The sequence below is a fragment of the Onychostoma macrolepis genome, chromosome 11 (assembly GCF_012432095.1).
Source record: "Onychostoma macrolepis isolate SWU-2019 chromosome 11, ASM1243209v1, whole genome shotgun sequence".
Taxonomy (NCBI): Eukaryota; Metazoa; Chordata; class Actinopteri; order Cypriniformes; family Cyprinidae; genus Onychostoma; species Onychostoma macrolepis.
The window spans coordinates 4,334,743-4,406,831 of NC_081165.1; the positions used below are offsets into that span (position 1 = coordinate 4,334,743).

At 37.8% G+C, this 72,089-nt stretch overlaps 1 protein-coding gene across 2 annotated transcripts; it reads right to left on the minus strand.

Moving 5' to 3' along the window:
- Nucleotides 1–25,604: 25,604 nt before the first annotated feature.
- Nucleotides 25,605–56,580, minus strand: lima1b (LIM domain and actin binding 1b). Of its 2 annotated transcripts, XM_058792452.1 has the most exons (11): nucleotides 56,440–56,580; nucleotides 48,733–48,856; nucleotides 47,234–47,279; nucleotides 45,107–45,493; nucleotides 36,526–36,583; nucleotides 36,290–36,387; nucleotides 32,995–33,078; nucleotides 32,700–32,736; nucleotides 32,093–32,169; nucleotides 29,751–29,884; nucleotides 25,605–28,719 (listed from the first exon to the last, which is right to left on the minus strand). In XM_058792452.1, the coding sequence occupies exons 2-11, from the start codon at nucleotides 48,852–48,854 to the stop codon at nucleotides 27,564–27,566; spliced, it is 2,199 nt and encodes a 732-aa protein (XP_058648435.1). In that variant the 5' UTR covers nucleotides 48,855–48,856; nucleotides 56,440–56,580; the 3' UTR covers nucleotides 25,605–27,563. The 2 variants fall into 2 exon arrangements, with proteins under 2 accessions (XP_058648435.1, XP_058648436.1); XM_058792453.1 differs by lacking the exons at nucleotides 47,234–47,279; nucleotides 48,733–48,856; nucleotides 56,440–56,580 and adding an exon at nucleotides 46,454–46,593.
- Between the last annotated feature and the right edge of the window lie 15,509 nt (nucleotides 56,581–72,089).

The window sequence follows — 72,089 nt, forward strand, 5'->3', positions numbered from 1 at the left end:
GTTCCACAGTTCCACAGAGCGTGCTGAGTACAGTAGAGGTATTTTCACCAACAATATTGCACAAATTTAGGTGTCCACGGAAGCATTATGTAGGGCCCGTTGAATAAATTGGAAATGGACGTTTTCACATGAAGAAATGTCCATTTCAATTTATTCAGCGGCCCTACATAGTGCTTCCGTGACATTCATTTTATGCAAATTTTACAGTATTATGGCATGAAAATGACATGAATGGGTTCCACTGAGCGTGTTGAGTACAGTAGAGGTGTTTTCACCAACAATATTGCACAAATTTGGTGTCCACGGAAGCATTATGTAGGGCCCGCTGAATAAATTAAAATGGACGTTTTCATGAAGAAATGTCCATTTCCAATTTATTCAGCGGCCCTACATAGTGCTTCCGTGACATTCATTTTATGCAAATTTTACAGTATTATGGCATGAAAATGACATGAATGGGTTCCACTGAGCGTGCTGAGTACAGTAGTGGTGTTTTCACCAACAATATTGCACAAATTTAGGTGTCCACGGAAGCATTATTTAGGGCGCTGAATAAATTGGAAATGGACGTTTTCACATGAAGAAATGTCTATTTCCAATTTATTCAGCGGCCCTACATAGTGCTTCCGTGGACATTCATTTTTATGCAAATTTTACAGTATTATGGAATGAAAATGACATGAATGGGTTCCACTGAGCGTGCTGAGTACAGTAGAGGTGTTTTCACCAACAATATTGCACAAATTTAGGTGTCCACGGAAGCATTATGTAGGGTGCGCTGAATAAATTGGAAATGGACGTTTTTGCATGAAGAAATGTCCATTTCCAATTTATTCAGCGGGCCCTACATAATGCTTCCGTGGACATTCATTTTTATGCAAAATAAGACATTTTATGTACTCTAATGTACATGGGGCTGCTGGGTGATGTTCCCTGGGCACTAAACTGTAGGTATTACTCAGTTATATCATTACAGTTATGAAATATGACTTTTTACTATATCGTCCACGGAACACCTACGGAGGCACCGTCAAATAAGTTACAGGTGGTCATGCACCATATGTGGTGAAGTTCACCAAAATCCAACTCCAAATTCCAACATAAGAAACAACAATTTTAATGCAAATTATACAGTATTATGGCATGAAAATGACATGAATGGGTTCCACAGTTCCACAGAGCGTGCTGAGTACAGTAGAGGTATTTTCACCAACAATATTGCACAAATTTAGGTGTCCACGGAAGCATTATGTAGGGCCCGTTGAATAAATTGGAAATGGACGTTTTCACATGAAGAAATGTCCATTTCCAATTTATTCAGCGGGCCCTACATAGTGCTTCCGTGGACATTCATTTTTATGCAAATTTTACAGTATTATGGCATGAAAATGACATGAATGGGTTCCACTGAGCGTGCTGAGTACAGTAGAGGTGTTTTCACCAACAATATTGCACAAATTTGGTGTCCACGGAAGCATTATGTAGGGCCGCTGAATAAATTGGAAATGGACGTTTTCACATGAAGAAATGTCCATTTCCAATTTATTCAGCGGGCCCTACATAGTGCTTCCGTGACATTCATTATGCAAATTTTACAGTATTATGGCATGAAAATGACATGAATGGGTTCCACTGAGCGTGCTGAGTACAGTAGAGGTGTTTTCACCAACAATATTGCACAAATTTAGGTGTCCACGGAAGCATTATTTAGGGCGCTGAATAAATTGGAAATGGACGTTTCGCATGAAGAAATGTCTATTTCCAATTTATTCAGCGGCCCTACATAATGCTTCCGTGGACATTCATTATGCAAATTTTACAGTATTATGGAATGAAAATGACATGAATGGGTTCCACTGAGCGTGCTGAGTACAGTAGTGGTGTTTTCACCAACAATATTGCACAAATTTAGGTGTCCACGGAAGCATTATGTAGGGTGCGCTGAATAAATTGGAAATGGACGTTTTTGCATGAAGAAATGTCCATTTCCAATTTATTCAGCGGGCCCTACATAATGCTTCCGTGACATTCATTTTATGCAAAATAAGACATTTTATGTACTCTAATGTACATGGGGCTGCTGGGTGATGTTCCCTGGGCACTAAACTGTAGGTATTACTCAGTTATATCATTGCAGTTATGAAATATGACTTTTTACTATATCGTCCACGGAACACCTACGGAGGCACCGTCAAATAAGTTACAGGTGGTCATGCACCATATGTGGTGAAGTTCACCAAAATCCAACTCAAATTCCAATATAAGAAACAACAATTTTAATGCAAATTATACAGTATTATGGCATGAAAATGACATGAATGGGTTCCACAGTTCCACAGAGCATGCTGAGTACAGTAGAGGTATTTTCACCAACAATATTGCACAAATTTGGTGTCCACGGAAGCATTATGTAGGGCCGCTGAATAAATTGGAAATGGACGTTTTCACATGAAGAAATGTCCATTTCCAATTTATTCAGCGGCCCTACATAGTGCTTCCGTGGACATTCATTTTTATGCAAATTTTACAGTATTATGGCATGAAAATGACATGAATAGGTTCCACTGAGCGTGCAGAGTACAGTAGATGTGTTTTCACCAACAATATTGCACAAATTTCGGTGTCCACGGAAGCATTATGTAGGGCCGCTGAATAAATTGGAAATGGGCGTTTTCACATGAAGAAATGTCCATTTCCAATTTATTCAGCGGCCCTACATAGTGCTTCCGTGACATTCATTATGCAAATTTTACAGTATTATGGCATGAAAATGACATGAATGGGTTCCACTGAGCGTGCTGAGTACAGTAGAGGTGTTTTCACCAACAATATTGCACAAATTTAGGTGTCCACGGAAGCATTATGTAGGGTGCGCTGAATAAATTGGAAATGGACGTTTTTGCATGAAGAAATGTCCATTTCCAATTTATTCAGCGGCCCTACATAATGCTTCCGTGACATTCATTTTATGCAAAATAAGACATTTTATGTACTCTAATGTACATGGGGCTGCTGGGTGATGTTCCCTGGGCACTAAACTGTAGGTATTACTCAGTTATATCATTGCAGTTATGAAATATGACTTTTTACTATATCGTCCACGGAACACCTACGGAGGCACCGTTAAATAAGTTACAGGTGGTCATGCACCATATGTGGTGAAGTTCACCAAAATCCAACTCCAAATTCCAACATAAGAAACAACAATTTTAATGCAAATTATACAGTATTATGGCATGAAAATGACATGAATGGGTTCCACAGTTCCACAGAGCGTGCTGAGTACAGTAGAGGTATTTTCACCAACAATATTGCACAAATTTATGTGTCCACGGAAGCATTATGTAGGGCCCGCTGAATAAATTGGAAATGGACGTTTTCACATGAAGAAATGTCCATTTCCAATTTATTCAGCGGCCCTACATAATGCTTCCGTGACATTCATTTTATGCAAATTTTACAGTATTATGGCATGAAAATGACATGAATAGGTTCCACTGAGCGTGCTGAGTACAGTAGATGTGTTTTCACCAACAATATTGCACAAATTTCGGTGTCCACGGAAGCATTATGTAGGGCCCGCTGAATAAATTGGAAATGGACGTTTTCACATGAAGAAATGTCCATTTCAATTTATTCAGCGGCCCTACATAGTGCTTCCGTGACATTCATTTTATGCAAATTGTACAGTATTATGGCATGAAAATGACATGAATGGGTTCCACTGAGCGTGCTGAGTACAGTAGAGGTGTTTTCACCAACAATATTGCACAAATTTACGTGTCCACGGAAGCATTATTTAGGGCGCGCTGAATAAATTGGAAATGGACGTTTTTGCATGAAGAAATGTCCATTTCCAATTTATTCAGTGGGCCCTACATAATGCTTCCGTGGACATTCATTTTTATGCAAAATAAGACATTTTATGTACTCTAATGTACATGGGGCTGCTGGGTGATGTTCCTGGGCACTAAACTGTAGGTATTACTCAGTTATATCATTGCAGTTATGAAATATGACTTTTACTATATCGTCCACGGAACACCTACGGAGGCACCGTTAAATAAGTTACAGGTGGTCATGCACCATATGTGGTGAAGTTCACCAAAATCCAACTCCAAATTCCAACATAAGAAACAACAATTTTAATGCAAATTATACAGTATTATGGCATGAAAATGACATGAATGGGTTCCACAGTTCCACAGAGCGTGCTGAGTACAGTAGAGGTATTTTCACCAACAATATTGCACAAATTTATGTGTCACGGAAGCATTATGTAGGGCCCGCTGAATAAATTGGAAATGGACGTTTTCACATGAAGAAATGTCCATTTGCAATTTATTCAGCGGCCCTACATAGTGCTTCCGTGACATTCATTATGCAAATTTTACAGTATTATGGCATGAAAATGACATGAATAGGTTCCACTGAGCGTGCTGAGTACAGTAGATGTGTTTTCACCAACAATATTGCACAAATTTCGGTGTCCACGGAAGCATTATGTAGGGCCCGCTGAATAAATTGGAAATGGACGTTTTCACATGAAGAAATGTCCATTTCAATTTATTCAGTGGGCCCTACATAATGCTTCCGTGACATTCATTTTATGCAAATTGTACAGTATTATGGCATGAAAATGACATGAATGGGTTCCACTGAGCGTGCTGAGTACAGTAGAGGTGTTTTCACCAACAATATTGCACAAATTTACGTGTCCACGGAAGCATTATTTAGGGCGCGCTGAATAAATTGGAAATGGACGTTTTCGCATGAAGAAATGTCCATTTCCAATTTATTCAGTGGGCCCTACATAATGCTTCCGTGGACATTCATTTTTATGCAAAATAAGACATTTTATGTGCTCTAATGTACATGGGGCTGCTGGGTGATGTTCCCTGGGCACTAAAATGTAGGTATTACACAGTTATATCATTGCAGTTATGAAATATGACTTTTTACTATATCGTCCACGGAACACCTACGGAGGCACCGTCAAATAAGTTACAGGTGGTCATGCACCATATGTGGTGAAGTTCACAAAAATCCAACTCAAATTCCAACATAAGAAACAACAATTTTAATGCAAATTATACAGTATTATGGCATGAAAATGACATGAATGGGTTCCACAGTTCCACAGAGCGTGCTGAGTACAGTAGAGGTATTTTCACCAACAATATTGCACAAATTTATGTGTCCACGGAAGCATTATGTAGGGCCCGCTGAATAAATTGGAAATGGACGTTTTCACATGAAGAAATGTCCATTTGCAATTTATTCAGCGGCCCTACATAGTGCTTCCGTGGACATTCATTTTTATGCAAATTTTACAGTATTATGGCATGAAAATGACATGAATAGGTTCCACTGAGCGTGCTGAGTACAGTAGATGTGTTTTCACCAACAATATTGCACAAATTTCGGTGTCCACGGAAGCATTATGTAGGGCCCGCTGAATAAATTGGAAATGGACGTTTTCACATGAAGAAATGTCCATTTCAATTTATTCAGCGGCCCTACATAGTGCTTCCGTGACATTCATTTTATGCAAATTGTACAGTATTATGGCATGAAAATGACATGAATGGGTTCCACTGAGCGTGCTGAGTACAGTAGAGGTGTTTTCACCAACAATATTGCACAAATTTACGTGTCCACGGAAGCATTATTTAGGGCGCGCTGAATAAATTGGAAATGGACGTTTTCGCATGAAGAAATGTCCATTTCCAATTTATTCAGTGGGCCCTACATAATGCTTCCGTGGACATTCATTTTTATGCAAAATAAGACATTTTATGTGCTCTAATGTACATGGGGCTGCTGGGTGATGTTCCCTGGGCACTAAAATGTAGGTATTACACAGTTATATCATTGCAGTTATGAAATATGACTTTTTACTATATCGTCCACGGAACACCTACGGAGGCACCGTCAAATAAGTTACAGGTGGTCATGCACCATATGTGGTGAAGTTCACAAAAAAAATCCAACTCCAAATTCCAATATAAGAAACAACCATTTTTATGCAAATTTTACAGTATTATGGCATGAAAATTACATGAATGGGTTGAATGAATATTGCACAAATTTAAGTGTCCACGGAAGCATTATGTAGGTCCCGCTGAATAAATTGGAAATGGATGTTTTCACATGAAGAAATGTCCATTTCTAATTAATACAGCGGGCCCTACATAATGCTTCCGTGGACATTCATTTTTATGCAAATTTTACAGTATTATGGCATGAAAATGACACCAGCCTATTAACCCGGAACCATACAATAAACTGCAAGTGGACACATATCCCACTTGCAGTGTATTCAATTGAATGGCTATTTAATAAAGTGCGAGTGGACACATATCCCACTTGCAATGTATTCAATTGAATGGCTATAGTAGGTTAGTGGGATGATTGTCCACCAACCTATTAAACCGGAACCATACAATAAACTGCAAGTGGACACATATCCCACTTGCAATGTATTCAATTGAATATCTGTTTAATAAAGTGCAAGTGGACACATATCCCACTTGCAATGTATTCAATTGAATGGCTATAGTAGGTTAGTGGGATGATTGTCCACCAACCTATTAAACCGGAACCATACAATAAACTGCAAGTGGACACATATCCCACTTGCAATGTATTCAATTGAATGGCTATTTAATAAAGTGCGGTGGACACATATCCCACTTGCAATGTATTCAATTGAATGGCTATAGTAGGTTAGTGGGATGATTGTCCACCAACCTATTAAACCGAACCATACAATAAACTGCAAGTGGACACATATCCCACTTGCAATGTATTCAATTGAATGGCTATTTAATAAAGTGCGAGTGGACACATATCCCACTTGCAATGTATTCAATTGAATGGCTATAGTAGGTTAGTGGGATGATTGTCCACCAACCTATTAAACCGAACCATACAATAAACTGCAAGTGGACACATATCCCACTTGCAATGTATTCAATTGAATGGCTATTTAATAAAGTGCGAGTGGACACATATCCCACTTGCAATGTATTCAATTGAATGGCTATAGTAGGTTAGTGGGATGATTGTCCACCAACCTATTAAACCGAACCATACAATAAACTGCAAGTGGACACATATCCCACTTGCAATGTATTCAATTGAATGGCTATTTAATAAAGTGCAGTGGACACATATCCCACTTGCAATGTATTCAATTGAATGGCTATAGTAGGTTAGTGGGATGATTGTCCACCAACCTATTAAACCGAACCATACAATAAACTGCAAGTGGACACATATCCCACTTGCAATGTATTCAATTGAATGGCTATTTAATAAAGTGCAGTGGACACATATCCCACTTGCAATGTATTCAATTGAATGGCTATAGTAGGTTAGTGGGATGATTGTCCACCAACCTATTAAACCGAACCATACAATAAACTGCAAGTGGACACATATCCCACTTGCAATGTATTCAATTGAATGGCTATTTAATAAAGTGCGAGTGGACACATATCCCACTTGCAATGTATTCAATTGAATGGCTATAGTAGGTTAGTGGGATGATTGTCCACCAACCTATTAAACCGAACCATACAATAAACTGCAAGTGGACACATATCCACTTGCAATGTATTCAATTGAATGGCTGTTTAATAAAGTGCAGGTGGACACATATCCCACTTGCAATGTATTCAATTGAATGGCTATTTAATAAAGTGCAAGTGGAAACATATCCCACTTGCAATGTATTCAATTGAATGGCTATTTAATAAAGTGCGAGTGGACACATATCCCACTTGCAATCTATTCAATTGAATGGCTATTTAATAATTGCAAGTGGACATGTATTTTTAAATGAATAGTGGTTTTGTGGACATGGGGGGGTGGGGGAGCTGGTCCACAGGGGTCCTGGGGTCTTTCCGTCTCTATAATGGTCAAATGGACAAATAGTGGTTTCGTGGACCTGGGGGGGTGGGGCATGGGGTCGGGCGGTGGTCCGCAGGGGTCCCGTGGTCGTTCCGTGACTATAATGGTCAAATGGACAAATAGTGGTTTCGTGGACCTAAGGGGTGGGAGGGTGTGGTCCGCAGGGGTCCTGGGGTCTTTCCGTCACTATAATGGTCAAATGGACAAATAGTGGTTTCGTGGTCCTGGGGGGCTGGGGCCTGGGGTCGGGGCGGTGGTCCGCAAGGGTCCCGTGGTCGTTCCGTGACTATAATGGTCAAGTGGACAAATAGTGGTTTCGTGGACCAGAGGGGTGGGGGCGGTCCGCAGGGGTCCAGTGGTCTTTCCGTCACTATAATGGTCAAATGGACAAATAGTGGTTTTGTGGACCTGGGGGGGTGGGGCCTGGGGTCGGGCGGTGGTCCGCAGGGGTCCCGTGGTCTTTCCGTCACTATAATGGTCAAATGGACAAATAGTGGTTTCGTGGACCTGGGGGTGGGGCCTGGGGTCGGGGCGGTGGTCCGCAAGGGTCCCGTGGTCGCTCCGTGACTATAATGGTCAAATGGACAAATAGTGGTTTCGTGGACCATGGGGGTGGGGCCTGGGGTCGGGCGGTGGTCCGCAAGGGTCCCGTGGTCGTTCCGTGACTATAATGGTCAAATGGACAAATAGTGGTTTCGTGGACCAGGGGTGGGGGCGGTCCGCAGGGGTCCCGTGGTCTTTCCGTCACTATAATGGTCAAATGGACAAATAGTGGTTCCGTGGACCTGGGGGTGGGGCCTGGGGTCGGGCGGTGGTCCGCAAGGGTCCCGTGGTCGCTCCGTGACTATAATGGTCAAATGGACAAATAGTGTGTTCGTGGGACCAAAAAGTGTCCACCCCATCTGGGTGAAGGCCACTGTTGTAAACCTAAGTTTGGACAGCTGTGCGCCACACTGTGGAGAAGGGCAGAACTGCAGTTTGAGGCCCCGAAATTCTTTCGGCCCCCGTTTGGCCCCTGGGGCTAGGGGCTCCCGGACATGTCAGGGTCGCCCCGCCGTCCGGTGCGGTCCGGCAGACGCCGGGCGCAGTCCGGCAAAATTCCGGGGTCGGCGCAGGTCCCACGAACCTGCGTCCACGAACCGACAAACATATATCCAAAAGGACGTTTTTAAAAATTATGGACTTTCTAGAGGAAGTAAAAGTCGTAACAAAGGTTTCCGTAGGTGAACCTGCGGAAGGATCATTACAGCAGTGTCGGAACAAGGCCGGACCCAAAAACGGTTTTCAAACCCACGGTCCCTGCAGGGTTGCCGGGCCATTCAGGGTACCCGCCCAGGGCGGCGCCTAATCCCGGAGGAAGGCGCAGATGGGAACGTGTCAGATCCGATAAATTTGCCGCATCATTGCATCAGTTATGATGATGTCCGATACCTTTGCCGCAGCATCGCATTAGTTGATCCTTCTACAGGTTCTCGTCCGATACCTTTGCCGCATCCTTGTTACGCTTTTTCCAGGCTCGACGAGCCAGTGTTTTGCGGTCTCTACCGCCCGATACCTTTGCCGCTTCATCGCAATCATGTTGCCTTGTTAGGCTTTTTTCCAGGCTCGACGAGCCAGCGTTTTGCGGTCTCTGTCGCATCGTCACAAACGTGATCCTTCTTAAGCTTTTTTTGCGGGTCTCTGCCGCCTCACGTCCGATACCTTTGCCGCATCCTCATGGCAATCGTGTTGCCTTTGTCACGCTTTTTTCCAGGCTTGTCGAGCCGGTGTTACGACTTTTCTTCGGGTTAGAGGTTTTTAACCCGACCGGGTGGGCGGGGAGGACCGCGCCAGAGCCCCCGGCCTCCCCCTCTCCACCGCCGCCACGCACTCCGGCGTCTTTCTTTCACTCAAAACGTCAAAAAGACTAAACTTAACATTTGTCTCACTTTACCCCACCGCCAAATTTTAGAAAAAAAAACGATCTCTCTTAGCAATTTAGGCTAATCTTCAGCTAGCATCACCACATGGTTTTATATGTTGGTAGTTCATCAACATGTATGATAAGTTTTTATACCTGAATCAATTTGCTTTGGCACAACAGTTGATTAAGTTGACAGCAAGAAAATTTACTTTTACATGCAAAAAAAATATTTGTGTGAAAAAAAACATGCTTACCACAGCACCATGAGGTTCACTCCTTCATGGCCAAGGGGAAATGGGAGGGGCTTGAAAACATAATGGTCATATGACCACAAATGTGTTCCGTTCCCTAGATACAGGGGGTGTATCACATTACCCGATGTCTCACATTACCCCACTCTCCCCTACCGCTCATCCTGACCGGAGAAGCTAAGTCCGCTCAAATAACGCACCGACAAGAAATTTCTATGTAGTATACTTGTTCCTGTTTGCAGTAGCGTTACTGTGCTGTGACATGCTGTAGTATAGCTGTACTGGGCAACGCTGGTAAAATCTCCTTCACTGGTCTGCTCCCGCTACACTCTGCTCACATGCGCTGATAATAGCTTTGCCAGGGTTTTTATATTTTTACACGTTTTCTTGATATTTCTGTACACAGAATCATAATTTCTATTAATTTCCCACTGATTTACGCGATCTGATGAGCATTAACTCATATTAGCGATCATATCTCTGTATGAATAAATGGCAGAGATGCGCGTTTTCCTTTAGCACACACACACTGAAGCGCGCGTGACGCTCGCAGTGATTTCAGCGTCTGCCTTCTCAATGAGGACATAAACACACGAACAACATCTCCAGAACTGCTGTGAGAGCCACTTCATGAGCGTTTCACCGTTTCATTTGAGTAAAACTAGCATCATATCATATTCACACAGAAATGTAAAGGTATTCACGGCAACCCGTCAAAATAAAAGTCCGGTTTAATTTGAAGACATTGCAGCAGAAATATATTACTATTGTTCAGCAGAATGTACATACTACTACTACTAAAATTATGAAAACTTTATTTTTTAAGAAATGATCACACAGCAATAGTAAATACCCTTTGTTTGCCAAAAACTTTCATTTTCAATAATTTAAAGATAAATAAAATTAATGTTTTATGCCTTCATTTGATAACCAGATACACAACACAGAATTTCTGAGGAAAAATTAAATATTTCATAAGGCTATTTTAAGAATAAATAACAATAAAACATTAGATGAGAGAAAATAAAACTTAACTTTATAATTGTCATTTTCTTTAATCATAGCTATAATTATAATAACACCTAAAATATGTTGTGTGTAAAAAGTGTTTGTTTCATCCACTTGAAGGGTGAGTACACTGTGTGCACAATGCACATGATCAGGATGGTACCACCTCCTCCGCATTTTGAGAAAGGAAAAACCCTGTTTGCAGGACTATACATTATTTGGATAATTAGTCAAAAACAACAACAACAACAGTTATGTCTGATTCTGTTGCAAATAACTGAATAAAAATAATACATTGATACACTGTTAGACATTTCTGTAATTTCCACAGTTATTTACTGTATATCACCCAGTATAATACTGCAAATTCCCTTTACAGTAAATAACTGTAATACCCTTTGCATCATGGGAATTTTCTGTGACGTCAGACCCCACATACAGAGACTTACTGTATTTTTTTAAATTGCTGTATACTACTGTAACGGTCTCTTTGGCGCCATTATACTGAGGTCGTTTTATTTTCCTCATTTCTTACATTTGGATTGACACAATTTGCCCTGCACCGTGTCTATAACGCCGCAACAGCTTGGGACTGACTACTGGACGTGTTACATCGCTTCTAATGATTGGCAAATCCGTTTGTACTTCGTGTCAGAAACAGCACGAGCGCTTGGAGTACATCTGTACATTAGAAATATACCGGGGCATCACATTACTGTCCGCATCCACTGTAGATAATATATATAATGGGTTCTATTTTGTAGGAAGACACGGAAGCAGCGGGCAGCGCTGCAGGTTTTTCCCGGGGATGAACCCGCGAGAGTGTAAGAGCTCCGGAGAACATCTACGCTGTGTGTCGATGCACTTTACGAGAGAATAAGACCAGCAAGCAAGGTACAAATATATGTACGTTTGTCTGTGTGTTTGTGTCAGATTTTTGCACACCAGTTTACCTAACATTAGTAACATTTACTAGTCAACATGGCGGTTACAGAACTTTACCATGGTAAACTGCGCTGTCGTTTCAAACGATTTTTGTCAGCTTATTGAATTAAGTTACCGAATTAAAATTGTTTTTAATGAGCAACGCTTATCTTATATTAACATTAGGTTAACTAATGTGAAATTTATTTCAGGTGTTAGTAGTTAATGTTGGCCAGTAGCCTGAGAAAATAAAATCTATAGTACCTATGTAGAGTAATAATAAAATGAATTCTATATAAAAATTATAAAATCCAATGAAATCTATATTAAAATGAATGAATTACAGTAGTATACTGATAAATCAAATACAGTTTGCTACTGTAAATTGTAATTACAGTAACTTACTGGCAACAGTGTTGCCAGTAAGTTACTGTAAAAACCCTTTGAAATGTCTAACAGTGTATTTAATAATATATTTTCTGTCCAATTTTCTTTCAATAAAAGTGTGGTTATGTTATTGGCTTGTGTTTTTTAAATTCTGTGTCAATAAAATTGAGTTAAATTAAAAAGTCTTACAAAACTACTTTATATTATTGAATAAAATAAATAATTATTACAAAGCAGTTTTGGTTTTTGACCAAGCACATCCAGAATTTTCAGTTTCGGCCCAGAATTTTCATTTCGGTGCATCCCTGTAACTGCATAGAGTGCACTGTGTTTGCAACCACATGCTCCTTTAAAGGATTACACACACACCAATATGCAGAGAGACATTTAAGAGGGTTTATTCTCCAAATAACTTTAAATTCATGTTGCTGAAAAATGTGTTAATAAATGTTGTGTGTATGGACTCTTGTTTTTGTTCCACGTTAGCTTCCTGCCCACAAATATTTGCCTCTTACAAAAGCCACAAAGCCTTCTAAGAAGACCAATGTCAAGCCTGACCTGTAGTTAGGCTGAAACTTGTAAGTTGCACAATGTTTAGGTTTTATTATTATTTTTTTTATTACTATTATTTTGATATATGTCTTAGTTTTAGGTTGTACCATGTTTACCTTTTTTAAAGTAATTTGAAATAGATTTTTATATTTTTATATATTTGTATTTGCATTTTGAATGTAATATGGCAATTAAATGCACTAAATGGGTTTAGTTTTCACAGTTATTAATATACGCAATTTCAGCAATAAGAATGTAAATTTTTCTAAAAAAAAAGAAACAAATTACTTGTTCATTTTAAGAGACCTGTCTTATTTTCTCTTGTATATTTAGTATTGCTCTTTAATAAAGAAAAAGTTCTTCTTATCCGAGTACTCGATTAATCGATAGAATTTTCGGTAGAATACTCGATTACTAAAATATTCGATAGCTACAGCCCTAGATAAGAGCTCGCTCAAGTACTGAGGAGCTAAACCATTCAGGGCTTTATAAGTAATTAACAAGATTTTAAAATCTATACGATGTTTAATAGGGAGCCAGTGCAGTGTTGACAGAACTTACTTTACCAACCTCAGATTTCTGGAAGAGATGCAGACTGGGCAGTTTCTAGCCAATTTGACGCCCTAGGCGAAATCCCTATTGGCGAATAAATTGTGCAAAATGTTTATCTTAAAGGGATAGTTCACCCAAAAATGAAAATTCTGTCATCATTTACTCACTCTCAAGTAGTTCCAAACCTGTATGAATGTCTTTGTTCTGCTGAACACAAAGGAAGATATTCTGAAGAATGTGGAAAACAGAGCAGTTCTGGGGCACCATTGACTTCCATAGTATTTTTTTTTCTTACTATGGAAGTCAATGGTGCCCAAAAACAGCCTGGTTACAAACTTTCTTCAAAATATCTTCCTTTGTGTTCGGCATAACAAAGAAATTCATATAGGTTTGGAACTACTTGAGGGTGAGTAAATGATGACAGAATTTTCATTTTTGGTTGTACTATCCCTTAAAGATAAACATTTTGCACAATTTATTATCTGTAATATCATTGTGTTGCCACTAGATGCCTGTATAGCCCTATGTAACAATCCCTAGTAGCTAAGACATTGCACATAATTTACACATAAATCACACACAAATTAATTTGATTACATTTGGATTTGGATACATGTTTATATACTATCAATGGCTACTTTTTGTCTTTATCTGTTTTTTGTTCAATTGTTTTGTTGTTGTTGCTTGAAACACTGATTTAAAGTGTCATTGCATTATTATTTCAGTCAAACCTATAAAACCCTTTGTTGCCCCAAACTACACTTAAAAGCCTGATCAGTGGCATAAAAGTAATCAATACAGCTACTTAATCCTTTGCTACTCATTGACGCGTGAATGATAATAATGGTAATTTTAGATGACCTCTTGGATGTATTTAATTATAAAACAGTTTATAATCTATAATAACATTTATTAAAAACGTATTTAATATTTTCTCTAAACTTGTATATTTAGACAAGCACCTGCAATTCTGGCCAAATTAAAGATACGTTGTGTGTGAATTTGCACATATTACGTTGCATAAACCTTTGCAGTTAGTTTTTAATATTACATTCTTGAGGACTCTATGCTTACATTTCTTTTCAGGAATAAAATACTTAAAAAAATAAATAAAAAATAGGAACAGACCATCTGATCAATGACAGGAGGGTCAATCCTGGGATTCGGTAACATTTCAACTTGGAATATACATTTTTTTCAACTACATGTGATTCAAACCTCCAAAAAATATTCATCATATTTTAATATATCATATTCAAAATATCATATTTTCCCACCTCAGGCATTAAAGACCTTTTATCAATTTGAGTTTTTTCCAGCTTTTTTTCTATGGAATTAGATTTGTGCCAAATAAAATGAATGTAATTTTTCAAGAAACGTATGAAAATATCAAGTGAAACTGAATAAAATGTCTTTGAAACTAAAAAATAAATAAATTACAGGCAAAATCTTTGACCTCGTTTTTAATATACTGCATGTTTTGCAACTGTTTTCTCATCTTTCATTCGTTGATCTGTACTTACAAATGCACTTCCAGAGTTTTCATTTACGCTTTTTAAGTTTTCGTTTACGATTCTGAAGATTTCATTTACTTCTGAAGTTTTCGTTCGCCATTCTGGCACAAATCTCTCGTGGGGGCGGGGCTAACAGCGGTGTGTTCTCATTGGCTACTGAGTTTTTGATTGACAGCTTCTTGACCTGGAAGTGAAGGCGTCAGTATAGTTGCGCCTGTGTGGATGTGAGCGTCTGTTAGCGGTTTCCTGTTTCATTTTAATGATATAAAGTTAGGAGTTTTATTTTTGAATTCAATCTTTATTTATCTGTTGCTACTACTCTGTCAACATAAGCTTTTAGGAGCACGAGAAAACGCGAGAGAAAAAGGTCATATTGAGGTTTCATTATTAAAGTACTGTAATACTGGAAATATTGTATAATGTCCAGTGTTCTCTTATGATGTTTGTTTATTGCTCTTGATTCTTTTGCATTATAGGGTCTGATTAGGTTGAGCTGTTACATTTGAAATACAATACTATACTGTGATATTCAGATGTCAAGAAAGTCTCACTCCAACCAGGCAATCAAGCTTATTTTATTACATATCCCACACAATGTTCTTGCTGCCAATTGTTTTTATCATGCTGATCATTTTGTTTAGTTATTTTATTTAGTTTACATCATCATCTAACATTTAAAGTTTGAAATACATTTTTAACAATCATCAACTCAAGTGTGACTTTTATAAACGAGTTGAATGAATGTAAATGAAAATATGAATTAATTCAAATAAATTGACATTCTTTATTGTCATATACACAATATATAGCATATACACAAGTATCAAAGTGAAAGTCTTGGATGCAATTATGTTGTGACAGGAAAGACCAGAATCCACAAAACACTAACTGCATATATACATAATGCACAGTATTATTATAATTTACATTACCACACAAAATGCACAAGAACATAACATACAGAATGTTTAGAATTCATATGTTTTAAACACTGCAATGATCCTTTCAACAGTTCCTGTTACAGTATAAGTTACAAAACAGTGAATGAGTATGTAATGTACTGGAGTGCAATATCAGTCTTTACAGGGATAGTCCACGCCAAAAAAAAGAAAATTCTTTCATTCACATAACACAAGTGAACTGTAACCCATGCACATTTGACAGTTGAGTGGAAGCGATTATTAATAGTCAAAAGTTTATATTATTAATGTTTTTCTTATCTATTGTTTCACTTCAAAAGATACTGATTTAAAAACTAAGGTCAGATGGATTACGGTCACGGTCGCTGTGTATGGTTTTTAAAGCATCTTTAGGACTCACAGAGATTAATTATTTACCTAAAAATCTTAACTTGTGTTTACCTGTCCAGTGAGCATGAGGGTGAGTAAAATTAAAAAAATATATATATTTTTATTTTTGAACTATCCCCTTAACAATCATATGCTGTTGGTATGCCAATTCAAGATCAGCATAGACTAATAAGAATAAAGTGCAACCTCTTGTGTACTTGTGAACAGTGTTTGTTTTATCTAGAGCTCCAAAGAAGTAAAAATATTTGCATAATATCAGGTGTCTGAAGCACAAGATCCCAGTCATTCAAAGGTGATGTGTCTGAACACCATAAGATTCTTGTCTGATGAGGGCTCTCACTACATCCTCTGGGTCAGCATCAGAAGTTTATGGAAGAGTTGCTCTTCTCTCTGGAAACAGAGAAAGGTATGGCAAGCCGTTTTAACTTTTATTCATTCTCAGGATATGACTTCTTGATATCAACAATTCAATTTTCACTAGTTAAAATGTTCATTCTTGATATCAGGAATTAGATTTCCACTAGTAACAATGGCTATTTTTGATATCAGCAATTGCATTTCCACTAGTAACAATGTTAATTCTTGATATCAACAATTACATTTTCACTAGTTAAAATGCTAATTGTTGATATCAAGAATTAAATTGTTGATATCAAGAATTAAATTGTTGATATCTGTAATTGTATTTTCACTAGTTAAATGTCACCATAGGCTGCCATTCAAAATAAATTGTTGATATCAAGAATTAATTTCTTACTAGTAACAATTTAATTCTTGATATCAGAAATACAATTCTTACTAGTAAAAATGTCTATTCTTGATATCAACAATTTAATTCTTGATATCAACAATTTAATTCTTGATATCAACAATTTAATTCTTGATATCAACAATTTAATTTCTGATATCAACAATTGAATTGTTGATATCAAGAATTGGGAGGGTAATTTTTGATATCAACAATTTAATTCTTGATATCAACAATTTAATTCTTGATATCAACAATTGTATTTTCACTAGTTAAATGTCACCATAGGCTGCCATTCAAAATCAATTGTTGATATCAAGAATTAACTTCTTACTAGTTGAAATTCAAATTTCACATATCAGAAATACAATTCTTACTAGTAAAAATGTCTATTCTTGATATCAACAATTTAATTCTTGATATCAACAATTTAATTCTTGATATCAACAATTTAGTTCTTGATATCAACAATTTAGTTCTTGATATCAACAATTTAATTGTCACTAGTGACAATGTTCATTTCTGATATCAAGAATTAAATTGTTGATATCAAGAATTAAATTGTTGATATCCTCCCAATTGTTGATATCAGAAATACATTTTCAGATATCAAAAATGAACATTGTCACTAGTGACAATTAAATTGTTGATATCAAGAATTAAATTGTTGATATCAAGAATTTAATTCTTGATATCAACAATTTAATTCTTGATATCAACAAAGCCAGTTGATATCTGAAATTGCCCTTGCAACTAGTGAAAATATAATTACTGATATCTTAAATAACATTTTAACTAGTAAAAATACTTTTACAGATATCTAGAAATGCCATTTTACTAGTAAGAATAGCTATGGTAATGAGCTAATGAATATTAATGAGTTCTGGTTTTCCCATAATCCTTACGTCAGCACTGGCCAAAGATGGCGGAAGAACGTCCAACAGAAACGGCTCCTTTATTTATTTGTTTTGTCAATGAAGCATGAAATTATGGCTGGATTTATTTATTTATTTTTTGTTAATTGTTTAAAAAAATGTAATTTTATCCTTTTTCTTTTTATTGGCCACCAAGTCCTTCAGATAATTAAAGGAAAAATGAACATGGCATTAATTTAGCTATAAAATAATGTAGTTTTTTTCATATGTTTATTTTTGGTTTCATTACACTTTCTTCTAATACATCAAATAAAAATTACAACCAAAATGAAAAATAAAACATAATACTGCGTCATACAAAGTTTTAACGTTTTGCTGGAATTTATTATTATTATTTTTTTTAAATATCGTTGTATTTAGGCCACTTGGACGAGTCGTCATATTGCGTGCCCAAATTCGTGCCGACGAATTGTTTTTAACTGTAGCCTACATTTTGATGTATTATAACACCGACACGTTTGATGACCCGACATATTTGCACTCTCTGCCCAATTCGGCTTGGATTTTCTTGACCATTGGGACCAAACGTGATACACACTGTAATGTCCTAATACTTGTATTATTTTTTATATAACATGTTGTCCAGCTGTTGAAGTATAGGTGGACAAGATGAATGATAAAGTCTATTGAACCCCTTTGTCATGTCTGTCTCAGCCATTTCAATGTTACGTTAAATTTGACACTGCACTGATACACTCTTCTGAAAGTTAAGACATGAACAATTGTAGTGGGTTCGGAGTGGAAATGGACAACGATTTAATAAGAATTATGTAATCTTGCAAAGGATTTTTATTTTTTTATTGGGGGGTCGTTTTATAAAGTTAATTTATAAAAACGTTTGGAGCACTTTTTGTTTGTTAAATGTAAGTTTTTTTTTGTTTGTTTGTTTTGTTTCTTTTTTTAAGTAACGACCAAGCGGCCAGCGGCACAGTGAGCTGATCATAGCCTATGTTTGATCATAGCCTTCTCAGATCATCAGGACTTGCCTAAAATAAAATCTATAGAAATAAACAGTTCAAGCATATCACAATGTTAGTTTAAATGTTTGAACTATATAAATGTGTGCTAGGTGCTAGAGCCCTGCACGGGCCTAAAATTTAGGCCCTAGCCCGGCCCTGGCCCGAGACGCTCAGGCCCTAGCCCGGCCCGTGTCCGACAGCTCATCAGAATTGTCGGTCCGAGTCCGACCCGAGCCCGTCTTTTTTCCCCCTTCTCCCAAAACAGCTTATCTACTACCGTTTCAGCTATTAAAATAGTTCAGTTTTGTATGAAATGGCAAAGTGATTGTAATTCGTTTAGTTATTTTATTAAGTTAATTTAGAAAAACGTTTGGAGCATTTTTTTTATTCGTTAAATGTAAGTTTTTTTGTTTGTTTGTTTTGTTTCTTTTTAAGTAACGACCAAGCGGCCAGCGGCAGACAGCGAGTTGATCATAGCCTACGTTTGATAAATTTAGCTTTCTCAAATCATCACGACTTCTCTAAAATTAAATCTATAATTATAAAACAGCTCCACAACGTTAGTTTAAACGCTTGAGCTAGATAAATGTGCACTGATGCATATCCAGTAGTTTGTGCGGAGAGTGGAAGCTGAAGCGCGTTTACAGGACGCGCAAGAATGATCACTTGCATTGGAAACATTTCAAAATACGCTGTCATTTTTGCTCATAAAGGTAAGAGTAAAAGGCTACGTTGTTCGGAACCGTAAAGGGTCTACTTTTATTTGCGTGCACTCACAATATCAACAAAACGTGCTTTCATAAAAAAAAAAAAAAAAAAAAACAGTTTCGGTTTTGAGCAAGCGGAGCGTTTCTGAAAAACCGAAACACAGCATATAGCCTACTTGCCTCACTGACTTGATAAATATAGTATCTATAGAAAGCTTTGAATTACTACTTTAAAACGAAATAATTCGAATCGAAAACAAAAACTCTTTCATTATAAAATATCCCTAAAGATGCATTTCTCTCTAAAGGCGCATCCAGTGAGGAGATGGCGTGGATCATCATCAAATGCATGGCTGATCAAAAATGCAGCTTTTCCCGAAGCATTGGGAACTTTTTGTAATTCCACGCTCCAACTTCTTCCTGATGCTCTGCATGGTCACCTGTATGCTAATGTGTGCGTATGCGTTGCGTATTGCTTAGGCGATGTATAATATTTATAAAATAATCAGTATTTAATTAGCCATGTGTGCTCTGCGCGTATATGGGCACAATAAAAGGAGAGAAGCTAAATGAGCCCGAGCCCGACCTGTAAAAAATGGCCCGAGCCCGGCCCGAATGGACTCGGCGTGTCGGGCCGTCGGGACCCGACGGGCTTGCAGACCTCTACTAGGTGCATATCTAATCGTTTGTGTGAAGAGTGGAAGCTGAAGCGCGCTTTACAGGACGCCAAGAATGATCACTTGCATTGGAAACATTTCAAAATACGCTGTCATTTTGCTCATAAAGGTAAGAGTAAAGGCTACGTTGTTCGGAACCGTAAAGGGTCTACTTTTATTTGCGTGCACTCACAATATCAACAAAACGTGCTTTCATAAAAAAAAAAAAAAAAAAAACAGTTTCGGTTTTGAGCAAGCGGAGCGTTCTGAAAACCGAAACACAGCATATAGCCTACTTGCCTCACTGACTTGATAAATATAGTATCTATAGAAAGCTTTGAATTACTACTTTAAAACGAAATAATTCGAATCGAAAACAAAAACTCTTTCATTATAAAATATCCCTAAAGATGCATTTCTCTCTAAAGGCGCATCCAGTGAGGAGATGGCGTGGATCATCATCAAATGCATGGCTGATCAAAATGCAGCTTTTCCCAAGCATTGGGAACTTTTGTAATTCCACGCTCCAACTTCTTCCTGATGCTCTGCATGGTCACCTGTATGCTAATGTGTGCGTATGCGTTGCGTATTGCTTAGGCGATGTATAATATTTATAAAATAATCAGTATTTAATTAGCCATGTGTGCTCTGCGCGTATATGGGCACAATAAAAGGAGAGAAGCTAAATGAGCCCGAGCCCGACCTGTAAAAAAAAAAAATGGCCCGAGCCCGGCCCGAATGGACTCGGCGTGTCGGGCCCGTCGGGACCCGACGGGCTTGCAGACCTCTACTAGGTGCATATCTAATCGTTTGTGTGAAGAGTGGAAGCTGAAGCGCGCTCTGCAGGACACGGAGGCGCCAGAGAGGTCACTTGCATTTTTTTCTTGATAGTGGAAACAACTTAAAATATGCTGTAATTTTTGCTCATAAAGGTAAGAGTAACATTATTCGGAACTGTAAAGGGTCTACTTTCATTTGTGTGCATTCACAATATCAACAAAAGGTTGTGCTTTCATAAAATAAATAGGAGAACTGAGGATGCGCTTGCCGTCTCGTCTTGAATAGGAGCGCTTCACAATGATGAACCTAAACTCAACGAATTGAGTCACAAATATGATAAATATATCTATAGAAAGCTTTAAATTACTACTTTAAAACGAAATAATTGAAATCGAAAACAAAAACTCTTTCATTATGTAATCTGTAAAGATGCATTTCTGTCTAAAGGCACGTCCAATGAGGAGATGGCCAGTCATTTTTCATCACCGTCTAAAATATAAAAATAAGGAAAAGCCTAAAACAGGCCCGATTATATTTTTTTCTGATTTTTATGTTGCTCTGCTCTGAATTCCTTAAACTTTAAAGGATTTTCTGCAACGCAATTTTGTCTGATGTGTGAAGTATTTATTAGCCTATTTTTTTTTAATCCATGCAGCAAATGCTTTAATAACAGCTTTAAAAATGACTTTATTGCATCCCAGATGATTTTAAATAACTTTTCACTTTAAATATTATGGGTAGCTTGAATGTAAAACATTGTCATGAATTCGTTGTATTCCCGTTTCTAAAATAGGCTACAAATTGCTGTAGTCGAACCCAATCTTATGAAAGTGCGTGTAGCACGATTTCTATTTGACGTAATGTTTATAAACAGAAATTGACTTTGGCATGCAAAAGTCTGATACATTCATTATTAATGGCATGGCTGGTTCAGTCGACAGAAATACGGGACACACGGGCCTATAATCTACTGCTGAAATGTTTCACGGTACGCACAGTGCATACAGCCGTACACCTGCAGGCGCCACTGATCTTGCCCATCTGGTTCATTGCTTATTATCATTATTATTATTATTATTATTATGGATGATTCCTTATACTGTGACTCCCTCTAGTGGATGAAATTAATATCACAGCCTTCATCTTCCAGTTGAAATGGCTGATAGTTTAGAATTTGATTTCGGCTATTTGAAAACAGTGAATACATTGAATTCTATTTACAGTAAGTGAAAATTGCATATTTTCTTAGCAATAGATTATATTTACACTATTTAATGATTGTAATATTTTCTTGCAGTAATAGTAGTTTGATGCTGTTTGTATTACTTATTGCAAATAGTGGGCGATATCTGCACCTCAGTATTGTAGTTGGCTACATTATAAAACAGTATACAATAATAACGTATTGAGTGTAAATGATAATTTGTATTAAAATGATTAACTGGATGCCGCCCCTGCAACTAACCCTTTGTAACCAATAACAAGACGTTATTTTCCAGTTTTGGAATATTTCCTTAATTTTTCTTGAAAATAAATGCATTTCCGATGTGACACGGGATGTAAAAAAGAGAGTAGAACGAGGTCGGCAGAAGGCGGAATCGAACCCGCGTTTATCGCGTCAAAAACTTACGGCTTTACGCTCTACTAGCTGCGGCACTGAAGCTGATAGCGTTCGGAAGTTTTTTGCAGTATTCGAACTCTACGACACGTTGGTAGGCGGAGTTATCATGAGTAGTCTCTGCCTAAATGAAGACAAAATAATTATTAAAAATAGCCTACAGGAACGTTTTATTTTCATGAGAGGGCAATCGAATGTGCCGTTCTCTTTTGGGCTCTGTACGTTGTCGTCTATCCACCATAAACATTTATAAAGGGCGGCACTCGTCATTAAATTATGCACATATCCAAAAAGGAATTCATTACTATGCACATATCCAAAAAGGAATTGTTGATATCAAGAATTAAATTGTTGATATCAACAATTCAATTGCTGATATCAACAATTTAATTCTTGATATCAACAATTTAATTCCTGATATCAACAATTAATTCCTGATATCAACAATTAATTCCTGATATCAACAATTAATTCCTGATATCAAGAATTGAATTGTTGATATCAAGAATTAAATTGTTGATATCAACAATTCAATTGCTGATATCAACAATTTAATTCTTGATATCAACAATTCAATTGTTGATATCAGCAATACATATGTTTAAATGTTAAAAGGGCGACAAAACTGTTACAGATATCAAAAACGCATTTCTTACTAGTTACAATTCTAAATGCACATATCAGAAATACAATTCTTACTAGTAAAAATGTGTATTCTTGATATCAACAATTTAATTCTTGATATCAACAATTTAATTTCTGATATCAACAATTTAATCCTTGATATCAACAATTAAATTGTTGATATCAACAATTAAATTGTTGATATCAACAATTAAATTGTTGATATCAATAATTACCCTCCCAATTCTTGATATCAACAATTAAATTCTTGATATCAGAAATTAAATTGTTGATATCGAGAATATACATTTTTACTAGTAAGAATTGTATTTCTGATATCAAGAATTAAATTGTTACTAGTAAGAAATTAATTCTTGATATCAACAATTGATTTTGAATGGCAGCCTATGGTGACATTTAACTAGTGAAAATACAATTACAGATATCAACAATTTAATTCTTGATATCAACAATTTAATTCTTGATATCAACAATTAGCATTTTAACTAGTGAAAATGTAATTGTTGATATCAAGAATTAACATTGTTACTAGTGGAAATGCAATTGCTGATATCAAAAATAGCCATTGTTACTAGTGGAAATCTAATTCCTGATATCAAGAATGAACATTTTAACTAGTGAAAATGTAATTGTTGATATCAAGAAGTCATATCCTGAGAATGAATACAAGTTAAAACGGCTTGCCATATTGTTACTAGTGGAAATGCAATTGCTGATATCAAAAATAGCCATTGTTACTAGTGGAAATCTAATTCCTGATATCAAGAATTAACATTTTAACTAGTGAAAATTGAATTGTTGATATCAAGAAGTCATATCCTGAGAATGAATAAAAGTTAAAACGGCTTGCCATATTTAACTAGTGAAAATACAATTACAGATATCAACAATTTAATTCTTGATATCAACAATTTAATTCTTGATATCAACAATTAGCATTTTAACTAGTGAAAATGTAATTGTTGATATCAAGAATTAACATTGTTACTAGTGGAAATGTAATTGCTGATATCAAAAATAGCCATTGTTACTAGTGGAAATCTAATTCCTGATATCAAGAATTAACATTTTAACTAGTGAAAATTGAATTGTTGATATCAAGAAGTCATATCCTGAGAATGAATAAAAGTTAAAACGGCTTGCCATAGAAAGGACATGTATCATAGTCTAACAATACAAACTGCTTTGAACTCCCATGGCACATTTCAAACTTAAAATATTTCAAACAAATAAATACACAATATAATTATTTAATATATATATTAGTATTAACTTGGTACTAAAATACCTCAAAGTTATGTACCATTAATCATCTGTAATACCGCTGTGTAACCATTAGATGGCTCTGTATAGGCCTAAATAATCATGACTGTGTATACCCTAGTTGCTGGAAACCCTGTTGTTTTCAGTCATAATTATTTGCATGTATTAGGTTTTGCATTTGGATATATATTTAGGCATTATTTGTCAAAGTTTGTTTGTTTTCCCCCCGAAATGTTCATCTGAAGTGACTATTTTTTCATTAACAGAAAAAGCATGGTAAAAAGGCTTACATTGCTAAAGCTGACAGCGCAGTGATTGACAGCGTGCTTGTAAAATAGTATTGGTTATTGTCAGATACAGTAAATTTAGTACTGTACACTCTATGTGCTGGGGGAAAATATGAACTAATCGAAGCAAATATGATCTAATTGAAGACTGTAACTGTGTGTAGATAACCAGGTCCTGTGATTGGACTAAATCAAGACAACTTACCGTGAATATCCTGATAACGATGATTGATGATCATGATGATTATATCATTCATCTGTGCTATTCCTAAGAAATCATCTCATCAATGATAACAATTCTGTAGCAGCAGAAAAATACTGATAAAATAATAATAATAAATCTTTATATATCATTTTATATCATTAAAATGAAATAGGAAACCGCTAACAGACGCTCACATCCACACAGGCGCAACGATACTGACGCCTTCACTTCCAGGTCAAGAAGCTGTCAATCAAAAACTCAGTAGCCAATGAGAACAAACCGCTGTTAGCCCCGCCCCCACGAGAGCTTTGTGTCAGAATGGCGAACTAAAACTTCAGAAGCGTAAATGAAATCTTCAGAAGCGTAAACGAAAACTTTAGAAGCGTAAATGAAAACTCTGGAAGTGCATTTGTAAGTACAGATCAACGAATGAAAGATGAGAAAACAGTTGCAAAACCTGCAGTGCATTGAAAACGAGGTCAAAGATTTTGCCTGTAATTTATTTATTTTTTAGTTTCAAAGACATTTTATTCAGTTTCACTTGATATTTTCATACGTTTCTTGAAAAATTACATTCATTTTATTTGGCACAAATCTAATTCCATATTTTTCCCCCTCAACCCCGTAACGGACAAAATGGGATTGGTTTAAAAAGGATTTTACACAGAAATCGTTATAAAACAAACATCTACCTACTCCTCTTGTGTCCCTGATAACAATTTAATGATAACAAATGTAACATTTATCATCATTTTCACATTTTTTAGGACTGAAGCTAAAAATACACAAATTGTGTGTCTACAGTCATTTTTAATTAAAAATTTTAACTAATGGGGTTGAAGACTGTAACACATTTGAAGGGATACATTGCCTTAAATTTACATTTTTGGTTTTGTTTCTCTCTCATATTGTCCCCTTGTTTCTGGGTCTACATATCTGCATGGCCAACATTGTCTTTCTGCTGCAAATGTGGGCACAATTTGTGATGTATGATGCTTGTCCACGTTTAAGTGGACATATTATGTCAAAAATTATATTTAAAACAAAAATATGAGTTGTCATGATTTTGGAGTATATATATTTACTGAAACCATAGCTTTTATATTTTTTCATTAAAATTATTAATAAATGAAGCAAATAACTCAACTCTGTCACAAGTTTACAACCCTGCAACAATGAGAAATACGTATATTTGTGATGGGGTTGAGTGTGACGGGGTTGTGGCCACTGCTGCTCATGTAGCATAGGAGAGTAGACTATATATGGCAGCAATAAAATAAACACATTGAATATACTTATGAATGAAAATAAAATGTTGTAAAAGTAATAATTGTCCATCTTAATTTTATATGACAGGGTTGAGTTGTTAAGCTTGACAGTACCCTCCCTGACCATAACATGCCTCAAAAATATGATTAAAAAGTATGATACCAGTACGTGCGCTCATTGGTGCCCCTTCAGCTGGTGGCGACCTAGGCGACCATCTAGCTTGCCTATGCCTAGAAACGGTACTGGATGCAGATTTGTAAGAGCGAGTGGAGGTAGGAGGGTGCAGAGCCTGGATGTTCTGTATGCAATCATCAATGTCTTGAACATGATGCAAGCCATGTGTGATATGGGTTCTGTGAATCATTTGTAGTTTATGGTAAAGAGCCATTTGAATTTACATTCATGGCCAAAATCCAACCTTGCAGAGGTTATAGTCTCAGTTATGAGTTCAGTTCACCTTGTTTTGGTCACAGTGTTGACTCAGACTTCAGGTCTTGCTTTAGAATTGACTAAGGTGAACTCAAGCACAGCACTAGATGGCAATATTATAAAGGGGCATATGAGGTTTTATAAGCTTCATATAACTGTGTTGACAAAAAAGGTGATATCTTTAGTTATAATTACATGTAAAATGCTCAATGACTTTAACATTTATCATTCAACAAAAAACTGAAATTATGCACCTTACATCCACAATTTCAGTGAAATAATGTTTATTGTGTACTTGCTCAATAATCTCAATATGCTCAATAATCATTAAAACAGTGAAAAAGTTTTTAAAGTACGGACTAGAAGTGTAAGCAAAAATGTGTTTGGCTGTTATCCTTATTGATTAAACTGTCAAAGGCTGAGAATTAGAGAGGAAATTTGTTAATTGGGATCAACACAAAATATTCTTAGATTAATAGACAATAATAGTGATTTTTAAAACATTTTGTAAACAAGTCATTTTTTTTTTTTTTACAGCAACCAAAAGAAAACATGGATGGCAAAGAACAAAATACAAAATATAGCGATAGCTCCAAGTTCCAAGAAAGAATTTTAAAGAAAAAGATGTACAGTACCATAGTACTTGGTTAAAATATAATAAAGTACTTGTTTTTTTATTATGTTGAATTTATACCAGTTGTATTTTCAGAGTAAATAATTGGAAGGGATTGATGACATATATTGTCAAACTATTGCCACCTCCTCCTCCTCGTCTTCTTCATCTTCATAGTAGCGATTTCTCTTGATCATCTCCTCTACAGTCAGGGACTCCTCAGCCTCCTCGCCATCCCAGAAGCCCACATCCTGCGATTTCCTATGGGCTTTTTCTTCCACAGTTGGAGAGCATGTGTCTTGGGAAGACTGGAGCTCAGGAGAAGTGCTTAAGCATTTCACTGGTTTTCCCTCATCTTCCGCATGGCCTGTCGGAACCTCATGTTTTTGTAGCTCAGGCTCCTTCTTTGTTAGTTGAGTCTGAGACTCTTTATTTGTTTGTTGTAGACCAGCTTCATTTTTTGTTTGCTGTGTCTGTTTGAGAACAGAGGGGGGCATCTTTTCTGCCCTATCAAGTTTAGCAGGACTTTCAACATTCTCCTTGGATTGGCTTTCACTGTCCTTTGTCTTTTCATCTGGGATTCTTGCCTCTTCTTGCACTTCAGTTTTGTCTGTTTCCACTTTTGACCATGAACGAAGCTCCTTCAGTGAGCCTCGTCTGACCAAAGCAACCTTGTGAGACAATTGTGACTCTTGTTTTGTGACATTGGATAATGCCAAGCTTGGTGCCACAGAAAAGGGACGGCTCCGCTCTTTGAGTGAGGAACTACGTCGAAGACTTTTCAGTTCTGCTTTTTCAGGGCTCTGCTGAACAGGTGGAGCTTCCTCCCCTGGAGGCCACTTTGCTCTGAAAAGCTTGGATGAACCCTTTCCACCTTCAGTGGCTGGACTGGAGACTTTGGAGCTTCTATCACTGTCTGCAGGAGGTGGCCACGCAACTCTCAGTTTTCTTGTTTCTACAGAAGGGGTTTGTGGTTTTTCCATGGAGCTGGTTGAGCTGGTTTGACTTTTTGTCTCTAGAGCTGCAGTGAGGTCAGTGAATTTGGCCAGTTGTGGCTCCTCCACTTTATGGCTCAACTGTTCTGTAGGCTTCACTAAGACAGAGTCTTCCACAAAGGGCTTTGAGTTTTCATCTCTCTCAGGTTCCTCCTCGTTTGTCCGTGGTGTCCACATTTCCTTGTGTGGTCGATGGCCAAAGCCCTCATCATAGTTGCCCTTAGACTTGAATAGCTGGCTGAAGTGAGGTTTACAGTAGATGTCACCATGTAGGGAAGCATAAGTCCCCAAACTGAAATAAACAGGACATGAAAGAAGATATATTATTTCTATATGAAGGATATCTAAAATCTGACCTCAGTAGGTTGTTGAAATGTACTAATATTGACTAATTATTTTAATACATAAACTAAGGCTGTCAAAATGATAAATAATAAAACTAGTTTATTAATATTGTTTAGACACTGAGTTTGCATTAGTTTGTATTATTTAACATTAAAATGTTTCATTCATAATAATGTTTAATGGCAAATCCAACCTCACAGAACATAAATATAACAGTAGCAACAACAGGTAATACATAATGAAAATAATTAATTTATAACAATGTCTGCTTCACTTTTCAGCTTTTAAACACCTTTATACAAACCTTTGTACCTCCCTTAGACCCCAGTAACTTTTTTATATTCAGAGACAAAATTATTGTTTGTGGTAAACTGACAGCTTAAAAATAAATTTCCTTTTATTCTGATATAATAGTAATAATTCTGATATGAGTAATAAACTCTGAAAAAAAGAAAAACATTTAGGATGATGTATATCAAAGATAATCTTGTTAAATTCAAATAACATTTACAGATCTTTATTGGAAAGGGTTTGAACAATGTTTTTCATGCTTGTTCAATAAATCATAAACAATTATCGCACATGCAACTGTGGAACAGTCCTGAAGTCACTTATTGTTTACAGGCAACAAGCAATTAAGCTTACAGTTACAATAACTTATGACCATAAAGAGACCTTTCTATTGACTCTGGGGAAAGAAAAAAAAAAAAGATGTCCAGGTCCCTGATTACCCCCGTGAACAGGTGAGTCCTACTATAGGGAGACTGAAGGACAGCTGATTGTCCTTCAAATGACAAACCATGTGACCTTCCAGAAATGTCTGAGAGCTTGCAAATGCCTTGTTGGAAGAGTGGAGTCACACCACAAAGCTAGAACTGGCAAATCTGGTGCATCTGTTTGGGTGAACTAACCCTTAAGTTGTATTGAAACCACAGAATATTCCTTAAGAGATCAGAGTAATTTAAAACAAAAACTGACCTGAGTTTGGTACTACAAAAGGCACAGCGGAAGCAAGTCTTGTGGTAAATCTGCTGATTGGCAACAAGTTTCTCCACTGGGTAAACAGCCTTTAGGCAGGACACACATCTTTCATGGACAGGCCGATGAAATTTCTGTCCAGAGAAACACAAGAGTTATAACCATCTTATCAGCAATGATATTCAGTATTTAGTATGAATATCTACTAAATACTGTATTTAGTATGGATTTCTATGGTATAAAATCTCACATTCCATACTAGCAGTTAACAGACTGTCCCAAAATCTTTAAAGAAATGTAATGTTCATATTCTATTCTCTACCACAGACAAGCTGTATTGTTTTTGACTTTGTATTTGACTATTACACTCAGGTCTGGAAGTATTCGGACATTGACTGAGTTTTTGTGCTTTTGCCTTTATACAGCATTACAATGGATTTGAAATAAAACAATCAATATGTGATTGAAGTGCAGACTTTTAGCATTATTTTAAGAGGTTCCACAAAACATATGACATTCACCATTTAGGAGTTACAACTATTTTAAACAAAGTACCTCTATGTTCAAAGGCTCAATAGTATTTGGACAGTTGACTAAGAAGAGGTTAATTGACTAGGTGCTGTCCATTCCCTTATTACTTCAAGAAAAATTAAGCAGATAAAAGATCAGGAGTTAAAATGAGACTTCAAATTGGCATTTGGAAGTTGTTTGACTGGAGCTACCAATTTGAAGTCCAAAGAGATCTCGATGAAAGTGAAGGAGGACATCATTAAGCTGAAAAAAACCACACACACACACAAAAAAACACCATAAATCAATAAGAGACATAGCAAAAACCTTAGGTGTGGCCAGATCAACGGTTGGCTACATCCTTAAGGGGCAGTCACACCGCACTTTTCGCTCCATTGACTTCCATTCATAAGCATGCAAATGCGCCAGACCGGAAACACAAGCCCATGCGAAAAGTTTTGTCACGTGAAGCCATGTGACCAACAGCATGACCTTGTAGCTGAATTTAAAAGAACATAAATTTAAAACTGCAGCGCTGCAGGAAAGTGGAGTAGATCATATGTTTTTACATGTTAGCTGTATTATTATGTTATGTGTTGAATTAAAGTTTTAAGATGCTGCATAGCATGACGTCATATCACGACCGTTGCAGCCTCCAAGGAACTTTCACATGCTCAAAGTCTAGTGTGACCGCAGCATTAAGAAGAAAGAAAGCACTGGTGAGCTCAACAACATCAAAAGGCCTGGAAGACAACTAAAGTGGATGATCGCAGAATCCTTTCCTTGGTGAAGAAAAATCCCTTCATAACATCAACAGAAATCAAGAATACTCTGGAGGAGGTGGGTACATCATTGTCAAAATCTACAATCAAGAGACGCCTTCATGAATGTAAATACAGAGGGCTAACAACAAGGTGCAAACCACTGGTAACATTCAAGAACAGGAATGCAAGATTAGAGTTTGGCAGAGAACATCTAAAAAAGCCTTCCATATTCTGGAGTAAGATTCTTTGGACTGATGAAACTAAGATTAACTTGTACCAAACTGATGGGAAGAGAAAAGTATGGTGAAAGAAAGGAACATCTCACGATCCAAAGTATACCACATCAAGTGTCAAACAAGGTGGCGGCAGTGTTATGGCATGGACATGTATGGCTGCCAATGGAACGGGCTCACTGGTGTTTATTGATGATGTAACTGCTTGCAGAAGTAGCCGGATGAATTCTAAGGTATTTAAGGCTATACTCTCTGCTCACATTCAGCCAAATGCTACAAGACTTTTAGTCAAAGGCAAAGAAATTAAGTATTCTTCATTGGCCAAGTCAGTTGCCTGACCTTAATCCAATAGAGCATGCTTTTCAGTTACTGATGACAAGACTTAAGGCAGAAAGACCCACAAACAAGCAGCAACTCAAGGTGGCTGCAGTGAAGACCTGGCAAAGCATCTCCAGGGAGGAAACTCAGAATTTGGTGATGTCCATGGGCTCCAGACTACAGGCAGTCATTGACTACAAAAGATTTTCATCCAAGTATTAAAATTGTGCTTATATTTACAATTATGTCACTTTGTCTGAGTACTACTGAGCCTCTGAAAATGGAGGTAGTTTGCTTAAAATGGCTGTAACTCCTAAATGGTAAATGTCATATTTTTGTGGAACCCCTTAAAATAAAGCTAAAAGTCTGCACTTTAATCACATATTGATTGTTTTATTTGAAATCCATTGTAGTGGTGTATAAAGGCAAAACACAAAAACTCAGTCATTGACCGAATACAGGTAGAAGTAAGGTTTTGTGTTTTAGATAAATAGAAATGGGTTTGTAGGCCACAGACCCTGGCCACTTTAGGAGGCTCCTTGTTCTCTGATACAGGAGCTGCCCCACTAGGACTCGATGTGTGTACATTCTCTCCTAAAGGAAACACAAATAAATGACAGATCACTATATACTCTACAAGACTGTACACTATATACTGTACCTATCTTTGGCCTACCATTTTCTTTATAGTTTTTTTTTTTTTTGCCCCTGGTAATTTCCATTCATGCCAATCAATCAATCAATCAATCAATCAATCAATCAATCACAAAACCCCTTAATTCAGAAATTTACAATAAAGTAAGCTTCATATATGGCAAGACAATGGTGATTCTAGAGGGAGGGCTGACATTTCAGGACTAGAGAGCAATATCATGAGACGATTAATTTTATGAGATCTATCTATCTTAGCATTTCTTAGCATGTGGAATTAAAGAAAATTGTAAGATAGGTTTATTTGTTAAACAATTAGTTTCTCATTCACCATGTTGGTCTGGGTTTTATTTTATTTTAGTTTGCATAGTTTTTAAGATTAAAGGCATGTCTGCATATAACCATAACTCACTATTTATAAAATCAGCTCATAGTTTCTGTATAGAATTGCAATAATAAAACAATGGACTCACCATTGATCTTTGTGCAGTTTGACTCAGGGAGTGTTTTCTGTATCAAATCATAGAGAAAGAAGGAACAAACAATAAAGTAAAACAATAAAGTAGTCTTGCTAAGTCTTAAGGTAATTGCAAGGTAAACAATTTAATATTTTGACAAACATATATTATACATAACATCATGAAACATTCACCTGTAAATTATGTGTAAATAGTATGAATAATATTAAACTCAGTCTTAATACAATATTGAGAGATGTTTGTCTATTTAGTTTATTTAGACTAGATTTAGAAGGAAATCAAAATGTACCACTATCTGTTCATCACCAGCAGGTGGCGAAATCTCCTTATGACCCATGGAGGGAACACTTTCCTCTGTTTCTGACTGATTTGCCTGAAACAAATTACAATATAATAAAGTATAAATAAATCAACATAATGCATATGTTACATGTGTCTTACCACACATTTTCTCACCCTAAGGGATTTACAGTACCGCCACACTTACTATCTTCTAATTCTTGAATGTATATGCCCTTGATGAACAGTTATTTGAAACCGTCATGAAAACACTTAGTTTAGCATGGTAATGGATATGACAATGTTAATGTATTTGGTCTTAGAGAAACAGATCTGCTAGGCTGCTGCTGCTGCTGCTTCTGTTGATTATTGTTGTTACTGCAAAACAAGTACAAAGACTTGCTATTGCCAATACATACACAAACACACTGCTGTGGGCGTATAAGACATACTGCTGCTGCACAAATAACATACATGAAATGACTCTTAGCAGATTCCCCTATACAGGTGGAGCTGGGGGAGGTGGATGGTTTTTGAGAGGGTTTCAAGAATTGCTTACAGCAAACACTGAATCGAGCAATTTAAATGTTCATTAGCAGGCTAATCGACTACAGATGCAACAGACACCAATCAGCTTGTGCCATGTGGTGATAATGTGATAGCTAGCAAGCTGCATTAAGGACCTATCAGCCTTCGTCATCTAGTGTTTCTTGACAAAACTAGATTTATGTTAAACACCTTAAAGTGTGCAGTATAAAAATTACATTCAAAACACTGTTTTGCGGATAGATTTTGAAGGGAACAAGATGCTGCATCATGGTATTGATGCTATGTGAATGTTTCACATGAGCCGGTGTCTGAGGCACTTGTAATTTGCCAACCTTGATTGGCTATGGCAGCCATTTGATGTATCTGGTGCACCGGCATAATATAAAGGGGAGGGGGGGGCACATAAAAAATGTCATGGTGAATGTATCCAGTGATCCTGCCTCCACCCCTGTGTATGAGGAGTTAGTCTAAGTTATAACCCACACCACAGCTAGACTAGTTAAGATTGGCAGGCAGAAAAACAGGAATTCACTCTGAAGAGACTCAATGAGCGATACCTGGTGGGTCATAAATGATTCCCTCGAGTGAGCATTTCTTTCTGATCTACACAAGGAAGAGTCGAGATAGTGGGTAAATCATACCACAGCTTCCATAGTAACCTCTAATAGTTAAATCATTCTAATGTGAGGGGACTTGTGAGCATGGGTATGAGAAGATGCCTTGGGTTGAAGAGGTGCTTGCAAGCAATCTCTCCCTTGGTGTGGCGTTTGCCCTTTAAGCCATGTTAAATCTACATTGCGGCTGGCAAACCATGACTTTCTAAGAATGCCTTTGCCATCCCTGTTGTAAAACCAGCATATGTTGGTTAGGTATGTTTTGAAGCATGGCAGCTGGTTTGAGCTAGTTTAAACTGGTCATGTGCTGGTCCAAAGCAACTAGCTCCTGCTCAGCACCAGCTCATAACCATCTTATTAGCAGTTGAGGACCAGCTTAAACCAGTTTATGACCAACTAAGGACCAGATTAAACCAGCTCAAACCTGCTGCCATGCTTCAAAACATACCTAACCAGAATTTGCTGGGTTTTTTTCAACAGGGATTTCCTCTTAGGAGGACTGAGGGTTGAGTGGAGAGTGGATAGACCAGAGGATAACTCCCTCTCTTTGAACTGGATGTTAAATTGTATGCTCTACTCGGTTGGCATGCTTTTAAGAACTTTTTTAATTGGCAGAGGCCTGGTGACAGCTTAGGTAGCGGTGTAGTAGTCTGCCCCTTCCAGATTGAACTCGTTGGCAGCAGCAGCAGCAGCTGTAGCTCCAGCCTCCCTGGTTAGGTCTGCCTCTAGAGCAGGGGTGGGCAAACTTTTTGATTCGAGGGCCACATCAACTTTTCCACACCAAGTGAGGGGCCGCATAATATGTGTATGACAAATGAAGCTTCTTCTTTTTTTTCTTCATTAAATTGACACTCACTACTGTTCTGTATGTATACTTGTACACACATGGCAGTTCTATTCTTGTACCATCTCTGCCTTATTTTTTATGAGCACTTTATGACACACAGATGAGTTGCATTGGTGTTACAAGTCGATTGATGTATACGAAACATTTTATCATTTAATTCAGAAATAATGTAAAATAAACAAAACGTTCACAAACATTAGAAACATGTATTTATTTTCCGCTCACGCCACAAACAAATCCTGTAAATTTAGCAGTGTTCAGAACAGAAAAAGGAACGAAAATATAAGTTAAAAACAAAGACAAATTGCAGTGACATTCACTATAAACATTTATTATAAACGCCCAGCCTAAATATTTAAAGTGAAACTGAAACTAGCGGCGTGGTTGCTGGAAAATGCGCGATGGAGTAAACCAGGGGTTATATACTGCACTACAGACTACGGCCCATCTATTGGATTTTACAGACATTGCATCAAATTAGCTATTTTGGACCAACTGCGTCACGGGCCGGATGAAAACTCCCGGTGGGCCGTAGTTTGCCCACCTCTGCTCTAGAGGCTTTAGTCTATAGATTTGGTCTTGAACCAGTCTGTTTGTGGGAACATCCAAACTAAAGGGTAATGAACTGTGGAATTAATCTGTGCCTCTAGGTACTAAGTTGGTCACTTAGTATTCATCAATATGGCTACAGCCTGATTTCACAGCAGGTGAGCAGGCATTTATTCAGTATAACACAGTGGGAATTAACGTTCACATAGCATCAAGACCATGACACAGCATCAAAGTTCACTTCGAAAGGGAACGTCTTAGGGTTATGTATATTTCATATGGAAGATCGAAATGAGACTGCGTTTCATTGCCATACTTCATGCATGTATGCGCATCTTCCTTCAGACAATTTAAATACGATGAAGTTTTACGTAGGCACACTTTTTCAAGATTGGTGTGTTTATGCATGTCCTTCAGACACTGGCTAACATGAGGCATTCTTGTAGCATCAATACCATGACTCAGCGTCTTGTTCCCATCTCAGGGAACCGGCTTACACCGGGTCATATCCCCAAGGTGCTTTACAGACTCTAGTAAACCTACAGATACACATTCAGTTCAAGGTTGAATGAAGAACCAAACAACAGACTACTTAAATGTATTCTGCATGCACAAAAATAAAAGTTAAATAATTACTAAAAATAAAATGAAAATTAAGTAAATTAATTAATTTCAGCAAACTATCAGATAAAATGTTATTTGTATCTGTACATGCTGTGGACTATACACATAGAAAACATACTCACAGAGCGTGGCACAGTAAAAGAAGTCTGTCTGGTGACCGCTAATTGATATTTCGCCATCCTGTCCCTGATAGAGTTGCTGCGCTTCAGACTGGGCGTACCTATGACAGAATGCATTTATTTATTCATTCTATCTATCTATCTATCTATCTATCTATCTATCTGTCTATCTGTCTATCTATCTAATAATCTTTCTTCAGGAACTAGACATCATACAGAGAGATGTATTTAGTATTTACCTTTGTTTTCTTTTTGTGTGTCCACATCCTCTGAGCTGCTGTTCACTTCTGTTTGCACCTGAGGAATTAAGTACAAACCATGTAAATCAGCCACAGACTGAAAACATCTGCTTATAAAATTTGACATAGAAATTTGTAGTGCACATACAACAATAACATTTTCAAGTAAGCATAATAAGGAAATAGCACTAAGTTGACATTAACTTTTCTCTAATTATGCATCCACTGGAACATCTACTGTGACGTCTTCTAGAACTTCTGAAATTTTGTAGTTGTAGTGCCAATCCTTTTAAGATAATTATCAACACAAAACCATAAATAAATCCACCAAGACAGCAATAAATAAATATGGCAATAAATAGAGGGTGAAATGGAATAAAGAATCAGACCAATTAAAAAAAAGTGATTAGGTATCTGTATGTATAAGATGTCTGTATGTCTATAGTGCATCTGCAGAAATTATTTTGTGATGGAGTTTATTGTTGGATGTGTTGTGCTCCTTTTCTGCTGATTATTGAAGTGTTTGAAAGAAAGGATTTGGACTTCCCATCACTATTAGTAATGGAAGCTTAGACACATCTGTTTAATGATGAACTATTTTTGATATACTTTTGAGATTTACTCTTATTATTTTTCCATAATTATTCCCTTATTAAAGTAACACTCATAGTAAATATATCAAATATAGTTACAGTGAGGAAAATAAGTATTTGAACACCCTGCTATTTTGCAAGTTCTCCCACTTAGAAATCATGGAGAGGTCTGAAATTGTCATCGTAGGTGCATGTCCACTGTGAGAGACATAATCTAAAAAAAAAAAAAATCCAGAAATCACAATGTATGATTTTTTAACTATTTATTTGTATGATACAGCTGCAAATAAGTATTTGAACACCTGAGAAAATCAATGTTAATATTTGGTACAGTAGCCTTTGTTTGCAATTACAGAGGTCAAACGTTTCCTGTAGTTTTTCACCAGGTTTGCACACACTGCAGGAGGGATTTTGGCCTCCTCCACACAGATCTTCTCTAGATCAGTCAGGTTTCTGGCCTGTCGCAGAGAAACACGGAGTTTGAGCTCCTCCAAAGATTCTCTATTGGGTTTAGGTCTGGAGACTGGCTAGGCCACGCCAGAACCTTGATATGCTTCTTATAGAGCCACTCCTTGGTTATCCTGGCTGTGTGCTTGGTCATTGTCATGTTGGAAGACCCAGCCTCGACCCATCTTCAATGCTCTAACTGAGGGAAGGAGGTTGTTCCCCAAAATCTCGCAATACATGGCCCCGGTCATCCTCTCCTTAATACAGTGCAGTCGCCCTGTCCCATGTGCAGAACCCCCAAAGCATGATGCTACCACCCCCATGCTTCACAGTAGGGATGGTGTTCTTGGGATGGTACTCATCATTCTTCTTCCTCCAAACACGTTTAGTGGAATTATGACCAAAAAGTTCTATTTTGGTCTCATCTGACCACATGACTTTCTCCCATGACTCCTCTGGATCATCCAAATGGTCATTGGCAAACTTAAGTCGGGCCTGGACATGTGCTGGTTTAAGCAGGGGAACCTTCCGTGCCATGCATGATTTCAAACCATGACGTCTTAGTGTATTACCAACAGTAACCTTGGAAACGGTGGTCCCAGCTCTTTTCAGGTCATTGACCAGCTCCTCCCGTGTAGTTCTGGGCTGATTTCTCACCTTTCTTAGGATCATTGAGACCCCACGAGGTGAGATCTTGCATGGAGCCCCAGTCCGAGGGAGATTGACAGTCATGTTTAGCTTCTTCCATTTTCTAATGATTGCTCCAACAGTGGACCTTTTTCACCAAGCTGCTTGGCAATTTCCCGTAGCCCTTTCCAGCCTTGTGGAGGTGTACAATTTTGTCTCTAGTGTCTTTGGACAGCTCTTTGGTCTTGGCCATGTTAGTAGTTGGATTCTTACTGATTGTATGGGGTGGACAGGTGTCTTTATGCAGCTAACGACCTCAAACAGGTGCATCTAATTTAGGATAATAAATGGAGTGGAGGTGGACATTTTAAAGGCAGACTAACAGGTCTTTGAGGGTCAGAATTCTAGCTGATAGACAGGTGTTCAAATACTTATTTGCAGCTGTATCATACAAATAAATAGTTAAAAAATCATACATCATAACATGCAGAATTGACGCGCTACATGTAAACGATATTCTTTGTTGTAGTTTCCTGTCAAAATAACGGAGTTCCTTTGGAATTCTTCAGCTTTTAAGAACTGCCGGTTTCTCATTGGCTGGCTCTCACCTATTAATAATAATTGATTTGCTGAAATCAAAACAGGGACGGCTGGATTGGCTGAATTAACCTGTTTTGATTTCAGCAAATCAATTCGAGCGAACGCAGACAACGTGATTAATATTCATGAGCTCAGCAGCTCATTAATCCTTAGTGCGTTTTATATTGATGACAAATATGCATTCATACTTGGTTATTGTAATTACTAAAGTTCTATCATCATATAATATTAAATTATCATAATATTATATTATAATGCTTGACTGACTGATACTAAGTGTCAGTAGATAAATAGTGTAGATTAATGTACAATGTTTTATAATAATAATTTATTCTTTTTAGTGTCAATTTAATTAATTTAACATATTTAATATGGGGGGCATCCAAAGTTATTTGACATATGAACATTTTTAAAAAAGTAACGCAATAGTTGCTTTCCCTGGTAATTAGTTACTTTTATAATGATGTGACTCAGTTACTAACTCAGTTACTATTTGTGAGAAGTAACTAGTAACTATAACCTAATCACCTTTTTAAAGTAACATGCCCAATACTGGATGTCACTGGATCTTAGCGCTGCGTTCGACACTATCGGCCACAACATTATTTTGAATAGACTAGAAAACTTTGTTGGCATTAGTGGAAGCGCCTTAGCATGGTTCAAATCGTACTTATCTGACCGCCATCAGTTCGTAGCAGTGAATGAAGAGGTATCATATCGATCATAAGTGCAGTGTGGAGTACCTCAAGGCTCGGTACTAGGGCCATTACTTTTCATGCTTTACATTTTACCCTTGGGAGATATCATCAGGGATCACGGTGTTAGCTTTCACTGTAATGCTGATGATACTTAGCTCTATATTATTTCGCGACCCGACAAAACATACCAATTTGAAAAACTAATGGAATGCATAGTAAATATAAAAAACTGGATGACAAGTAATTTCTTACTGCTAAATTCTGAAAAAACAGAGGTGTTAATTATCGGACCTAAAACCTCCACACGTAATAACCTAGAACACTATCTAACACTTGACAGCTGCTCTGTCAATTCTTCGTCATCAATTAGGAACCTAGGTGTGCTATTTGATAGCAATCTCTCCTTCAAAGCCACATTTCTATCATTTATAAAACTGTGTTTTTCCATCTAAAACATATATCTAAATTGCGACTTGTGCTCTCAATGTCAAATGCAGGAATGTTAATTCATGCGTTCATGACCTCAAGGTTAGACTATTGTAATGCTTTATTGGGTGGTTGTTCTGCATGCTTAATAAACACACTCCAGGTGGTTCAAAATGCTGTAGCTAGAGTTCTTACTAGAACCAGGAAGTATGACCACATTAGCCCGGTTCTGTCAACACTGCACTGGCTCCCTATTAAACTTCGTATAGATTTTAAAATCTTGCTAATTACTTATAAAGCCCTGAATGGTTTAGCACCTCAGTACTTGAGCGAGTCTTATCGCATTATAGTCCTCCACGTCCACTGCGTTCTCAAAACTCTGGCAATTTGATAATACCTAGAATATCAAAATCAAATGCGGGTGGCAGATCCTTTTCCTATTTAGTGCCCAAACTCCGGAATAATCTACTTAACACTGTTCGGGAGGCAGACACACTCAGTTTAAATCTAGATTAAAAACCCATCTCTTTAACCTGGTTTACACATAACACACTAACACATTTATATTATTCAAATCTGTTAAACTATTGTTAGGCTGCATTAATTGGCTGAATTAATTAGGTAAACCGGAATTGGGAATACTTCCCATAACACACAATGTACTTGTTACATCGTAAGAATAATGGCATATATGCTAACATTAGTCTGTTTCTTTGTAAGATGGTCCTACGAAGACCACCTCTGAAGAACAATACACTCTTCAAAATGTTTCAAAATGGATTCTCTGAGCAATTTCAAAATCACATTATGTCTGAAATTTAAAATTCAGAAATGGCTACATTTAGAACATGAACATGCTTGAATAAACCAGGTTACATCAGTTAGGGCTTTCCTGTAGCTCAAATAGTAGAGCATGGCGCTAGCAAAGCCAAGATCATGGGTTCGATTCCCAGGGAAAGCAAATGCTGATAAAATGTAAAAACTGTAACTTGAATGCAATGTAAGTCGCTTTGGATAAAAGCGTCTGCTAAATGCATAATGTAAATGTAAATGTAAAAAGGCAAGGAAGGTTTTGTGGTCCTCCACAGATCTGGTGGGGTTTAAAGAGTATGTGAATACCAGTGGCATGACATCATCAACAGCATAGGACACAAGCATGAAGCAAACAGATGGGGAATACTATAACTGAGTGAGGCATAACATGTTTTGCGTGTACCAAAGTGAGCATGACAGCATGCATAGGACTAAAAACATTTTTGTAAAGCTTCTATCAGTAGCCCTCCATCTGAAAACTAGCCATTAACTCACTACACATTGTGATCAAATTCAGACACTGTGAACATTCCTCAGTTTATAAAACAGCACAAAAATAGTAAGTGCATAAGTGTAAACAATTAAAGGTCTGGTGCTAAAAAACATACTGTACACAAGTATGTAAACACAGACACAAGAACTGCTAATGCCCTGCCAATTGTAGGTCTGGTTGAATATATTCAAAATGCACTTTTTGTTAGTGACTGATGTGAGATGTGCCATTATAAGTTGCTGAAATGCATAATTATAGCTATTATAAGCTTAATTATAGCATTTTATAAGGCAACTGTCCATTAAAGGGAGCTTGCATCTACAATTCCCATATTTGCGTAAAATGTATTTAAAACCAGAAATGTGTAGCTCACTTTTTTTTTTTGTTAAAGTGCTTGTTTTTTTTTTTTTTAAATTGTATTTTATTAGTTACTGGGTTTGCACAGGTAAGGAAGCAATTTTATTACACTAGTCTTACATTAACACATATAATATTTAAATCTTGTGGCCAGTGGGGTGTGGCCTTTTTGTCTTTTCAGCCAGCATTTGGGAGGCAAGACACAACTCAAACAACTGCCTCACTATGATGGAACAATAGACATACTTGTGTCTGCATCACACCCCTTTGGTTAGGGGAATTTTAAAGAACATGACTCAGAGCCATAGTAACAAACTCCACCTATAGCTAACTAAGATAATAGACCACATTAATAAATACAGATAAGCAGATGAATCTCCCTTGGTGAATCTCATGAAACATGCAAAGAACATGACTCTGTCTTTTTATTTTTAAACAAATTTTGCTGTTAAAGTTTCATTTGCATAAAACATAACACCAAAAATCATTCTCACGGTAAAATTTCTTGAACTTTTATGATATGAACAGAATAAAGACTGGAGAAGAGTCGAGAATTCTCTTCAAGAATCAGATCTAGCCATTTAATTTCACTTCATATTTTATTTGCTCTTGCAAACCTAAGCTTTGATCTCTGATGTTGTACAAATACATACCTCTCAGTTCTAAAGGTGTATTAAAGGGTTAGTTCACCCAAAAATGAAAATTCTGTCATTAACTACTCACCCTCATGTTGATCCAAACCCATAAGACCTCATCTTTATCTTTGGAAGACAAATTAAGATATTTTTGATGAAATCCGAGAGCTTTTGTGTCACGGTACTCTCATGGATGCACATCAAAGACTGACACGAAAGAGAAGAAATTGTTGAATAAAGTTGTTTTTTATGTTTTCTTTGCACACAAAAAGTATTCTCGTAGCTTCATAAAATTATGGTTGAACCACTGATGTAACATGGACTGTTTTAACAATGTCCTTACTAACTTTCTGGGCCTTGAATGTCGTAGTTGCACTGCAGGGTCAGAAAGCTCTCGGATTTAATAAAGAAATATTTTATTTTTGTGTTCCGAAAATGAACAAAGTTCTTACGGGTTTGAAACGACATGAGGGTGAGTAATTAATGACAGAATTTTCATTTTTGGGTAAACTGTCTCATTAATGGTCAAAGAAAAAGTTCTCTCTCCATTATCAACAATGGTTTCAGCAAAGTGTGAATTTGCCAGCAGCAAACGGAAAAGCTTAAAAAGGCTTAAAACAACACACACACACACCAAGAGAAAGTAGATGAATGAGATGGAATGAAAGACCTCTGCACAGGACAAATGATCTTTTCATTACAGATACAGATAATTCTTTCTTAAATTTAATCAAAATGTCAAAATGTATGCTTATTATGGTTTTGCAAAAAGACAGCCTTGGAGGAATTTTTCATTGAGCTGATTAGTAAGAACCACCATACCATCAGATAACATGAAAGCTGCACATGGTTCTGCACCCCTTTACCTAAATGCATTACTTCAGACTTATGTGCCTCTAGAAGCTTGCGTTCTGCAAGTAAACGGCTCTTTATTGTGCCATCCCAAAGAGGCACAAAATCACTTTCACAGACTTTTACATTACACATCTCTTCCATCCTTATTTGACCCTAACTCTAGCACTCTATTCTAATTCCATTTTATTTATTTGTTTTATTTTTTATTTAAACAAAAAACAAACAAACAAACAAACAAAGACCTTCTAACACTTGCACTCTATTCGTTTTCTAACTGCTTGCTTTCTTTACAAAAAAAGTCCTCTAACACTAGTCTTCTCTATTCTTTTTCTATTCTATATACTTGTTTTCTTTTTATTTATTATATGATAAAAAAAAAAAAAAAAACTCACCAGGCTAACTGCATATTATTGCTCGCATATAACCACATATAACTTGCACATTATTGTTCTTTTGTTGATTTTGATTGCTTCTATTGTCCTTCGTTGTAAGTCGCTTTGGATAAAAGTGTCTGCTAAATGACTAAATGTAAATGTAAAAAATAAGATGTTCTTTAGAAAATATTTGAGAACTACTTAAGAATTTTCAAAAAAATGCATTCTGGACCTGGAATATGCTTCCAAAAAATGTCAGTGGGCAAACGTACAAAATCAGCAGGGGATCAATTCCAGTATCTAATAACTTAAGCTTATTGTGAAGACAATGTTAGATTCAGCGACCTGTTTCCGAGTGCAGATTGCTATCTCAACATTACCATGGAATGAGACATTCCAAAAGAGTCCAAGGAATCAAGTAGGAATGTGAGCACATGCCAGACCTCTGACAAAGGGGGATGGGCACTCAGTGAAAGGAGGTAAAGCCCAGAAACACATGTCCATATCAAGTTGTTACGTACAGGTAAGTTGGTAAGGTAAGGTAAGACAGAAGTTATACCAATTTATTCTGCACCTGTTCTACATAAAGCAACATATTATTTTAAATCAATCAGTTCTGTTTAAATGCATCTAATTTGGGGTTAGATGTATTTATTCTTCTGATAATGAGCTACTTAAAATAAAGTTCTGCCAGAAGATATTAATACCATTTCTGTGTACAATATCTTGAAAATTCAATATATAGGCAAGTTTACACAATTGAACTGCAAATCAGATTGAACCACAAGTCACGAAGGTTTAAAGAATAATATTAAAGTCAGTGCCAGTGCTTGCAACAGCTACACCCTTCAAACACTACAGTGCTGCTGTGTGTGGGAGAGGAGAGAGAGAGAGAAACTCAATGAACCTCAACATCTAACAGATTAATCATGAATAAGTTCCATCTGAAATTATTCTTATATTACATTTATCTTTCGATAACTCTTTTGAGTCATTGACAGATATTTTGCAATGTAAATGACACTCATTGACAAATGTCTGAATATATAAAAAATACTCTGCCTGTCAACACATGTACGTTTGAGATTAATTAAATACTGTATGTTCAATGTTAATTTCTTAAACTCATTTTATTCTGTTTTATAGACCTATTATCTTTTTAAAGGTAGTGGGAGTAGCATCTATCACTATTTGCACTTAATGTAAGCGAGACTTGCGATGCAAACAGTATCTATCACATTTACACAAGCGTATATTTTAATGCCTTGAATATTTGATGTACTTTGACGAATTTGATGTGCATAATTATGTTTGTTAGTTATTGTACTACTGGGAGTGAGATTTGTTTTTCCATATTACATTAATTTGAAATAAGAATTTTCATGTTACAGTAATTTGCACAGAAATCGAGTTTGTCATAAAATAGAATTTAAATTCAATTGTCCTAAATAGACTGCTTTTTCTTTATGCAAAACAAAGTTTTAGATTTCTCTCCTTTGATTATGCCTGGCCTTGTAAGAGTGAAAAATGCAACTAATGGATGTTATAATACTGGCTTACGGATAATTATTATTATTTTTTTTCTACCACAAAGAACCGGGAAGTTAAATATAGAGAGTGCAGAGAGAGGTAGCCTAATGGCATACATATGTGAGTATCTCACCTTGCTTTTGTCCTTTTCATACATCATTTTGAGGTTTTTGAGGGGCAGGGCCGGTTTCTCCGCAGGGGAACATGGATCGGATGTAGTCGTACTTTCTGCCTCCTCTTTTACACACTTCTTTGGTTTAGTCTCCATGTCTTCCTTTATTTTTGCAGGTCTTTCATGGGAGGTTGACTCTTGAGTCAGGCTGGGCTGTCGCATGAGCTTGCTGGAGGAAGCAGGTGGTTCTTGAGGATTGCTGGGTTTGCAGGAAGCAGACCGAGCAGTCAGGCTTACAGGTGCCACGCTCAGCTGAGGAGCAGATTTCTCCTGATGTGTCTGTTCCCAGCGTTTCTTCAGTACACTCAGGTTTCCTGATCGCAGGGACAGAGGCGCACTGTCAACAGACTGAGAAAGAGTGAAAATTATTGTCATGTAGAGATCAATTACAACAATTACAAGCATACAGTAAAATAAATAAAAAAATAAACACCTGTGGTGAATTCCAACTACTTTTACATGTTCTATAAGAAAATAAGTGGGGCTTGTCACAATGTTGCTATGTGGTTGCTAGGGTACTGACAAAGTGTTACTTACAGGGTTATCAATTGCATACTCTCCTGCACTGCATATATCATTAATATCATTTGTTATGTTGTAAAATCAAACTAAACTAAATAAATAAATAGTTAGTTAGTTAATTGAAATATAGCTGAAATAAAAATATATATAAGATGAAAAACTCAATCTAAATAAAATATAAAATGTTACCATGACAACTAAATGAAATAAGTTTGTTAAAGCACTAAAATTACTGAATGTAAATATTTTAGGACGTTTTGTTTGGAACAGAAGTGTCAATGTAATTCAACTCCACGGCAACAGGCAAATGTTTGAACATGACGAGACATGGGACGATAGATGAAAACTCAGAACAGCTGTTTAAAACATCTCCACTGTAAACACAGTCAAGGTTTAATCACTACTAGAACACTCACCAAATAACACCCAATAATGACACACTGCCTCAAAACACTATCATTTCATCAAACCACCAAATGTTACATCACTGGTTTAGTACATGAATCAACTTTTTGATTCATGTCACGTTTGAATCAAACGTTTATTTCAAAGTGCATTACATCACTGACATCATGTCGAGCAGAATACCAATACTGATGTGTTTAAAAGAGTTACAACTGTCCAATAGACAATTCAAACATAAACATTTTCTTTTGCATAATATCTCACTACTCCAAGTCAATACAGGCTCAATACATAGAGGACTGCATTCATGCAACAGTCATTGTGAAACCATGCTGAAACAAGACGCCAGAAAGAGAAGTTGAAGGAGATGAGAGGAAAGACCTGGATAGACAAGGCGCTCTTTATGTCTTTTCTCAGTCCTGCTTTCTCCGAGCTCCTTGGGCGCTGGACATCAGTGATAAAGCTCTACCAGATGTGCAGCAGGCAAGAAACTTGTAAGAACTAGTCCAGCCCAACTGAACAGCCCACATGAAGGAAGGAAAAAGAGAAGAGAAGTGAAAGGAAAGGGGTTGGGGAAGCTTGTGAGATGGAGGGTGGGAGATGATTAAAAGGCGCCTGCTGTGAAACCTGCATACAGGAAATGATGCATGTGATGAAATTTAACTCTTTCCTGTCTGTTTCATGAGGATACATATGGTTGTAAAATTCAAGAAGACAAAAAAGAAATAAAAATAAAATAAATAAATAAATAAATAAACACAGGGGGAAAAAAGAAAAAAAGAAAGCATTTCAATCAGGACATAAAGACTGCATTTAAACTGATGTGTTTTGATGACTTACTACTGGGGGTTAACAGTAAACCACCTATCATTACATTGACTAACCTTCTGAAGGAACTGAAACAGATAACGGCTTGCACTGTTTCTGATGTTTTAAAAGTAAACGTGCAAAGAATCAGTTAAACCAAAAACAAAAAATCTGATATAATTTACTCAACCCTCATGTCATGTCTTGGAAAACACAAACATAGAAATGTTAATGAATTTATTCTCTTTTTTTATATAACAAAATATAACCTAGAGACTGTATGGGGTAAAGAAGAGTGCAGTTTTTCAAATAGTTTCCATTACATTAAATTATAGTAAAACCAGTCAAACCTACAGATTTTTTCTTCTCTGAACTTGCTTCCTCAGCGGCCTTCTGATATCTGAAAAAGAAGAAAAGGTTAAAAAAAAAAGAAAAAAAAGAAAGTAGAGTAAATGTGAAGTATCAAAATTACAATCAAGCTAAACATTTTTGATTGACAATAGAATACATTTTTCTCTTTTGATTTAATATGCACAAACAACTATAAGTATTTCCCTGAAAAGTATAAACACTATTGCTTAATCAAAACAATGCTCTGTTTGATGTAGTCATCTGACACAGCTTGAGTTTTGTGTGGGACTATATTTGTCTGATCAGTATCAGATGTGGGAAACCGGGACATTCTTTGAAAAACACTTTGATTACACTTAAGGTAAAGATATACAAACTTGAGTAAAAGAAGAACTGCCTAAGTGGTGGAAGGTCATTAGAGCCTTCTCAGGGGACATTGATTGGTTACAGCTCAAAAAACATATAGAGATTTGATATCAATACAAGTTAATTAAAAACAATACATTTAATGGAACAGATTATTAACATTGCTTAGCTGTTCAAAGCTTATGGCCCTGAGCTGAAAACAAAGAAAGAAAAAATAATGAATGTTGGTCCAAATGTATATGGTAAATTGCTGCCTCCTACTGGCTCTAGCAGCAAGCATTTTCATCTTTCCTCTCTTTCAGCTTTCACTTGAAGGCCATAAGAATCGTGTCAGCAAACCAGTGTTGTAGATGAACTGCTTTTACTATAAACTGAATTTATATATATATATATAACAGCTGTGTTCTCTAGTGATGGCAAATAAAAGCTTTGTGAAGAAGCAAAGCTTTCCTCTACACTGTATGGATAAAACATTTCACCACTTGAAGCTTTTCAGGACAGTTGGTGGACAAAACTAACGTTACAAATGCTGGTTTTACAGCTGGTTCTGCAGCTGATGCTCCATGAACATTTTGTTTTATTTTAAAGAAATAGTAGCAATTGTTGAAGTGATTAAGTCAGTTTAGTGTATTAAATCGTACATTTATAAATAAGATATGCAGTCTATTTTAGCCATGCCCCAGTCTTTTGGCTGTTATTTTATACACAATTTATATAGGCTTCATACTGTATTAAAATGAGAAAAATCATGCTTGGGCTGACTCCCTTGAACCATTTTTGACAACAATTCAATTCATTCCTTAAAATAAATTTTAATATAAAACCCACTTCCGTGGTTGTGTTGATATTTAATGTTATGGCCATTTTTAAATGAATAACAATCCTACTTGCAACCCAGGTTGTCTTTCTATTGTGTCTCTTGTGTCTCTTTTTAATTAGCATCAGCCTGGTTAAACAAAAAGTTAAGAAGATTTTCCAGTGGCTTTTTGATTATTGCAGAAAATAAGCTGTGTGACCATCAAAAATGCATTATTCCTACATGACCATTAAGAAAAAATACTTTTTTTGTTGAAGCATTCCCCATAGCCATGTGATAAGCACTGATAATATGAAGCTAAAAAATCAATACCACTTACTTGGAAAAGCGCTCAGTGATGGCATTGTTCTTTCCACGGCTCCCAACCAATGAGAGCTCTTTGGCTGTGATCCGTAAAGACCGTGATGCCCACTGTTTCCTGCTAAATGGCCCCACATCCATCTCTGCCAAACAGAAAAACAAATATGAAACAAAACAGTTAATGGAACAGCAAACATGTAAAGGTAACATTTAGAAATGTGAAACTATTGTTGTGTACAACAAACATTCTAATTAATCATTTGGCCTAAAAATGTTCTAATGAATAAACAGTGTTTTAATATTTAAAATGTGTGACAACTTGCCCCATGACTCTCTTTCTCTAAGAACACAGCTCAATGTTTTCATTAAAACTGAACTTCAGTATGTAGCTGACCTACCTGAATATAAAATTCCTCAAATGTGTCACCCCACATCATTATATAGTGCACTTTTTGAGGAAACAACCATTAGTCATGTCTGAAACCTTAGTAGACATCATCAGGTGCATTCATTCAAATAACAAGAGTACAGCCATTGTACTGTACACTCAATGACTAGAAAATACCTATGATGTACTGCGAGTGTCTTGTTGAATGATTTCCCACATTTCCCTCGGAGCACTGACACTCTATGGCAGAGGACAACTGAAGCCAAGCCGAGCTAAAAATTTTAAGCTGATAGTTGATATTATCCCTCAGTAAAGTAGACAACATGAATTTTACAGTACATCTCAATTGCATCTCAATACATTCTATGTCCTCCTGTCCATCCCCCAAAGCCTGCTACTCGCCAGAAGAGCCCTGGCAATGGAAGGATGCCTCTCACCTGTGCTTCCCATATGGCCATCCAGTGATCTCAAAGAGCATTTCCTAAGAGCAAATTTCCATACTTTCCATTGTTTCAAATGTTGCATTGTGTGTGTGGCTCGTGTGGCACAGGTCCCTCATGCTTCATTCTCTCCGCAGTGCCTCGATTTACAGTATATTTCATACATGAGGATCAGTGCCCCTTACCTGCAGCAAATGGCTTGATCTCTTTCGGCCAGTGCACAGACGATCAGCAAGGCCATGGCCAACCTGGTGGTGCTGGAGCACCACCTTTGGTTGAACTTAACAGAGACCAAGGACGCTGACAAGGTCACCTTCCTCAACTCCCCTGTGTCATTATTCAGCCCTGCCATAGACAGTTTTGCTAAGCACTTCATGGCAGCACAGAAGTCATCACAGCTAAAGCGTTCTAGCTCGGTGGCTTGTTCAATTCACTAGAATGCTCCATCATCCCTGCAGCCTGTGAAGTCTGAGCCTGGGCTCGAACAGCACCCTCAGATGGCTAAATGCTATCCATTTCCTAAGCACCAGGGACCCTGCCCCAGAGTGATGTTGGACCCTGAGCTGCAGAAGCCATCCTGATCTCAACACAAAGAGGAAGAGGAGAGGGTCAGGTCCCAGCGAGACCAGACTGCCCTCAAAGAAGTCTCGCCTCACTCTCCATTCCCCTGCTTAGCTCTGGGTGATAGAAGCATTGTTCAAGCTGTTCCCTCCCTTCCTGTTCAGTACGTGCTCAAGTAAATGACTGCTGTGATAGTGTACCCACATACTCAAAAGAACACTTCTCTTCTCATTACCGCAAAATGTCAGTTCCCCGCCTCTATGCGGTGACCTGCCACTCGAAAGTCTCAGACCACTTTGAAAGCCATCCCAGGCATGTCAAGTTGGATTCTGTAGACTTTAGAATGGGGTTACTTGCTCCGGTTTGCTCACAGACCCTCTTGCTTCAGAGGTATTATTTAAACTAAGGTAAGCAACAACAATTCGGTTCTCCGGGCCGAAGTGCAAAGTTTGCTTGCAAAAGGGACCATATAGATGGTTCAGCTTTCATTCACATTCACATCCAGACGCTTTCATTCACATCCAAATAGCCCGACATCACAGACCGTTCTTGAGATTTGCATTCGAGGGGATGGCCTATCAATATACAGTCCTACCCTTTGGAATGTCTCTGGACCTGTACACGTTTATGAAGTGCGTGGATCTCTTTCCTCTCTGGGGCAGATGGGAATCCGCATTATGAATTGCCTCTGTGATTGGCTTGTGTTAGCCAGATCGAAGCTCGAACGCTGATCCTCACGCTGGAGCAACTTGGGATGAAAATCAATTTAGTCAAGAGCTCTCTGTCTTCTGGCCAGCGAGTCATCTTCCTGCAGACAGTTATCGACTCGACTCAGATGCGGCCCTGGCTTAAACTGAAATGTTCACTGATAATTTTGCGGCTAGCGGCATGATTCAGATTGAATCATGTTCTCCAGTTCTCCAGAGGATGCTCTGCCTCATGTCAACTGTCTCCTCTGAGATTCTGTTTGGCCTGCTTCACGTGTGGCCCGTCCACTGTGCCTGGGATGTCTTTGCCTCAAGGTGACCCACTGCTGTGCCTCTATGGAAGGCCCCTTGCCTGTTTCAGACAGGCTTCCCATTGGGATTGACCTCCAGAAGGAAGGTGGTCACGACAGATGCATCCAACTGTACGAGCACTGTACAAGGCTCTTGGTCCAGCCTGGAGCAATGGCCTCACATCAACTTCCATGAGATGATGATGTATTTTCTAGCCCTATAAACCTTCCTACCTGCCTTAAGAGGGCACCATGTTCCTCGTAAACTTGGACAACATGATGGTGGTAGCCTTTATAAATCACCAATGCAATGTTAGGTCACACTCCCTTTACAGGATGGCAAGACGCCTCCTCTTATGGGCACAGTGCAACTTACTCTCACTGAGGGAGGTTCACATGCCAGGCAGACTGAACCAAGGAATGAACAAGGAGAGGATCTCCTTTCTCAAGCAAAGGGCATGATCTGGCATCCCTGGCCCGAGCTGTAGAGCCTTCATGTTTGGCCCCTTGACAGGAGTCTTTACAGCTCTGCGCGAGGGTGACTAACACTATTTTGGAAGCTAGAGCCCCTCCTACGAGACTCTATACTATCAGGTGGTTAGTCTTTTCTAAATAGTATGCAGCATGGAACAAGTAGCCATCCTCTTTGTGATGTGTCATCCATGCTAACCTTTCTGCAAGAGCTGCTGGATAAGAAAGAGTATGTGGCAGCCATCATAGCCAATCACACTCTCGTGCCTGGCCAGTCAGTCTGTAAAAATGACCTTCTTGAGGGGATCTTGGAGACTGAATCCACCTCGTCCTAATTCTGTGCCGACATGGGACTTATCCACAGTCCTTAGGGCCTACAAGGCCCTCTTTTTGAGCTGCTCTAGGTGGCAGAATTATGGCCCCTATCATTCAAGATTGCCCTACTTCTGGCTTTTCCATCGGTCAAGCAAGTGGGCAGTTTACAAGCACTCTCAGTCAGTGCTTCATACCGTGAGTTTGGGCCTAATGACTGTAAAGTCGCCTTCAAACCAAGACACGGCTATCTGTCTAATGTGCTCTCTACTCCGTCCAGAGCATAAGTCATCAGTCTTCTAGCTCTTCCTAACCAAAAGAATGAGCAGGGTCCTAATTTACCTTGCCCGGTTTGGGCTCTTAGAGTATATGTAGAGCGCTCTAGCCACTTCTGGCATTCAGAGCGGCTCAAGTATGCTTCAGAGGCCGCTCTAAAGGCCTGCCAGTTATGAAGCAGAGACTATCCCGCTGAATAGTTGACACTGTAGCTCTGGCTTACACCTCAGTGGGTTTACAGTATCCTATTGGAGTGAGGGCCCACTCCACCAGAGGAATAGCCTTCTCCTGGGCATGGTCCAGTGGAGTTTCTTTAGGTGACATTTGTGCAGCTGCCAGGATGGCTTCTCTACACTTGCTTATAGCATGACACTATTGAATGCGTTCCCCATAAGCGTATCAATGGGAGAGACCTGTTTACTAAAATAACCTTGGTTCCCTGAGATAAGTGAACCAGCATTGTGGAGACTGCTGTGCTATAAGGCTGCATGTGAGTTGATGATGGTCGCTATCATTTTAAAAATTCAGACAAAATGCAGCTACATGAGCGTGAACAAATCAGGCTTCAGTATCAGAGTAAACAGGAGTTTCCCCAAAATCATATCAATCCAGCGCACGTCCCTTATCTCAGGGAACCAAGGTTATGTCAGTAAGAAGAGCGTTTTCAACTTTACCTATAACTGCAAACCATAAATCTCACCAATCGGTAAGGTGAATCACAGTTGATGTCACAAAACACATCAAGTCTTTAGTACTGCTTTTTAACATGTTAGCACCACCAAATGCTCTGATATATGTAAACTATAGGTGTTGTTTTGAATTCTCTTTATTTTAATTTTCTTGAAACAACACACACACAATGTCTCAAAAACAGGTACTATACAGCAAAATACAACATCAAACCTATAGGTGTGTTTGACTTCATGTGTTACTGCACAAACCAATTTCTTTCTGACTTGAAACAGTGCAATACACTGAGATGAGATGGCGCCTGCACCACATCACTGTGACATATGCCATCACAGTACAGTAAGAGCGATTTGAGAGCTGTCAGCTGGCACATTCTGTTTTGTATATACCAGAATATACTGATATATAAAGCAGTAAAGTACTGAAAAAAAAGTGTTTCTGTTGCTACATGAAAACATCCGAAGTATCTGAAGACATTGATGTCTAAATTTCAGTTTTATTCCTGAATTTTAAACAGAACTGAGGTTGCAAACAGAACACCTAGAACAGCAAAGTTTGTCTTTATATGTTGAGAAAGCCTTGTTTAAAAGTTCTGAACAGAAGTTTGAAAAGCCTTGACATTTGAAGGACTTAAGTACAGAGGGTTTTGTTGACCACGGTAGAAGAACACCAAGGATGCATTAACTTTTTTTCACATTCAAATTTATTTTATTTATTACGGTTCAGTAAATTACTCTTCTTAACATTCCAATTCAACTTTCAGTAGAGTGTGCCCAATTCAATTAAAAATACAACTCCAATTAATAGAAAGGGATTCTATTCTGATTTTTTTCTTTTTTCTTTTTTTTGCACAACCTCTATTACAAATGTATGTATTACTGTATTACAAAGTTCCTTAACCCTAGTCCTGGAGAGCCAGTGTCCTATAGACTTTAGTACAAATCCCAATTTACCAGTCCTCACTGTTTCATTAATTTTAGCTGTTACTTGCACACATAGCACAAGCTAAAGCCAACATTGGGTGAATTACATAGCCAGACCAACAAGGACAGTGGTTATTAACAGTGAGACACAGAGGACTTTGACCCTAGAGGTGAGACCTTCCGACTGAACATTTGACTAAACCTAACGCTACATATCAACACAGATTTAAAACACACACATATAGTAAAACTATATAAACAATTTGTTGATTAATATAGTTTCAAGATAATGAAAATGAGAAAACAGGATTAATGCATATAAAAAACTGAATATGTGCATGCAACAATTGTTGTTGTTGTTATTATTATTATTTTATTAACATGAAAGTGATTCATCCAAATTTACCTTTCATTGTTTTGTCCTGCTGTTAATATACGCAGTGTCCTAATATTTTGTAGTCTGTGCTTTTTCTGTGTGATTTTATGTCTGACTTTCCTGGCTTCAAAGCAGTGAAAATACTTTCCAGTCTCAATCACTTACTTGCTCAGTCTAAAGCAATTGCCAAGAAAAGCATCAAATGAAAGTCTAAAATTTGGCAAATAATGAACAGAGTAAAACAAAAAAAAAAAAAAAAAAATCCTCACAAAATTATGGGGGAGGGGGGGTATTGATTTAGCAAACAGACTGAATGATTATTAAATAATAATTCGATTGAGAATGATCCATCACAACTTTTAAAAGGAAATGATGGGTTACTTTTTGACTAAAATACATATACTACATATTTTGTATATCAGATGACATATTTCCTTTAGTGCTGCAAAAAATGACCTTTGATCGTACACTTTGATAAACTTCCTCAGCAATGATTGACATAACCACAGCAAAGATCTAAAAACTGAATCATCAAAAACACAACAACCTGAATACCAGTATATGATGTCATGTGGATCAAATAGTAACCAGGATGGAGCAAACAAAATATTCCTCTGCTCCCAAAAGTACAAAAGCCATCAGCTGTCAGTGATTAGGGATAAATAATGTACAAAGACATATCTTTTGAAAGGGTACTGGTCCAGTGGCAGCTTTTGAAATTGAGATTTCTACATCATCTGAAAGCTGAATAAATAAGCTTTCCGTTGATGTATGATTTGTTAGGATAGGAATATTTGGCTGAGATACAACTATTTGAAAATCTGGAATCTGAGGGTGCAAAAAAATCAAAATACTGCGAAAATCACCTTTAAAGTTGTCTGAATTAAGTTCTTATCTATGCATATTACTGATCAAAAATTAAGTTTTGATATATTTATGGTAGGAAATTCACTAAATATCTTCATGGAACATGATCTTTACTAATGATCCTAATGATATTTGGCATATCCTAAATATCCTAATGATTTTTGGCATAAAATAAAAATGGATAATTCTGACCCATACAATGCATTTTTGGCTATTGCTAAAAATATACCCCAGTGACTTAAGACTGGTTTTGTGGTCCAGGGTCACACACGCACACACACACACACACACAAAATTGTGCCATTGTGTCACCCATGCTCATTTCACATTAAAACCATAAGACAATAAAGAAATGAATATATTTTGAATGAAACCTGACAGATTTCTGTCTCTCCATTGAAAGTTCTGTCTGTATATTGTATGTATGTAAATTGCTCAGTGTTTATACATGAATAAAAGCCTAAATTAAATCCGTTCAGCAATTTTGTCTCTTTGGAAGACTTGCATTAAACCACTTGATTATATTTACTATATTTTTGTATATGCTCGAAAGTTTTGGTTTCGAGAACATTCAATGTATGAACAAAAAAGATGAGAGAATATTTTAAAATTCAACTATCTTATTTATATATTATCTTAATCTTAATAGTCATATGCTTTTGGAATAGTATTATGGTATAAGTAAATGTTGACAGGTTTTTCATATTTGGGTGAATTATAAAATAAAACAAAACAGATTAAACAATCGGATTATTAAGGTTTATATAGGAATATGAACTTGAATATTCAATGCACAAAAACAATCTAGCCAACACAAATAGAAATTCTAAACCATATGTTTATGACATTTGGTTTACAAACCAGTAATAATTAAAGTAAACGAAAAAAAAAAATGATGTAGATGATAAAACAAAAACAGGTTTTTTTAGCACTTGGCAAGTCAAAGAATGTGAAAGTGAAATAACCTTTATAAGATTGACATGACCTCATATTTTGTGCTTAATTAAATATAGTAACTAACTAAATAAAATAAAATAAAAATAAAATCTAAACTTTATTCTTAAAACAATAGATTTCTTTTTCTTTTCTTTTTTTTTTTTTTTTTTGCATGTTGGTCTGTCCAGTTTTGTGACATTCAACAACACTAAGATATGACATGTCACAAAGACTTCCTTCTTCCTAGAAAGGTCTGGTGGTCAAACTGGATCTTCACCCAACATGGTGAGCACCGGCAGACAAAACATCTGCTTAACTCCCTCTTCAAACACTACTGTACATTTTACGTTTACGGCTGACAAATGATGTGTTTAAACCAAAAGTATAATCTCATGAATTTGTCAATTTAACAGCTGCCTCTTTTGTCAATGAAAAACACATTTTAGAAGATCATCTACATTCATCACAGGTTAATGAATACAGACCCACCTCTATAATTCAAATGCAGTCCCTCCTGTCTTCAAAGGTTTTGGACTTCAATGTCTTTTCTTAATCTAGCCAACAAGTTTCGATTATGAATAATCACTACAGACTTTTAATGTGTCACCTGATTCTAGAGAAAACTCTGTGATATCTGACACTCCTTGTGCTTGTGTAGGAGTTTATCCCATGTGACTATACAAGGGGTGGAGTCTGGAGAAAGGTCCACCAGCAATGGTGGAGCTGTTATCATGTGACAATACGCACCAGTGCACCCAGGCATTGAATGTCACCTGGCAGGTGTGTTTTGAATGGGTGTGTGTGTGCACTTGTGTTATTCCTGGAGTATCTACTTTCTTGCTGTTCTTTGCAAATGAGTTAACTGAACAAGTCAAGTCAAACAGTAACATAAGAGACTTTCTATATGTAAAGTGTAAACTTTCTAACTGAGGGTTGAAATGCACCGTGGCATTTTGCCTATTGTCGCTTTCAGTTCAATATATTAAGCTTTCCAAGAAAAAGACCAATACACAAATCCATGTTTCAGTACACTATCCATTGCATTTTTCCTTCCTTTTCTTGTAGAAGCAGGACCTCAAAAACCTTTACTTAGAGTATGTTAAAAAACATCTCCCCATTATAAATGGTGTTTGATAAGACAAGCATCACAATTAATACTACTCCTTTGCAGCAGGTTTTGTTTCAAATCCCTGATTCAAATCATTAAACTACTGTAGAACTTGTACTATTTGTGTTAAGGACATGAATAACACCTTAATACATTGACTGTTCTGTTTTTCACCTGCCAGACAATAAAACAGGCAAAACGTTATATTTATATTTAAGAAGGGATTCAAGCCATATGCACTGCTCAAAACGTCATGGCCTACACACACACACACACACACACACACACTGCAGCTAAATATCACTGTCACTACTCTACTGAGTACTTAATTCTGTTCTGTTCTGTTCTGAGACACTAGAAAATTACACAGAGGTACATGACTTAACTCAGTGGTTTTCAGTTCCAGTCCTGGGGTACCACTGCTCTGCACATTTTGTATGTCTCTTTTATGTGACACCCTCGGTTCAGTTCATGGATCTCCCTCCTAATGAACTGATGATCTGAATCAGGTGCATTACACAAGAAAGACATAAAAACAGTACCTCAGATCCTCAGAACAGCCACAACCATTTCACCCTGCAGCCCAAGACTGGTCACCCACTGAAGCTAAGCAGGGTTGAGCCTGGTCAGTACCCAGTTGGGAGACCTCCTGGGAAAACTAGGTTGCTGTTGGAAGAGGTGTCAGTGAGGCCAGCAGTGGGTGCTCACCTTGTGGTCTGTGTGGGTCCTAACGCCCCAGTATAGTGATCATACTGTCAAAAGCACCGTCCTTCGGATGAGACGTTAAACCGAGGTCCTGACTCTCTGTGGTCATTAAAAATCCCATGGCACTTCTCGTAAAGAGTAGGGGTGTAACCCTGGTCTCCTGGCCACATTCCCTCCACTGGCCCTTATTCACTCATGGCCTCCCAATAATCCCCATTCATTGAATTGGCTCCATCACTCTCTCCTCTCCACCTGTAGCTGGTGTGTGCTGAGCGCACTGGCGCCGTTGTCCTGTGGCTGCCATCACATCATCCAAGTGGATGCTGCACACTGGTGGTGATTTGAGGAGAGACCCTCCCCCCACATGATTGTAAAGTGCTTTGGGTGTACGGCAATACACAATGAAGCGCTATATACCGTAAGTGCATCATTCTTTCATTCATACTGTGTATGTGTCTCAGGCCATCTGCCAGGGACGAACACTGATGAAAATGTAATTCCCAGCTGGTTAATTTGTGCACGATGAGGTTTGAGGAACAATCTGACGTAAAAGTAACAAAATTACCTGTCTTTAAATACTATGTTCGTAATAATTAAAATAATGAATTGTTAGATACAATATAGCTGTTGTGTCTATGTTGAATTTCTAAACACTTCATTCTGCTCCTGAGTTCGATTGCTTCAGTCTGTTGTGCTGCTGAGAGGTTTGTGTTTGTAGCTCCGTGTACCTTCGCTTTTTATTGAATCTCTACCTTACTTTCAATCCCTTTTGTCTAAAGTGATAATATATAACTTAATTCCCACCATATTTCTGGTGTTATCTTTCAAACTAATCTAACTAATTTGATCGTTCGCCTTTAAAAAACGTGAGTGCAGCTTGTTAGCCCGTTAGCTTGTCACTCGCGGTTCCATTTGCATTTCTATTCGCGCCTATTATTATTTAATTTTTTCCTCGCTCCGTTTTTCACGAGCTCATCAAATAACAGTGGTAAGTGGTAAGTTAAGTTGGTATCATTCATCAATCACGGTGAGTAATGGCTTCTTATCCTGCTATTGTTGTTTGCACTGTTTGCCACATGTATAGTTTATCTGTCTCTGTCAGCAGCGAGGGATTCACATGTGATAAATGCAGGGAAATAGTTAGGCTGACAGAGAAGGTTTTAGAACTAGAGACACGCATCCAAACTTTAATTGAGGATAGTAAGAATGTGAGGGCTGTAGATACTGCTTTGGATGCGACTAGCTCAGGGAGTCCTGTACATTGTTCGGTTTCGGTTGAGCCCGTGCAGCAGGGCAACTGGGTGACAGTGAGGCGGCCTAGTCGCGGGTCAAAACACCACTCTTCCGTTCCGATCAGAACATCAAACAGGTTCTCCCCACTCGGTGACGCACCCACTGAGAAACCTGATGAAAGTGCTCTAGTTATTGGCGATTCTATTGTACGGAACGTGAAAATAGAGACACCAGCCACCATAGTCCATTGTTTACCAGGAGCCAGAGCGCCTGACATCTTGGCAAATTTAAAAGTGCTGACTAATGCTAAACGTAAATTCAGTAAGATTGTTATCCACGTCGGCGCTAATGATGTTCGACTTCGCCAGTCGGAGATCACCAAAAATAATATTAAAGAGGTGTGTGAACTTGCAAGTACGATGTCAGACACTGTAATATGCTCTGGTCCGCTCCCTGCTTACTGGGGTGATGAGATTCATAACAGACTGTCGTCACTTAATGGCTGGATGTCTAAGTGGTGCCCGCAGAATAACATAGGCTTTATAGACAATTGGAATAATTTTTGGGGCAGACCTGACCTGTTGAAAAGAGATGGTGTTCATCCCTCCTTGGGTGGTGCCGCTCTTCTCTCTAGAAATATGGCACATAGTCTTAGAGTTTGTACTTGACTAACTGGAGCCCAGGTCAGGAAGCAGACAGACTGGCTAAACCGACCGTCTGCTAGCCACCTCACGTCACCAAAGTCAGTTAACTCTCAGCACATAGAAACTTTTTCACCTAGATATCACTCTATAGAGACTGTGTCTGTTCCCCGAACTAGAAAATACAGAAAACATCCAAACCAAAGTAATAGTAACAATTTAATTGATGTTCAACAAATAAAAAAACGATATAATACAGATCAACACATGATAAAGCTTGGCTTATTAAATATTAGATCCCTTTCTTCAAAAGCACTTTTTGTAAATGATATGGTCACTGACCATAAACTAGATGTGCTTTGTCTGACAGAAACCTGGCTAAAACAAGATGATTACATTACTTTAAACGAGTCTACACCCCAAGATTACTGTTACAAACATGAACCGCGTCCAAAAGGTAAAGGGGGAGGTGTTGCTACAATTTATAGAAATATTTTCAATATCTCTCAGAGGTTGGGTTTCAAGTATAATTCGTTCGAAGTAATGGTGCTTCATATAACGTTATCCAAAGAAACAAGTGTTAATGATAAATCCTGTGATGTTTGTACTGGCTACTGTATACAGGCCACCAGGGCACCATACAGACTTTATTAAAGAATTTTCTGATCTTCTATCGGAGTTAGTGCTGACTCCAGATAAAGTCCTAATCGTTGGTGATTTTAATATCCATGTTGATAATGAAAGAGATTCGTTGGGATCAGCATTTATAGACATTCTAAACTCAATTGGTGTTAAACAACACGTGTCAGGACCTACTCATTGTCAAAATCATACTCTAGATTTAATACTGTCACATGGAATTGATGTCAGTGGCGTTGAAATTTTGGCAGCAGAGCGATGATATCTCAGATCATTATCTAGTCTCCTGTATATTCCATATAGCTAAAGCTGTAAAGCCAACTTCTTGTTACAAATATGGTAGAACCATTACCTCTACCACAAAAGACTGCTTTATAAATAATCTTCCTGACTTATCTCAGTTCCTCAGCATATCCAATAGCTCAGAACAACTTGATGATGTAACAGGAACTATGGACTCTCTCTTTTCTAGCACTTTAGATGCGGTTGCTCCTTTACGCTTAAGGAAGATTAAGGATAAGAGTCCAACACCGTGGTATAATGAGCACACTCGCGCCCTAAAGAGAGCAGCCCGGAAAATGGAGCACAGCTGGAGGAAAAGTAAATTAGAGGTATTTCGTTTAGTTTGGCGGGAAAGTACCCTATCCTACAGAAAAGCATTAAAAACTGCTAGATCTGATTACTTTTCGTCTCTTCTAGAAGAAAACAAACATAACCCTCGGTATTTATTCAATACAGTAACTAAATTAACGAAAAATCAAGCATCAACAGGTGTTGGCATTTCCCAAGAGCATAGCAGTAATGACTTTATGAACTACTTCACTTCCAAGATCGATACTATCAGAGATAAAATTGTATCCCTGCAGCCGTCAGCTACAGTATCGCATCAGATAGCACACTATAGACCCCCTGAGGAACAATTCCACTCATTCTCTACTGTGGGAGAGGAAGAATTGTATAAACTTGTTAAATCATCTAAACCAACAACATGTATGTTAGACCCAATTCCATCTAAACTACTAAAAGAGCTGCTTCCAGAAGTCATAGATCCTCTTTTGGCTATTATTAATTCATCATTGTCATTAGGATATGTCCCCAAAACCTTCAAATTGGCTGTTATTAAGCCTCTCATTAAAAAACCACAACTTGACCCCAAATATCTAGTTAATTACAGACCGATCTCAAATCTCCCTTTTCTGTCAAAGATACTAGAAAAGGTAGTATCCTCACAATTATATTCCTTCCTAGAGAAAAATGATATCTGTGAGGAATTCCAGTCAGGATTTAGATCGTATCATAGTACTGAGACTGCTCTCATTAGAGTTACAAATGACCTGCTTCTATCATCTGATCGTGGTTGTATCTCTTTATTAGTTCTACTGGATCTTAGCGCTGCGTTCGACACTATCGACCACAACATTCTTTTGAATAGACTAGAAAACTTTGTTGGCATTAGTGGAAGTGCCTTAGCATGGTTCAAATCGTACTTATCTGACCGCCATCAGTTCGTAGCAGTGGGAGATATTATCAGGAGACATGGTGTTAGCTTTCACTGTTATGCTGATGATACTCAGCTCTATATTTCTTCGCGCCCGCTGAAACACACCAAATTGAGAAACTAACGGAATGCATAGTCGATATAAAAACTGGATGACGGTAATTTTTACTGCTAAATTCTGAAAAACAGAGGTGTTAATTATCGGACCTAAAACCCCACATGTAATAACCTAGAACATTATCTAACACTTGACGGCTGCTCTGTCAATTCTTCTTCATCAGTCAGGAACCTAGGTGTGCTGTTCGATAGCAATCTGTCATTTGAAAGCCATGTTTCTAGCATCTGTAAAACTGCATTTTTTCATCTCAAAAGCATATCTAAATTGCGACCAATGCTCTCAACGTCAAATGCAGAAATGTTAATTCATGCGTTTATGACCTCAAGGTTAGACTATTGTAATGCTTTATTGGGTGGTTGTTCTGCACGCTTGATCAATAAACTACAGTTGTTCCAAAATGCAGCAGCTAGAACCAGGAAATATGACCATATTAGCCCGGTTCTGTCAACACTGCACTGGCTCCCTATCAAACATCGGATAGATTTTAAAATCTTGTTAATTACTTATAAAGCCCTGAATGGTTTAGCTCCTCAGTACTTGAGCAAGCTCTTATCGCATTATAGTCCTCCACGTCCGCTGCGTTCTCAAAACTCCGGCCGTTTGATAATACCTAGAATATCAAAATCGACTGCGGGCGGCAGATCCTATTACTATTTAGCACCCAAACTCTGGAACAGTCTACCTAACACTGTTCGGGAGGCAGACATACTCTGTCAGTTTAAATCTAGATTAAAGACCCATCTCTTTAGCCTGGCTTACACATAACACATTAATACGCTTCTATTATTCAAATCCGTTAAAGGATTGTTAGGCTGCATTAATTAGATCAACCGGAACCGGGAACACTCCCCATAACACACGATGTACTCGTTACATCGTAAGTTGAATGGCATCTACGCTAATATTTGTCTGTTTCTTTCCTAGTCTGTTTCTCAGTCCGTATCCGATCAGATGGTGGATCAGCACCAAGAGATGATGTCTACAGCCCTGATCGTCAGCGGAGACCAGGACACCCAGATGACCCCCAGAGATATATCCCCAGATATACAGTATCAACCAAAATAACAAAATAACTAAAATATAATAAAATACCTAACTACATAATACTACTATTGTTAGAAATTGCAACAAAATTAAAATAGAAATATAAACTTTTGAACTGCGGGTTTCGTCTGGTCAGAGGAGAACTGGCCCCCCGACTGAGCCTGGTTTCTCCCAAGGTTTTTTTTTCTCCATTCTGTCACAGAGGGAGTTTTGGTTCCTTGCCGCTGTTGCCTCTGGCTTGCTCAGTTGGGGACACTTAATTTCTAGCGATTATCGCCGATTTGATTGCACAGATACTATTTAAACTAAACTGAGCTAGACAATGACATCTCTGAATTCAATAATGAAATGCCTTGGTCAGATATTGTTAATGTTTTCGTCTACGTGTGTCACTAACCTTCCACTATGTTGGATTTATCGTTGTGTGGATTAATTAAAGACTGTTAAACCTTCTTCATCATCTTCTTGCATGTTCATCGACAACAGTAAACCGTGACAGAATACCTGACCACTACAAAGAAAACATGGATATAGAGGATGAGTACACCAGACCCACTCCCGACCCAATGCCTAGCCAAGCATCACCCCGCTGCACCGAGCTTCAGCTTGAGCCCACCGCTGATGGAGAGCCTGCGCCCGCAGCGCCCGACGAGTCATCGCCAAGAGGAGTGACAGTGCTGAGGATCACCCCGGAGCCAGAGCCTCATGTGTTGCACGTGACGGTGGAGTGCGAGGGCGCAGAGGAAAGTCCCGCCCTCTGCACCACCGCTGAAAGTGAGCTGAGGCAGGACTCGGGAGATTTAATAGACTTTTATTCTGAGGTACTTCTTCCATCATCATCTGAACTCCCTGTCTGTCCTGAAACAACCATGGAGGTTGGTTTTGAACTGTCTGTCTGCCCTGAACTGTCTGTCTGCCTTGGATAATTGTCTGTCTGTCCTGTCACGACCATGGAGATCGTTCACTTGTCCATGGCACTCCCTGTCATGGGTGTTGCCATTTGGTGTGTGTGGGCAACATACACCATCCCTGAAACCCTTGACTGTCATGAACTCCCACCCAGCCTTCCTCTCCCACCTCCTCTCCTGTGTTCTCTGCCATCCTCTGTCCCGCTGTCGCTACATCCTGCCAGCCCCTCAGCTCATCCTCAGCCTTCTGTCTGTGGATCTGAGTTGCTGCGGGCCTGTCAAGTCTCCTGCTCCATTGAGGTTGGAGGATCCCTGGTCTCCGCCTCGGCCCGTCGACCTAGCGACTCCACCATGGCTCCTAGCTACCTCCTCTCCGCTGTGGCCCATCAGTCCACCAGCTCCACCGGGCTCCCTCGTCCCTCCGGCTCCGCCTTTGTCAGTCTTCAAACATCCGCCGCCTCGGGACTCCACTCCTCCGGCTTTGCCTCGTCCCTCTGGCTCCGCCACTGTCATTTGCCCCCTGGATTCGTCAACCCTTCCTCCACCATGGCTCCTCCCTCCATCGGCTCCACCATGGGCCATCTCCCTGGCTGCGCTCTGGAGCGTCTCCCATCTCCTCCTGCTCCGGTCTCCTCCCTGACTCTTCCCTCCGTCTGTTCCACCCTGGCTCCTTCTTCTGTCTGTTTCTCCCTGGCTCCTCCCTCCATCACCACCCTGGACTCTAGTCGTCCTCCTCCTGATCATCCGGCCACCTCCAGAACCTCCTCCTGCTTGTCTGAGCTAGCCCTTCACCATCCCTTTTCGCCATCCCTCCGCCATCTCCTGACCCTTCCTTCTCTGCGGCACGAGGTCGCGCCTTCCAAAGGGTAAAAAAAAATTCCTGAACTCCACAAATAGATCTTTTGTGTTATGAGAGAACTGGTGAACTAAACTATTGTTACAATATTCCATGTATCTCTACTGTAAATAAAACCAGGGGGATAAGATGTGCTTATCAGGTCAGTTGATGAGAACAATCACTGAACAACCCTGGTCTGTTTCTTTGGTTCTTGTCCTTCTCTGTAAACTAAAATTGTTTAAATTCAGAGCAAGATTCATTCATAATAATTTTTACAGGTGATATATCTTAATAAATGGAGAATGCTATAACTTAATTTGCTTGGTGAAAACCAAAGTAAACTGGCTCACTATAAAAAGGCTGTAAGGTGAGGGCAAATATATGCCCTCCTTATCATTTTTAATTGTTAGTCTGATTGTTAACTTGTATTAACATTTTAAATATTTCTATTTCAATCAAAGCAATATATAATATAAATATACAGTCAGGTCCATATATATTTGGACACTGACACAATTTTCATAATTTTTGGCTCTATATGCCATCAGAACAGAATTAAAATGAAACAATCAAGATTAAATTAAGCTTTAATTCAAGTGGTTGAACAAAATATAAAATGCTTAGGAATCACAACCATTTTTATACCCAGTGCTCCATTTTCAGGGGCTCAAATGTAATTGGACAAATAAATATAATCATAAATAAAATGTTCATTTTTAATATTTTGTTGAGAATCCTTTGCAGGCAATGACTGCCTTAAGTCTGGAACTCATGGACATCACCTGAGACTGGGTTTCCTCTTTTGTGATACTTTGCCAGGCTTTTACTGCAGCTGACTTCAGTTGTTGATTGTTTGTGGGTCTTTCTGCCTTTAGTTTTGTCTTCAGCAAGTGAAATGCATGCTCAATCGGATTGAGATCAGGAGATTGACTCGGCCATTGTAGAATATTCCACTTTTTTACCTTCAAAAACTCCTGGGTTGCTTTTGTCATATGTTTTGGGTCATCGTCCATTTGTACTATGAAGCGCAGTCCAATCAATTTTGCTTCATTTGACTGAATCTGGGAAGACAGTAAGTATATCCTTAAACACTTCAGAATTCGTCCGGCTGCTTCTGACTTCTGTCGCATCATCACTAAACACCAAAATGCTGGAAGCCATGCATGCTCATGCCATCACACTGCACCACCATGTTTCACAGATTATATTGTATGCTTTGGATGAGCATACCCTCTAATTAAAGCTCAGAGTGTGCATTTAAGCCCATATTCATTATATAATGTTATATAGGTGTAAATAGTAGTAATATTTTTTAGATAGCCTAATGCTCAAAATAGCCTAAGATGTGTCAGTATGACCCAAGTCTTTTAAAAATCTTTATTTAATCATGCAAGCTAGCTTAATTTTAGTTTTATTTCAGTCATTCTTGAGAAAGTTCCAATGTTGAAAAATAAACAACAACAAAGGACAAAATTTAACTTTAAAAGATACAACAAATAACAATGAGGAATAACAGAAATATCTACTGGATTCATTGTGCTCTGGCTTGGTCTTTTGTATCCCTGACATTACAAAGGTTACACACCAAAAAAAAAGAAAAAAAAAAAAAGAACATGGCTTTATTACCCATGTTAAACAATATCAAACAATAGACTGAAGAAAAAAAAAATTCCATTCCATTTGTTTGTTTGCAGTTCAGTAGGGCCACACCTATCACAGAGCAAACTTTTGAATAACAAATTCTATTTATGCCCTGCTCATTGGAACCTTTATTTCACAGTAACTGAATATTACACAAAATCAGTTTTTTTTTTTTTTTTGAATACATTTTTTTTAGGAAAATAGAATAAAGCAAGACTGGGATGATTTTTTTGCTGAAAACAAATCTCAACAGCATATGGCGGTGTGATTACCTGCAAAGCCGATCTGAAAAGACTCTACTTATCTAAAGTCACAAAATAATGAGGTTCCAAACCTACACACATAGATGCTTTGAGAAGCTGGGGAAAATAAATATATAACATTGAGTGTTCTATTTAATTTAACAGTTTGCCCAAAATTCTGTAATCAAGTACTCACCTTAATATTGTTCCAAACCCTTTATGACTTCCGTTCATCTTGGAAAAACAAAAAATTAGACACATTATGCCCCTTTTTACAATATGTAATATAAGTCTCATGTGTCCGTGTCCCCATAATGTGTCTATGAAGTTTTAGCTCAAAATACCCCACAGATAATTTATTGTATCATTTTGAAAATACCTATTTTGAGTGGAAGCAGAAACAGGCTGTTTTTGTCAATGTCTCTTTAAATGCAAATGAGCTGCTGCTCCCTGCCCTCTTTTCCAGAATAGTCAAGTCAGGTCAAGTCACCTTTATTTATATAGCGCTTTTAACAATACAGATTGTGTCAAAGCAACTTTCCAATATCAAAATAGTGTGTCAATGTAAAATGACAAGATTAAACACTCAATTTTCAGCCAAAGGCATTTCATTATTGAATTTGTCCAGCTCAGTTCAGTTTAAATAGTATCTGTGCAATCAAGTCGACGATATCGCTGGAAATTAAGTGTCCCCAACTAAGCAAGCCAGAGGTGACAGCGGCAAGGAACCAAAACTCCATCGGTGACAGAATGGAGAAATAAACCTTGGGAGAAACCAGGCTCAGTTGGGGGGTCCAGTTCTCCTCTGACCAGACGAACCAGCAGTTCAAATCCAACTACAGCAAAGTCAGATTGTGTAAAGGACTCATCTGGTTTCCGAGGTCCTCACTGGGATCTGTGTCTGGGGCTCATCTAGGTATCCTGATCTCCGCTGACGTTCAGGGCTGTAGAGGTCATCTCTAGGTGCTGATCCACCATTTGATCTGGATACGGACTGGATCGGATGGCTACGGTGATCTCGGAATTAGAAAGAAACAGACTAATATTAGCGTAGATGCCGTTCTTCTTATGATGTAACAAATACATTGGGTGTTATGGGAAGTGTTCCAGGTTCCGGTTGACCTAATTAATGCAGCCTAACAATCCTTTAACGGATTTGAATATTAGAAATGTATTAGTGTGTTATGTGTATGCCAGGTTAAAGAGATGGGTCTTTAATCTAGATTTAAACTGACAGAGTGTGTCTGCCTCCCGAACAGTGTTAGGTAGATTGTTCCAGAGTTTTGGCACTAAACAGGAAAAGGATCTGCCTCCCATAGTTGATTTTGATATTCTAGGTATTATCAAATGGCCAGAGTTTTGAGAACACAGTGGACATGAGGACTAAAATGTGATAAGAGCTCGCTTAAGTACTGAGGAGCTAAATCATTCAGGGCTTTATAAGTAATTAGCAAGATTTAAAAATCTATACGATGTTTAATAGGGAGCCAGTGCAGTGTTGACAGAACCGGGCTAATATGGTCATATTTCCTGGTTTTAGTAAGAACTCTAGCTGCTGCATTTTGGACCACCTGGAGTTTGTTTATTAAGCGTGCAGAACAACCACCCAATAAAGCATTACAATAATCTAACCTTGAGGTCATAAATGCATGAATTAACATTTCTGCATTTGACTTTGAGAGCATAGGTCTCAATTTAGATTTATTTTTAAGATGAAAAAATGCTAGTTTTACAAATGCTAGAAACGTGGCTGTCAAAGGAAAGATTGCTATCCAATAGCACACCTAGGTTCCTAACTGATGATGAAGAATTTACAGAGCAGCCATCTGTCAGTCCTGTCTTCCTGTGTCTTGTGTTTCCCCTCCTCTCGTGCCCATATTTGGTTTGTTCCTGTTCCTGTTCCTGTCCTCATTTAGTGTCGTTATGAGTTCATTAATCTCCATCCGTGTTTGATTGTTCCCCACCTGTTTCAGTTCTCCTCGTTTGATTTCCTTCTGTTTATAAGCCCTGTGTGTCCCTGTCTTCATGTCGGCTGTTAAACATCATTCCTGTGTTCCTGTGACCCCTATGTATGTTGATAATTAAAGACTATGTTGCTTAAGGTATTCCTCGTTTCCCTGACTCCTACAACCCGTGACACCATCAAGTGTCGGACAGTGTTCTAAGTTATTACATGTGGAGGTTTTTAGGTCCGATAATTAATACCTCTGTTTTTCTGAATTTAGCAGTAAGAAATTACTTGTCATCCAGTTTTTTATATCGACTATGCATTCCGTTCCGTCCTCAATTTGGTGTGTTTCGCCGGGCCGCGAAGAAATATAGAACTGAGTATCATCAGCATAACAGTGAACGCTAACACTGTGTCTCCTGATAATATCTCCCAAGGGTAACATGTAAAGCGTGAAAAGTAACGGCCCTAGTACTGAGTCTTGAGGTACTCCATACTGCACTTGTGATCGATATGATACCTCTTCATTCACTGCTACAAATTGATGGCGGTCAGATAAGTACGATTTGAATCATGCTAAGGCACTTCCACTAATGCCAACAAAGTTTTCTAGTCTATTCAAAAGAATGTTGTGGTCGATAGTGTCGAACGCAGCACTAAGATCCAGTAGAAATAATAAAGTGATACAACCACGATCAGATGATAAGAGCAGGTCGTTTGTAACTCTAATGAGAGCAGTCTCAGCACTATGAAATGGTCTAAATCCTGACTGGAAATCCTCACAGATACCATATTTCTCTAAAAAGGAATATAATTGTGAGGACCTTTTCTAGTATCTTTGACAGAAAAGGGAGATTCGAGATCGGTCTGTAATTAACTAGATCTTTGGGGTCAAGTTGTGGTTTTTTAATGAGAGGCTTAATAACAGCCAATTTGAAGGTTTTGGGGACATATCCTAATGACAATGATAAATTAATAATAGCCAAAAGAGGATCTATGACTTCTGGAAAAACCTCTTTTAGTAGTTTAGATGGAATAGGGTCTAACATACAGTAAATGTTGTTGGTTTAGATGATTTAACAAGTTTATGCAATTCTTCCTCTCCTATACAGGTGCTGGTCATATAATTAGAATATCATCAAAAAGTTGATTTATTTCACTAATTCCATTCAAAATGTGAAACTTGTATATTATATTCATTCATTACACACAGACTGATATATTTCAAATGTTTATTTCTTTTAATTTTGATGATTATAACTGACAACTAAGGAAAATCCCAAATTCAGTATCTCAGAAAATTTGAATATTACTTAAGACCAATACAAAGAAAGGATTTTTAGAAATCTTGGCCAACTGAAAAGTATGAACATGAAAAGTATGAGCATGTACAGCACTCAATACTTAGTTGGGGCTCCTTTTGCCTGAATTACTGCAGCAATGCGGCGTGGCATGGAGTCGATCAGTCTGTGGCACTGCTCAGGTGTTATGAGAGCCCAGGTTGCTCTTTTAAGAACAGGGATACCATGGTCCTTAAACCAGATACTGGTTGCTTTGGCACTGTGTGCAGGTGCCAAGTCCTGTTGGACAATGAAATCTGCATCTCCATAAAGTTGGTCAGCAGCAGGAAGCATGAAGTGCTCTACAATTTCCTGGTAGATGGCTGCGTTGACTGTGGACTTCAGAAAACACAGTGAACCAACACCAGCAGATGACATGGCAGCCCAAATCATCACAGACTGTGGAAACTTCACACTGGACTTCAAGCAACATGGATTCTGTGGCTCTCCACTCTTCCTCCAGACTCTGGGACCTTGATTTCCAAATTAAATGTAAAATTTACTTTCATCTGAAAAGAGGACTTTGGACCACTGAGCAACAGTCCAGTTCTTTTTCTCCACAGCCCAGGTACGATGCTTCTGACGTTGTCTCTGGTTCAGAAGTGGCTTGGTAGCCCTTTTCCTGAAGACGTCTGAGCGTGGTGACTCTTGATGCACTGACTCCAGCTTCAGTTCTCTCCTTGTGAAGCTCTCACAAGTGTTTGAATCAGCTTTGCTTGACTGTATTCTCAAGTTTGCAGTCATCCCTGTTGCCTGTGCACCTTTTCCTACCCAAATTCTTCCTTCCAGTCAACTTTGCATTTAATATGCTTTGATACAGCACTCTGTAAACAGCCACACCTTTCAGTAATGACCCTCTGTGACTTACCCTCTTTGTGGAGGGTGTCAATGTTCGTTTTCTGGATCATTGCCAAGTCAGCAGTCTTCTCCATTATTGTGGTTTCAAAGAACAAGAGATACCTGGAATTTATACTGTAGGGATGGTCATTAATTGAAACTCAAATGTAAATATTCTAAATTTCTGAGATACTGAATTTGGGATTTTCCTTAGTTGTCAGTTATAATCATCAAAATTAAGAGAAATAAACATTTGAAATATATCAGTCTGTGTGTAATGAATGAATATAATATACAAGTTTCACTTTTTGAATGGAATTAGTGAAATAAATCTACTTTTTGATGATATTCTAATTATATGACCAACACCTGTAGTAGAGAATGAGTGGAATTGTTGCTCAGGGGATCTATAGTGCACTGATCATCTGATGCAATACTGTAGCTGACAGCTGCATGGTTACAATTGTATCTCTAATAGTATCGATCTTGGAAGTAAAGTAGTTCATAAAGTCATTACTGCTGTGCTGTTGGGAAATGTCAACACCTGCTGATGCTTTATTATAGCCACTGTATTGAATAAATACCTGAGGTTACATTTGTTTTCTTCTAAAAGAGTCAAAAAGTAATCAGATCTAGCAGTTTTTAATGCTTTTATGTAGTATAGGGTACTTTCACACCAAACAATACGAAATACGTCTAGTTTTGTTTTCCTCCCGCTGCGGTCCACATTGTAAAAAGTGATAAGTTGACTTAACTTAATTAAAAATTGAGGAAGCCCGTTGCCTTAAAGTTATTAAGTAAATAATAATTTAAAAAATAAGTTAAGTGAATTGTCAAGTTCGCTTAACTTTAAAAAATAATAATAATTTTAAGGCAACGGCTTTCCTCAATTTTTTTAAGTTAAGTCAACTTATCACTTTTCCGGGCTGCTCTCGTTAGGGCGCGAGTGTGCTCATTATACTATGGTGTTGGACTCTTTTCCTTAATCTTCCTTAAGCGTAAAGATGGGACCGTATCTAAAGTGCTAGAAAAGAGAGAGTCCATAGTTTTTGTTACATCATCAACTTTTTCTGTGCTGTTGGATATGCTGAGGAATTGAGATAAACCAGGAAGATTATTTACAAAGCAGTCTTTTGTTGTAGAAAACAAGGAGTAGAATTTACAGTTTTAGCTATATGGAGTTTACAAGACTAGATCATGATCTGAGATATCATCGCTTTGCTGCAGAATTTCAATACCATTAAAATCAATTCCATGTGACAGTATTAAATCTAGAGTATGATTTCGGCAATGAGTAGGTCCTGAGACATGTTGTCTAACCCCAAAAGAGTTCAGAATGTCTATGAATGCTGATCCTAATGCATCTTTTTCATCATCAACGTGGATATTAAAATCACCA

Bases quoted from the DNA above. Each gene is read 5' to 3' on its own strand.
- lima1b (XM_058792452.1), bottom strand. From the start codon at position 48,854: ATGGATGTGGGGCCATTTAGCAGGAAACAGTGGGCATCACGGTCTTTA. The intron at 32,737-32,994 runs GTACATTTTGAT...GATTTGATACAG, and splicing joins CTGGTGATGAACAGATAGTG to AAAACACTCCCTGAGTCAAA. The intron at 28,720-29,750 runs GTCAGTTTTTGT...TGTTTATTTCAG, and splicing joins TTTTGTAGTACCAAACTCAG to TTTGGGGACTTATGCTTCCC.